General features: G+C 37.6%; 5 protein-coding genes across 7 annotated transcripts in view; 3 read left to right on the forward strand and 2 right to left on the reverse strand.

Moving 5' to 3' along the window:
* The first annotated feature begins 93 nt into the window (after window positions 1-93).
* On the forward strand, window positions 94-8,024 carry lpar3 (lysophosphatidic acid receptor 3). The gene is made up of 3 exons (XM_026198089.1): window positions 94-376; window positions 1,078-1,835; window positions 6,892-8,024. Exons 2-3 carry the CDS (start codon window positions 1,094-1,096, stop codon window positions 7,221-7,223), a joined length of 1,074 nt encoding a protein of 357 aa, XP_026053874.1. The 5' UTR covers window positions 94-376; window positions 1,078-1,093; the 3' UTR covers window positions 7,224-8,024.
* Window positions 8,025-15,069: 7,045 nt separating this feature from the next.
* Window positions 15,070-25,623, forward strand: LOC113039920 (atrial natriuretic peptide receptor 2-like). The gene is made up of 21 exons (XM_026198085.1): window positions 15,070-15,266; window positions 15,403-15,526; window positions 16,931-17,035; window positions 17,121-17,223; window positions 17,458-17,603; window positions 18,152-18,224; window positions 18,419-18,563; window positions 19,411-19,497; window positions 19,644-19,787; window positions 19,876-19,997; window positions 20,097-20,241; window positions 21,107-21,155; window positions 21,253-21,360; window positions 21,521-21,640; window positions 21,834-21,927; window positions 22,175-22,262; window positions 22,838-22,977; window positions 23,070-23,222; window positions 23,308-23,406; window positions 23,647-23,738; window positions 25,187-25,623. The coding sequence occupies exons 1-21, from the start codon at window positions 15,142-15,144 to the stop codon at window positions 25,292-25,294; spliced, it is 2,370 nt and encodes a 789-aa protein (XP_026053870.1). The 5' UTR covers window positions 15,070-15,141; the 3' UTR covers window positions 25,295-25,623.
* Window positions 25,624-25,865: 242 nt separating this feature from the next.
* LOC113039922 (afadin- and alpha-actinin-binding protein) lies at window positions 25,866-40,829 on the forward strand. Of its 3 annotated transcripts, XR_003275105.1 has the most exons (13): window positions 25,867-26,036; window positions 27,493-27,639; window positions 27,730-27,933; window positions 28,010-28,120; window positions 28,201-28,336; window positions 29,557-29,632; window positions 29,738-29,918; window positions 30,012-30,159; window positions 30,334-30,464; window positions 32,685-32,858; window positions 32,949-33,060; window positions 33,155-33,298; window positions 39,439-40,829. XR_003275105.1 is itself a non-coding variant. In XM_026198088.1 (12 exons), the coding sequence occupies exons 2-12, from the start codon at window positions 27,517-27,519 to the stop codon at window positions 33,214-33,216; spliced, it is 1,446 nt and encodes a 481-aa protein (XP_026053873.1). In that variant the 5' UTR covers window positions 25,866-26,036; window positions 27,493-27,516; the 3' UTR covers window positions 33,217-33,372. The 3 variants fall into 3 exon arrangements, 2 of the variants coding, with proteins under 2 accessions (XP_026053873.1, XP_026053872.1); XM_026198088.1 differs by lacking the exon at window positions 39,439-40,829 and having other exon boundaries at window positions 25,866-26,036; window positions 30,024-30,159; window positions 33,155-33,372; XM_026198087.1 differs by lacking the exon at window positions 39,439-40,829 and having other exon boundaries at window positions 33,155-33,372.
* Window positions 40,830-42,597: 1,768 nt separating this feature from the next.
* On the reverse strand, window positions 42,598-49,321 carry LOC113039916 (vitellogenin). The gene is made up of 28 exons (XM_026198081.1): window positions 49,262-49,321; window positions 49,051-49,071; window positions 48,784-48,935; window positions 48,406-48,657; window positions 48,156-48,317; window positions 47,917-48,065; window positions 47,676-47,826; window positions 47,436-47,593; window positions 47,197-47,362; window positions 46,985-47,110; window positions 46,669-46,887; window positions 46,367-46,584; window positions 46,191-46,288; window positions 45,959-46,083; window positions 45,783-45,884; window positions 45,562-45,681; window positions 45,265-45,451; window positions 45,074-45,176; window positions 44,804-44,989; window positions 44,586-44,697; window positions 44,306-44,495; window positions 43,937-44,220; window positions 43,818-43,862; window positions 43,656-43,733; window positions 43,362-43,568; window positions 43,148-43,290; window positions 42,915-43,053; window positions 42,598-42,841 (listed from the first exon to the last, which is right to left on the reverse strand). Exons 1-28 carry the CDS (start codon window positions 49,299-49,301, stop codon window positions 42,743-42,745), a joined length of 4,032 nt encoding a protein of 1,343 aa, XP_026053866.1. The 5' UTR covers window positions 49,302-49,321; the 3' UTR covers window positions 42,598-42,742.
* Window positions 49,322-66,730: 17,409 nt separating this feature from the next.
* Window positions 66,731-70,195, reverse strand: part of LOC113039915 (vitellogenin-like) — a 6,683-nt gene continuing 3,218 nt past the window's right edge. Inside the window, exons 14-28 of the mRNA XM_026198079.1 lie at window positions 70,088-70,195; window positions 69,915-70,016; window positions 69,696-69,815; window positions 69,416-69,602; window positions 69,229-69,331; window positions 68,965-69,150; window positions 68,766-68,880; window positions 68,488-68,677; window positions 68,116-68,402; window positions 68,000-68,044; window positions 67,836-67,913; window positions 67,539-67,745; window positions 67,321-67,463; window positions 67,098-67,236; window positions 66,731-67,010 (exon numbers count right to left, since the gene is read on the reverse strand). The exon at window positions 70,088-70,195 is cut by the window's right edge and continues 17 nt beyond it. Of these exons, the coding sequence (XP_026053864.1) occupies window positions 66,885-67,010; window positions 67,098-67,236; window positions 67,321-67,463; window positions 67,539-67,745; window positions 67,836-67,913; window positions 68,000-68,044; window positions 68,116-68,402; window positions 68,488-68,677; window positions 68,766-68,880; window positions 68,965-69,150; window positions 69,229-69,331; window positions 69,416-69,602; window positions 69,696-69,815; window positions 69,915-70,016; window positions 70,088-70,195 (2,136 nt within the window). The 3' untranslated portion in view covers window positions 66,731-66,884. The remainder of the gene's footprint in view (window positions 67,011-67,097; window positions 67,237-67,320; window positions 67,464-67,538; window positions 67,746-67,835; window positions 67,914-67,999; window positions 68,045-68,115; window positions 68,403-68,487; window positions 68,678-68,765; window positions 68,881-68,964; window positions 69,151-69,228; window positions 69,332-69,415; window positions 69,603-69,695; window positions 69,816-69,914; window positions 70,017-70,087) is intronic.

Below are 70,195 nucleotides of genomic sequence, written 5' to 3' on the forward strand. Positions count from 1 at the left end.
AATTGCGTAACTCTACGAAATAGACGCTGACAAAGAAGCCACTCATAAACACGTCATTATCTACTTGACTTGAAGTGTTGTTCTTTAAACACGTTTATTACCTGAGTTCTTCGGCTCGTGGTGAGATCAAATGCAAATTTGGCTTGGTTTCCTTTTCATAACGTGAAAAGTCGTTTTATGTCATTTTTAATGAACGATTGAAAGGTGACCACGCCCTCAATGACTATCCCTCACGCTCTCCTCCCTAAAACTCTCGAGCTTACACTTCTTCAGTCAGTCAGAGTTGCTTCGTGTTTGTGGTGTCAAGCCGGATTTGCGCGATTCTTTGGACCACTAATGGAGAGAGAACTGAGAAACTGACGAGTCTGTGACTGTGGTAAGAGAGCTTTATATATCACTGCATCTTACTGTACGACTTTCGTACATTTTGATAAAGTTTTTAAGTGGATAATATCGTCTACACTTGATTTGACTTGGGATTTGGATTGATTTGGTTCGTTAATGTTTGTTAAAGTATGTAAACTATCTGAAACAGCATTTAACGGCTCAGACTAAATTAGAGACTACACTGCAACTAACAAGGGAAGACTAAATGTGATTAAAATGGAAATGAGACAAACTATTAAAAATGTAAAAAACGTGAAAATGCTACAGTAGGCTACAAATTTTACATCTGAGCTAAAAATATTATCCTTTGAAACAAAATACATGTCATTTTATTCTTAAGCACTGAAAAAATGTTTGGGATTTAAAAAGCATAAACTATTTTACCTAAGTTTATAGTGTAATTATGGTAAAATATATAATTTGAATCCCTAATGGGCGATTGTTTAAGCATTTATTTGCATTTTATTCAGTTCATAAGTCAGTCTATCCATTATTTTTTATGTTCACTTGAGTGTTTATGTTGCATTCTTTGTTTAGTCTATTGCGTTTTCGTCATGCATGTTCCAATTGTGGCATTTCCAGATAAAAGATTTTCAGATAAATGACTCGTATGAAAAACAAACATGAAATAATTGAAGCTTTATAGTCCCAGACAATACACTTATGTGTTGTTTTTCTCTCCTATCATAGTGGTTTTTGTCTAAAGATGGCCAGGTCTAACGTTTGCCACCATGACCAGTTAATGGACTTTTTCTACAACAACAGCAACATAACCTCTGATGATTGGGAGCAAACGCAGCTCACCCTGGTTCAGGTCGTTGGATCCATCTGCTGTTGCTTCATCCTAGTGGCCAATGCCATGATTATTGCGGCGGTGGTGACAAACAGAAGGTTTCACTACCCCTTCTACTATCTCCTCGCTAACCTTGCCGCCTCAGACTTTCTCGCCGGGATCGCTTATGTGTATCTCATGTTCAAAACAGGGAAAATATCTCGCGATCTCTCCCTTCAAGCCTACTTCTTTCGGCAGGGTTTGCTGGACGTGAGTCTCTCCGCATCTCTGATAAACCTCCTGGTGATCGCCCTCGAGCGCTACATCTCCATCATGAACTGGAAGGTTCACAGTAACCTTAACAAACGTCGGGTGACCCTGTTGATTGTCCTGGTGTGGGGTATATCGATATTCTTGGGGGCCGTTCCGAGTTTGGGCTGGAACTGTATCTGCAGTCTGGACCTGTGCTCCAAACTGGCACCCATCTTTAGCCGGAGCTACCTGATCTTCTGGTCTGTGTCCAACCTATTGCTCTTCCTCATCATGGTGGCCGTTTACTTAAGGATTTACATCTATGTGATGAGAAAGACTGTTGTCATGAACGCGCACACTTCTGCAGCTATAAATCGAAAGAGGACGCCGGTCAAGCTCATCAAAACGGTGATGACCGTACTTGGTAAGCTCTGGAGATGTTCCCTTAGGTCTGGTCTTGCGAAATGTCTAGTTAACCCAAAAAGTTCCTTAGTAACACAAAGAAGATATTTTGAAAGTCATTAGAGTCAGGGTAGAGCCATATTTAATTTTTTGACAGGGAAAGAAAAGCAACGGAAGTATAGTGCTTTCAGTGGATTGTACTGTTGTTTAACACCGTACCAATTGTTCAGCTGATGAAACATGTTTCTGAGGGGAAAACAATAACTTTCTGTATTCAAGATCTGCATAAAACAAATTATAATTATGCGATCTAGGACCTTTATACATTGCGTGCCATTGTAAAGACTGTAGTCTGTACTCTCACAGCCTTATTTTAGCAGTAAATTCAACATAGTATCTAGCCTCATTAAGGTCTGTTGTGGTTTTGGACCCCTTTGGCTTTTTTTGTATGGACATAAATGTCATTCAGCAAATATATTCTGGGTTTCACAGAAGAACAGAATGCAATGGAAAACACTAGACCGAAATGGGGATCGGCCGATATCAAAGTTATTAATCTTTGTTAAAAAAAAAATACTTAGATACTAAATTTAAGTTAATGTTAGCTCATTTTATAACACAGTGGCAACTTTCGCTTTTAACAACATGTTATTAATTAAATATCGGAAAACCTAAGATGAATGAATGTTCAGAATAATTTTTCATTGGCAGTTTATGTTGTCTAATGACTTATGTTAACTAATGAAGCCCTAATGTTAAGTGTGAATGAACAATAAAGAATTAAAACATCTAGAGCATGATGTAGTCCAGATTAAAATGTAAGAAAAAAAAAAAAAAAAAAAAACGTGTTTGAAAATAAATATTTTAAAGTCTTAATATTTAAGTATTTGGTGCTGTGATGAACATCAAAGCTAATACACAAATCTGAATGGCTATTTAAATTATTTAAATACAGAAAGTATAGCAGCTGCTTTATTTATGGGGTTTCCAGGTTAACGGTTGCATTTTCTGCAGTTTAGCACCATCTGCTGTCAGAGAGTGAATGTGCTTTCATTCAGCGTGTCTCTCACCTGTTCCCCCATGTGCTTCTCGTGCATGCTTGTTTACATCAGGGCGCACACACGTCTTTTTAATTGAAAAAAAAATAGATGGGAAAAGTATTCTTAAAATGCATTCCAAATTTGGAATAATTTGTAATTATATAATTATTCACGGTATTTAGAAGTGCCTGCACTAACATATCGTGCATATTCATCATCGTGATATACTGCATTACCGAATACCGGCACATGTTTAGCCAAAATGGCCAAAAACAATTTTTTGGCAGTTTCAGACTTTCAGTTGCAGAAACTTTGGTGCATCACCCCAAACCAAAACTGAAACCGTGACATTCGATTCCAGCTTCTTTAAGGATGTAAACATGTCAGCTTCAGCAATATGTAAAATTTGTTCAAATGAAATATCGAAAGGCACCTTGTATCTGAAGACCTTTTCTACTACTGCTTTAGTTTATCACCAGAAAACACAAAACCCTGAAAAATTTGCCAAACTGCCCAAATTTAATTATCCGAACTAATGACATTTGGGTTGAGCAATTAATTACCGAATGTTCTTTCCTTCTTTTTTTTTTTTTCTCTTACTATAACAACACTAGATTACTATAATCAGCCTGACAAAATGGGAAGTGAATTCATTGCACAAATGAAGCAAATTTAACGACCCTGTGTATTCCAGTCTGTGATCTGTATCGGACTGTATCATCACTTCTCAGTCACTCAAAGTTCAATGGCAATTGCAATATATGTTGGTTTATAGTTTTCCCACAAGCCTCCACAGCTCTAATGAGCTGTCCAAAGTCCACGCCTTTAGTCTGTAAGTATGATAAACACTGCCAGACTGCTGAATATGTTAATTGAGCTCACAACGGAGCCTTGTGGGGTCTCAAATGTTTCGTGCCAAACTTGTAACCCACTCTTGTGTGGGTGATATGGGACAGGGTTGGTAAATATTTCTTCAGATTTATTACAGACATGACAAATATTTAGACTGGAAGGATATGATCTCATATCCTGTTAACCATGGGCAGGCATCTACTACATACACATATATTTTTGGAAAAGGTAAACTTAAATGAGAAGATGAGACAAGAAACAAGAGTTAACACACAAGGGAATGCAAGAGTTAACAATGACACGCAAAACACGACACCTCCCACCCGTGCATTAGCTGATTGCTATCAGAAGCTCAAAGGTTGAATTTCTTTTGCTTTTTGTTTTTCTTTGTCTTTTATTATGAATTGTGCCGCTCACCATCACAAAAGCTGGTTTGAACTGGTCTGAGCAGGTCTTTTTGGAGAAATTGCATGTCGCCGAGAAGAAAAGCTGGTTTTTATACCAGTTTTTAGGAGTAACTGTTACTGCTTCAAGTTGCAGATAAGGCCAAAGTGGAGGAGTCGTCTGTTCCCTGCACAACAGGCTTCCTCCAGGCCTGAGTCATTATCTTGCACAAGGGCGATCTTTACACTGCCTGTCATCTGAATCAAACCACCAGCACGAGTGGCCAGTGGCCTTGGAGAAAAAGTGAAGATCCACAGCCCAGTACTCCTCAGTTATTTCTTGAAGGAACTGCAGATAAAAAAAGCAGACGCATGCTGCATACTTTCTTTGTTGTCTTGTGGCATCTTAGGAGGTAAAGGTTACTTATCTGTTGCCCAACTATTCTTCTGAGAAATACTTTGTTAAAAACAGACAAGAAACCTTCAGTGAAACAGTATCTGCTTTCTTTGCTGTAAATATTAACTTGCATGTGCTTAAATGGTTATTTTCTGTGCAAGTACAAATAGATAAAAAATTACAAGCAGCTCTGCTCTATGCATGCATACATACAGCTGATGCACTTTTTGAGTGTCAAGCATTTTGTATGTAAAACTCCTTACAAAAAACAAATGCTGCCTTATAATATGACACAATCACAGCCAGAAATAAAATATGTGGTGTAATGTACTGTTATGAGAAGCAATTAAGTTTCATAGAGGTCGGGCTGCCACAGTAGAAAAAAAGAAATGCTAGTTAGTTCCTCAAGAAACTTTGCACTCACAAAACCATTGCTTTCCCAAGAAACTTTGCGTTCACTCAAGAAACCATTGCTTTCTCAAGAAACCATTGCTTTCCCAAGAAACTTTGCGTTCACTCAAGAAACCATTGCTTTCCCAAGAAACTTTGCGTTCACTCAAGAAACCATTGCTTTCCCAAGAAACTTTGCGTTCACTCAAGAAACCATTGCGTTTCCAAAGAAACTTTGCGCTCACTCACAAATCATTTGTTTCCCAAGAAACTCTGTTTTGCTCGTAAAACCTTTGCATATCCCAAGCAATTTTGCTCTCGCTCACAAAACCTTTTCTTAAGAAACTTGGCTGTTGCTCTCAAAATTTCGTTCCCACAAGGAAATTTGTGTAAACTCATAAACACTTTACATTCCTCTGAGAAACTTTGTTAGATTGCACAATGCTCAAAGTGTGCGAGCAAACTCTACTTGGTTTAGGTTGGTTGGTTGTTCCTTGACAACAGATGTAGCTGATTCTTTTTTATTTGATTTAATTGTTTATGCCTGAATGCTGTTCCATCTGTAGCAGTGCTGCCACTATATGGGCTTCTGTTAAAATAGTTGTGGCCCCTTTGAGGCTCTGTTGCCCTGTGGTGCCCAACCCACTCACTGCTGCTGTTGGTTACGCCGTGTAATAAGTGCATGCAAAGGGCTCTTACAACACTGCACATCTGCAGAAAACATGGTGCTCTGTCCTTCTCCACAACCTCTTAATACGATTAAAGGGAAAGAGTGTTCACTTAAATGGCAAACTTACTAGAAACCACAGAGAAAACCCCATTTGATGAGGTTTAGTCATAACCTCAGAACAGTATAAAGCATTTCTAGAGCCAAATAGACACATTTCTCACACCTCACAAAACACTTTTAAACAGCATGTGTCATGTTTTACAGTAAACTATCTGAACTTCCTTAAAACAAGTTACATTTGCTATAGAAAAACAAAATCAAATGTATTCATTATTTCTTAAGATTTTTATTATTTTATACTGTTAGAAATGACTGATTAAGAAAATGATTTTTAGTAGTGAAACGGGGTTTGTACGGCTCTTTCGGGAGAAGCTCCAGCATCTGAAAACAACCATCTCTTTTTTTCATTTTAGTGCATCTGAGTGTTTTCTAATCTTGAAAGACGTGCCAGGACATGTTCTTCACCTGACATCGCTCCTGTTTGTCCGAGCTTGTTTTGCGGTGCAGGCAGGATTTCATAGGAACTTGAAAGAATTCAGGGGAACTGTGACTAAAAGCAGCTTTACTGCTGTGAGTCACTCTATCAAGGCTTGAAAAGGGGTTTTTGAACATGTTGGGACAGAAATGCATTCTCTTAAGTGTGGTTAAAACAAACAAAAATCACTGCAGCATCTACAGCAGTTCGAAATGCAATACGTGTAAACGGTTAATCTTAGAGGTGCTTACTTTTTGTGAGATGAGACCCAAATTGTGGAACTTGTCACTGGAAACCAGTGGCAACTTTCCCTGTTTTAATTTCCTTTAAAGAAACCAATACAAAACAAACAAAAAATGTAGAAATATCAGCACCATGTTTCAGAACCTTGGTTAAACTGTCATTAATGTATAACATTATGTATATGTGCATATACTGTATATAAGTGCTGTCAAAATGAGTTTGTTAACACAGGCGATTAACTTTCCCAGTTTAAAAGCAATATTTAATGCAGGGCCACTCAAAACTGTCTCTTTTTATTTTATCGTTACTTTTTGACAAAAAATTTGTTTATTTAGTTTCATAACGTCATTAGAACCACATCAAACCGGAGTCTTTTCAGACGTGCCCTCAAATAAATGTAAAATATAAATGTAAAAGAATTAGTTGCTAATTTTTATTTCATGCCAAATTTTTTTTTAGATATTTGTAAGTCCGAAAACATATCTGTAACATGTATGTGGTATCTCCAAATATATATGGTTTTATCATATAAAAACAATTAAACCCAAATGTTTGTTCGTCTCTTTAGGGGCGTTCGTGATCTGTTGGACTCCCGGACTTGTGATTCTGCTTCTGGACGGACTTAAGTGCGAACAGTGCAACGTCCTGAAATTCAAACGCTGGCTGCTGCTCCTCGCCGTCCTCAACTCCGTCATGAACCCGGTCATCTACTCCTACAGGGACGAGGAAATGTGGACCACCATCAAGAACCTGATGCGGTGCGATCGTAGCGGGACGAGGCGGCAGAGGTCGTCCAAGGCCAACATTCAGCGCAGCTCTGGTCGGGAGACGACCAGTAGCCTGAAAGAGAACACCGCAGAGGACAGCAAGGTCTCCACACAGGAGATGCTGAAGTCTTGAAGGTTTTTGACTCGGTGAAGACCATTTTTATCACCCTGATGTGCCATCGCTCCTGAACTCTCCTGAGGTCCGCTCTCAGGGAGGAGAATTCTGAGCAGATCTTAAAAGGAGTTTGATGACAGTACAAAGCAATGCACTTCTATTAGAGATCGTCGCCTGCGTGCAGCATGTCTGAGCATGTGCACCACCCACCCACCGCACCACACCTCCCACAGCAATGCACTTGTAAAGTTTCACTTTACCTCATTAATTCAGCTTCTGACCATTTCTCAAGATCCGAGACATACTCCATTCGTATACTGTTTTGTCGTAAATCTGTGTAAATCTCTTAATAATTTTCTATGTATACTGTGTTGTTTAAAATGAGTCTTTTGACTTTAGAAAATCTGGATGTATATAGTTTGTAGATCATATGGAGATTTGATTTAGATATTAATGTAAGCATTTGAGAGATTTCATATGCATTTCATCGTCTTCAAGTGTGAGAATAGTTTTTAACGTGTACTGTCGAATATTAGATTTTAAATATTAGAATTATTATGCAGTACATGATTAAGTGGTCGGTAATGCCCATGTAAATACATATATGATAAAAGATTCCCATTATTCAATATTACACAATTCAAGTTCTATAAAATGTAGCTTCTTTCATGTGAACTCGCTGTGAGGGGGAGAAAGAAAATGAAAAATTCTCTAAATATGAAAAATTAATTGGTCATGTTAACTGCAGTAACAATGTTAATGAGATTCTCTCTCTCTCTCGGTGTATACACGTGTGTGTGTATGTGTCTATATATATATATATATATATATATATATATATATATATATATATATATATATATATATATATAAAATGTTGTTCTTGAACTAAAATACAATGATGTTTAAGAAAAATGTAATGTTTTGTTTTGTATGATTATGGAAGTCTTTTTAATCTTCAAAATAAAAAAGACAATTTTATTTATTCAAATTTGTGACTATTTCACCAAGCAGTGCGCTATCGTAACTAAAAATAACTTTTAAAATATATTTTTTTAAATACCCTCAAAAAATAATTAAACATTTAGGCTACAACGACCTAACATAAAGTATGGAACATTACAATAAAATGAAAGTGACTAGTGAGCAAAACATTTTAGGTTATGCAAAAGATATTTCAGTAATTCAACTCAAATTGTGAGACTCAAGTAGTAAATAAATGAAATGCACACAGACTGAAGTAGTTTAAGTCTTTGGTTGTTTTAATTGTGATGAGTTTGGCTCACATAAAAAAAAAATTTTTTTTAGTGAATTGTTGGCCTTCTGGAAAGTATGTTAATATACTGTACATGTACTCAATACTTGGTAGTGTCTCCTTTTACTTTAATTACTCCCTCAATTCAGCATGGCATGGTAGCCCAAGTTTCTTTGACAGTGGCCTTCAGCTCATCTGCATTTTTTGGTTTCTTGTTTCTCATTTTCCTCTTGACAATATCCTATAGATTATCTCTGGGGTTCAGGTCTGGTGAGTTTTGCTGCTCTCATCTGAAAAGAGGACTTTGGACCACTGAGAAACAGTCCAGTTCTTCTTCTCCTTAGCCCAGGTAAGACGCCTCAGGAGTGGCTTAACAAGAGGAATACAACAACTGCAGCCAAATTCCTTGACACTTCTGTGTGTGGTGGCTCTTGATGCCTTGACCCCAGCCTCGGTGCATTCCTTGTGAAGTTCACTAAAATCCTTGAATCCATTTTGCTTGACAATCCTCATAGGGCTTGTCACCATAGTAAAAAAAAATTGAGATGGTTAATTGGTGGGTTTTTGTTAAATGTGAGCCGCAATCATCACAATTAAAAACCAAAGACTTAAACTACTTAAGTCTGTGCATTTACTTTATTTAATACATGAGTTTGAGTTGAATTACTGAAATAAATGAACTTTTCCACGGCATTGTAATTTATTGAGATGCACCTGTATACATATTATATTATAACATAAAAAATGAAACCAAATAAGAAACTAAAACTACCAGCAGGGAATGTAAATGTTTATTTATATATTTATATTCGTTCTCATTATGAATGGGCTTTCAAATCATTGATTCACATGATTCATTCAGAAACTAAACTCTGCTGTATTGCTTGGAGATGCACAATAGTGCTGCTGTGGCTTTTTAAGTAATATTTTCAAAATAGAAAATTGAACCAAAATAAATTGAATATAGCACAAAATTTACTTCTTATTTACTGAACTGTTTGTTGTATGCAATCGCATTTGCACTCGTGTTCTTCATGACAAAAACTTGTGTGATATTGCTCTCATTGCTGGTGTGATATAATTTATCATACAATAAATATGATACAAATATTTAGACGGGGCATTTTTGCCCCAATATCTTGAATTTTAGGGCACTGCATTTATGGAGTTGTTGCCCTTCATCATATTTGTCAACAGTCAACTGTATGGACTGTAAGATAACATGTTAAACTGACAGCCCTAATAACAACACAAACTTAACCCTAAATGAAAAATTAATGTTGCAATTAACTGTAAATATGTTTAAGTATTAAAATTGAAATAAAAATGAATATAAGCTATATATATATATATATATATATATATATATATATATATATGTGTGTGTGTGTGTGTGTGTGTGTGTGTGTAAACAATGCTGCTAAATGAAAAAAAAAGACTAAAACTTAGAATTAAAACTTAAACTAAACTCAAAATGAAAACTGAAAATAACAAAATTAAAATCAATTTTAACACTGGTTGAGGTTTCAGATTTCAAAATGTAACTTCTTCCTTTTTTCCTGAGGTGAAAAAATTAATAAAAACAACCTTACATAACATAGTCTTATAACTGGATAAAAACGATAAATTAAATTCCTCTTTCCTTCAGTTAACATTGTTGGGTTTTCCTCTTAACAACCCTTCCTAATGTGCTTTAAGCTCATAGCTTGAAATCCAAATTTCTAGGTCAGGGGTACAGAATAAACTGGTTTCCTCCTTCAGGTTTTGAAAGAGCGAGATATTCCCCTCTTACGCAATTCTGATGCAACCCTCTCCTGCAGATCGTCTTACCTGAGCTCCAGTAATGCACCTGGAGTTGCGACACGGCTTAATTACAGCATGACGAAACTACAACAGTGCTTCAGATTGTATATACTGGCAGGGAAACCAGCTTTTCCTGTTGATACTTGGGCAAAATTGTGTCCCTATGGCCACCTGCAGGTCCTCATGTTGGGCGTCGAGACTGTCACGTATTCCCACATAAACAGGATGATTTATTTTTCCGGTGGGGGCACTGGTTTCATGAAGATAAACCACAAGTGGGATCATGTCACTTTGCTGCTGTAAACAGGAAATATACACAAGGTTTATCCTGGGGCTTTTGTCTTACACTGTGTCCTAGACTTGATGCGATAAGATTCCAGTGACGAGTAATTTGTCTACGTGAGATGCAACAATCAATCAAAGCCAATCAGAAGGAGCAGTAGTCTTTCTCCAAGAGCACTCTTATTAACTCGCAATGAAGACATTTCAACATTCAACATTTTAACATTATTAAAAATACACATGGAGTGGCAGATCTTTGGCACTGAATACACTTTTTTTTTTCTTTTTTTTTCACAGAGTTCACAGTTTGAACATTTACGTTTCCTTTCATTTATTTTCAAGATCTGAGGTAAATTAATCAGTGATTAATCGCAAACGGTGAGCGTGATTTCACCAAGTACAACATGTTCCTGGATCAACATCCTTGTTGATCCTGGAACAACATTTCAGCCAATCAGAATTGAGATATAACTTTTCAGGAAATATCTGTTTTAGGCTTACAATCGGGGTCAGGTGCTTCTACGCCCTTGTGAAAGTCAATGGGATCCAATTTGGCCAGTCCAGTTGAATCGGATCTTCTGCAGAATGTTTGTCATCATCCACCCTAGTGTTGCTGTGTTCCTGAAACTCGAATTACTTTCTAATCGAATATTATAAAGAGTTATTAGTATGTTAAAACTGTTCTTTTACTTCCAGTCAAAATGCAGTCACTGTTTTGTTTAAAGTTGCTACATAGTTAATCATGTTTTGAAGTCCAATTGCTTGTTTAAAAAAACTTGGATTAGTTTTTATAACCTGTAATTTACAAAACTGGAAATTTTGGTAACACTTTTAGTATAGGGTCCAATTCACACTAATAACTAGTTGCTTATTAGCATGTCTGTTATTAACATATTGGCTGTTTATTAGTGCATGTAAAGTACATATAACGGATGACATCCATAATCCATAATCCTACCCAATACCCTAAACTTAACAACTACCTTATAAACTATTAATAAGCAGCAAATAAGGAGTTAATTGAGGCAAAAGTCATAGTTAATGATTAGTTAATAGTGAGAATTGGACCCTAAAATAAAGTGTGACCGAAATTTCATTCAAAGACATTTTTACAAAAGATGTTTTACTTGTTCAAAAGTTTGGGCTCAGTAAGAATTTATCTGTTTATTTTATTATTATTATTATTTAATACATTTCTAAGTTTCTTTCATTAAAGCTGCATTTATTTGCTTAGAAAGCATAAAGTTAAACAGCTTTGTTAAATGTTTTTTTTTATTATTATTATTATTTAAAATAACTGTTTTCTATTTGGATATATTTAAATATGAAAATGTGCATTTTCTTAATATTTTTGTGTAAAACATGCATTTTTCATATATATTTCCGATGATATCTTAAATAAAATTAAAAAAGGTCCTAAGATCACTTTTGAACAATGCTATGAATTATTTAGAAATAAATAAATACTACTAATGCATTCTTGCTGAATAATACAAATTCTAAATTTAAACAGACCCCAGAATTTTAAACATTACTTTATGACTTGCACTATAATCTAGTGGATTAAAAAAAAAAAAAAAAAAAAAATACTTCCAAACCATAGTGAATGTGGCCTTTATTTTTTCGTTTCTTTAATAGCACAATTTGGATCCCGCCACCTATTTTCACACTGATTACACCCAAATATCTCATTTGACAGTACAAGACTGCATTTCAAGTCTTGTACATTGTTTTATATTGTTTTTGTGCCGACTACAAGTGAAGGCTGAAGGTGAGTTGGTTCTCCTTGGGAGAGTGAAGGGGCAGAAAGCCACTGTGTTTATGATTAGCGCCAGCTCTCCGGCTGATTGAATAATTACCAGGCTATTGAGGCCACGTGGAAAGAAAGAAAGACAAAATAAAGGACAAGAGGCAGCCCCTTCTTACCAAGTCAGTCTGCACTGTGCATCCAAACCGACAAGCAAGACAATATGGGTCTATGGGAAACCTGCTCTGACCTTTTCCTTCTGGTGAGTGTATGATTCTGTGACTTTATTTGGGATTTCTTAATATGTTTACGATGCAGGGGATATATTTGATCACTTGGAGGGGTTTAAAAATAAAAGACGATGGTGGTTTGTTTTTAAAGATACCCTGTTTTACAGTGATGGTGTAATCAGCTTCACTGCCAAAAAACTGTCAGTGAATGGACTGGATCAGACAGAGTGACCCATGGCTTTTGTGTCTATGTCAGAAACACTTGTGGTCAGAATAAGGCAGTGAACGACAGACCCCCCGACCCCCCCCCCCCCCCAGCATGTAGCTAGTTTTAAGTAATTATTTAATGTTATTTTAGTCCCAGAAATATTAACACATTTAAACAAATAATTGTTATGTTGTGTTTTTATATTATGTCCCAGCATTTACAGTGTGTGGTACATATTAACACTTGTTTAAATCAATTCTTTTCTTTTTCTTTTCATTATCCAAGCATATACGTGGTATTAAATATTTAAGATTAGGTTAGGCTAGTTTCGTTTTCCCAGCATGTTCTTTGTAGAAACTAAGACTTGTGTGAAGTGTGTATTTTCTATAAGTAACTTTTTCAATGTATTTTTATTTATTTTAATTTCTATTTCTGCTAAATGTATCAAATTTAGCAATATTACAGGTCAGAATTATTCTGCTTGATTACAGTTTAAGGTGATTGAGGAAGTAAGACTGGTAAACATCCGAAAGAGTTAGCATAAAAGCACCAATCCGGAATAATGACGATAATGAACTGGTTTCAGATCCTGATTGCTGAAGGCTGGCATGATCTGGACAACACTGAATATGACTGCTGGCCCATAGAAGAACCAAACGATAACAACATGATTAGTTGTGGCGGTAAGTGCTGCTTTTTAGGAAAATGCATCTAATTAGCTATATTCAGTATAGCTTTCCTTGTTGTTGATAGTTCCCTAAAAGGACAATTCATCCAAAAATGATATATTTTTGTCACTCTCAAATCGATCTAAACCAGTAAGACTTGTGTGTATGTATGCATGTATGTACAGTACAGACCAAAAGTTTGGACACACCTTCTCATTCAAAGAGTTTTCTTTATTTTCATGATTATGAAAATTGTAGATTCACACTGAAGGCATCAAAACTATGAATTAACACATGTGGAATTATATATGGAATTATATACATAACAAAACAGTGTGAAACAACTGAAAATATGTCATATTCTAGGTTCTTTTTTTGCTTTGATTACTGCTTTGCACACTCTTGGCATTCTCTTGATGAGCTTCAAGAGGTAGTCACCTGAAATGGTCTTCCAACAGTCTTGAAGGAGTTCCCCGAGAGATGCTTAGCACTTGTTGGCCCTTTTGCCTTCTGTCTGTGGTCCAGCTCACCCCTAAACCATCTCGATTGGGTTCAGGTCCGGTGACTGTGGAGGCCAGGTCATCTGGTGCAGCACCCCATCACTCTCCTTCTTGGTCAAATAGCCCTTGATGCCTTCAGTGTGACTCTACAATTGTCATAGTCATGAAAATAAAGAAAACTCTTTGAATGAGAAGGTGTGTCCAAACTTTTGGTCTGTACTGTATGTATGTCTATATATGGTCTAATTCATGAACAAATTGATTTGATCTTTTTTTTTTTTTTTTTGGAATTGTTGTCAAACCAAAACTGGCCTGAATTATTCAATTATTGAATTAATTATTGAATCTGAAGGTGAATAAATAATGGCAATGTTTTTGGCGAACTCTCCCTTTACGAATTGAAGATGAGGCCTTAAATGTACAAGCCAACAGTTTCAAGTTTCCTGATCAGTAGGCCAACAATATAAGTGTCGTTTATTTGAAAGTTGATTCAAACTGAGTGTGTACCGTCACAGGGACATTTCCTTAAAGGGGTCATATGACGCGATTTCAATTTTTCTTTTCTCTTTGGAGTGTTACAAGCTCTTGGTGCATGAAGCAGATCTGTAAAGTTGCAAAGATTAAAGTCTCAAACCCAAAGAGATATTCTTAATCAAAGTTAAGACTCTGTCACGCCCTTCAAACACGCCCCCACATGTCTACATCACTATGTGGAAATATTTACTTAAAGCCGCCAAAATGTTCACACAAGGAAAGAAGTGTGGTTTCAGTAACCGCAGTTCGAGTTGAAGCAGTCATGTCAGGGAGAGGCTGTGTGTATCTAGGATAAAGCAAAAGCACTTTATTTGTCCTTTTGAAAGTAGATGCATTTAGGAATCTTTAAGATTACTTCCCACAGAACAGCAACACATTTTATGGACAACTATTTTGTGAACCTAGGAGAGGAGGTCATTCTGACTTTGCTACAAGAATCTGTTATTAGTTTAAGTATTTTCTATTGAATGTTCAAATGTGGAGTTTTGCGCTTTGCGCGTGTGTGTGAGCACGCAGGCGTGTGTGTGTGTGTGTGGGAGAGAGAGAGAGACAGACAGGGTCACACAGTGTAGTCAGCTGTCTTAACCGTCCGTGGTTTGTTTACTGCAAACATCACATGACCCATTTAAAGAAGGCAAAAATTCGCAATGGTAGATCACTTGGAGATTTCCCTTCCTTAAATTCCTCGCACCTTTTGACAGGCTTAGAAATGGCTTGGGTTCAGCGTCCACCAGAAAAGGTCACGGATGGGGAGGAGTTCAACGTTACCTACTCTGTCACTGCCTCGGATTCCTTTTATGAATACGCCGTTAAAAACAAGATTTTCCAGTTCAGGTGAGCGCGACACAATGTGACAATGCCGGCCTTCTCAAATGTGCTTCATTGTGTGTAGAAAACACTTTGTACTTTATTGAATGTTTAACATACCACATGAGCTTTTTTACACTATACCCTTCACTTTCTCCCACAGTAATGCCTCCGAGGCCAAAAGATTCTGCCTCGAGCACCAATGTCCTGCAAACTGGAACAACGCCAATGAAGATAACTGCTGCGTTTACCACGCCAACATTCACTCCTGTCCTCTTGCGCTCATGGTCAGTGCTGTGAAGCCAACACAAAGTGCTCTTGGATTTTGTCACACTGCTGCTGAAGTTTTTGAAATTAAAACTAGGCTAAACGTAGCACATTTTGGCACCACATCCGAGGCCATAAAATGACAGTACTGAAGTATGATGTATTGTTGTCATACAGTAAATGCCCTGTGGATGTTGTGTGTACGAACATGTGTGTGAGTCTTGAGTGTTTCTAAACTACTTACGCTTCAGGGACAAATTCGCTGAAATGATGTAAGGGAAATCTTAATCATGTTGTCATTAAAATGTGGTTCCAAAAACAACAACAACAAACAAACAATTAACAACTGAATAAAATTAGATAATAATAAATAATAATATTACAGAATTAAAATGTGAATGAAATCTCAGTTAAATTAAACTTAAATGTATTATTATTTAAATAAAATCTAAATCATTAAATTATTCATTTTAATTTAATTAATAACTTCGATAAATAAAACCTAAATAAAATAAAAAAATATATAAATGAATACATATAATTGAATATGCAGTAATTAAATCTATTAAAAAAATCTAAATTAAATAATATTATTTAATTTAATCAAATTGTTATTTAAATCTAAATTAAATAAAATTGAATTATAATGAAAAACATGTCTCTTGTGCTCAACAAGGCATTAGATAAAATACAGTAAAGGCAGTAAAACAATGAAATATTATTACGATTAAAATTAATGGTTTTCTATTTTAATATATTCTCAAACTTAATTTATTCCTGTGATGTGAAGCTGAATTTTCAGCAGAGTCACATGATCCTTCAGAAATCAAACTGATATTCTGATTTGCTCCTCAAGAGACATTTCTGATTATTATCATTGTTGAAAAATGTAGAGCTGCTTAATATTTTTGTGGAAACAGTGATACTTTTTTATACTTCAATGAACAGAACAATGTTTATTTAAAATACATACTTTTGGTACATCATAACAATTTTTACTGTCACTTTGGAGCTATTTAATGCATCCTTGCTGAATAAAAGTATTGATTTCTTTAAAAAATTACTGATCCTATTCTTTTGAACAGTAGTATTATTTTGGTTTATATAAGCTTTATAGGGTTCTGATTTGTGGTTTACTGTATAATGTATAAGCTTTATAAAAACAACTGAGGTCTTTGGTAGGACCATATATTTAGTTAGGTGTGTGTGTGTGTGTGTGTGTGTGTGTGTGTCTCAACACTGGAAAGTGGGCCAGCCTTGATGAGCACTTATTCAGGTTCTAGTTAAACTGGTGCCATTAATTTTACCATGTGGAAAGCTGTTATTATAATCTGTACATGATGTTTGACAGTCAATATTAGCCTTGATTGCTTCACAACCCAATAAACCTTTAACAGTCAGATGATTGTATTTTGTCTGTTTAGAGAGGCGGAGGGATCTGTGGTCCCTGGATTCCAGACGATGGCGAAATCGTAACCCACACCGTATCCAAAGCCGGCAAGATGAGCCAACTGCTCTGGACATCAAAGGTTACAAGCATTTCATGTAATATAATTATTTCTTTACAAATTTTTGATGGTGACTTTATGGTGATTGTAATAATTTGTTACCCAGGTGGTGCTGGTCCATCTAGGAGTTACATCGGTCATTGCTCATATCAAAGTGGGACAGATGCATGCAGCACTAGAGTCCAAGGTGTTAGTAGTCAGCCCTCAAGGTTAGATTAACTTGTTAAATTCTTTAGGGATTTACGGAAAATATGTCTTCAAACAATTGGTACATCAAGGATATAGATGTAATTCAAGGTAGTGTTTGATTAAGCAAGGTTAATTGTTGACCTACTCTAATACTGGTCCAGGAAATCATTAGTGTCACATGAGAACAAAATTAAGGTTTGTCCAGGGATGTTTGTCTAGCTTATGTTACGTTCTCATTTGTACTTGTGTGTCAGTGTGTGGCGACGGCGTCTGTGAGCTGGAGGAGAGCTGTCTGACGTGTCCCGCCGACTGTGGGGTTTGTCCCATGTCCACATCCATCAGAGTGGCCATTGGGCTTCCTGTGGCCTTGTTCTGCAGCGGTTTCTTCTTGACGCTGGTGGTGAGAATGTGGGCTCAATACTTGACAATGATTTGCAAGTCGATACAACTTGCAGATGATAAAAATGGGAAGGAATAGATACAATGAAGGAAGGAATAGATCAAATGGAGCCTCTTTTGATTTGAACCAAGTAAGCAGTCAACTCACATCTCAGTAGCCACATTAGCAACATGCATAGCATTGCTCTAGCAATTACCAACAATACCCTACAAGGGTTTTTCATATTTAAGTACCATTCACATTTTTTTTTTACAGATCCTCCAAAGAGACATGGTAACGATAAAGATATGAGCTTTGGAAAAAAAATTAACTTGCAAAACTTTTGCATTTCCCCAAGAAATGTAGCGTTTACTTTGGTTACTTGCAACACCTTTGTGTTTCCCCTTAATTAAACTTTGTGTTTGCATGCATCTCATACTGTTTTCTATCACCACCTTCTTTTAGAGGCTGAAAAACTAGTCAGTAATGTATTATTCCAAAAGTTGTTACATTTGTTGCACACCATAATACTTGTGATTTCCCATCATGAGTTTTTTCCCCCTCCCTAGTGGCTGCAATACCAGAAACAGAAAATGTTTTGGGATGAGAGCTGGATCGTCAACTACAATAATATCATGTTTGGTAAGAGGTTTTAGTCTCATCCACTGTTACATTAACAACAACACTGTTTGTATTACTTTATATGACAAAACAATTCTTAGTCAGTTACATTTTCTTCTTCTAACTGAACATCCCGTTTCATGCCAAAATAGAATTGGTTTTCTTGGTCATGAAATACTTTAGCATGTATCCTGAAATAGTTTTGGTCCTTACAGGTAAAGTGTGTTCTACGAGTTTTTGTAGCAGCACAAGTCTTCAGACTGTGAAGAGGAACTCGAGTGTGAGTAGAGTCACAGATGTGACGGTCTGCACTGCAGTCAACACCAACTTCAGACCACGCTTCATTCAGGCCGGCATCTTGTGAGTGTTTCCAGTGAGACTGCCTTTTGGGGATCTCTGCTGATGCTTTTTATAAAACTAATGGTCTTGTCTCGTCTCTTTTTTTTGTCTTGTCTTTTTTTGTTTGTCATCTTGTTTTTTATCTTGGCTTTGATTTGTTCTGTCCGTTTTTGTCTTGTCTTGTTTTTTTGTATTGTCTTTTTGTTTTTGTTCGTCTTGTCTTTTTGTTTTGTCTTTGCTTTATTTAGTTTTTTGTCCTTTTTATGTCTTTTTTTTTTGTCTTGTCTTTTTTGTTTGTTGTCTTGTTTTTTGTCTTGACTTTGATACGTTCTGGTCTTTTTTTGTCTTGACTTTTTGTTTTTGTTTGTCGTTTCTTTGTTTTTTGTGTTATTTTTTCTTCTTGTCTTTTTTGTATTGTCTTTTTGTTTATGTTTTTGTTTGTCTCGTCTTTTTTGTTTTCCCATTACTTTGTTTCATTTGTTTTTTGTCCTTTTTTGTTTTTATGTCTTTTTTTGTTTTGTCTTTTTTGTTTGTCTTATCTTTGTTTCATTTTGTCTTTTTTGTTTGTCTGTTCTTGTGTTTTTTTTTATTTTATTTTTTTTTTCCTTGTCTTTGTTTTTATGTTTTGCCTTTGTTTACTTTTGTCTTTTTTGCTCATCTTGAGTTTTTTTTGGTCTTTTTCCCACTTGTATATCTTGTCATTTGTTTTGCTTTGTCATTTAGTTTTTTTAATGTTTTTGGTTTGTCTTGTTTAGTTTTTTGGCTTCATCTGGTCTTTCTTTTTTTGTCTTGCCTCATTTTGTTAGACAACACAACACATTTCTCAGTGTTGTGTTGTCTTATATCTTAACTCTTTTTGTTTTTACAGTGATGGAAGGACTGTAGCTGTAAAACACATACAGAAGAAACACTTTACCCTCACCAAAACAATCAGAAAAGAGGTCAAAGAGGTCAGGTGTGTAGCTGTACCCACAGTTTTTGCAAATTAAACTATACTGAAATCAAACGTGCTTTTACTTGGAAAAGTGGCTTGTTCAGGATTTTGTGATGCCATATATTAGGTGAAAAAACTTAAGACTGTTACTGTTTCTTTTTTACCAGGGAGCTTGATCATCCAAACCTTTCCAAGTTCTTAGGAGGCTGCATTGAAGTTCCTTTCATAAGCATTATCACTGAATACTGTCCAAAGGGAAGCCTGGCAGACGTGCTGTTGAACGAGGATGTCCCCATCAATTGGGGTTTTCGGTAAATCTGTCTTGTGGCATTGTGGGAAAGCTCTTTAAAAGCTTCCGGATGGTACTTCATAAATCAAATGAACACTTAATGTCTACAGATTGTCGTTTGCTACTGATATTGCTCGAGGAATGGCTTACCTGCATCAGCACAAAATGTTCCATGGCCGTCTTCATTCACGCAACTGTGTGATCGACGACCGGTGGGTCTGCAAAATATCAGGTACATCACTTTAGATTTTCTAGAGGCGCACTTTTTAGATATATTACAACAACTTGAGTAAAAAATCTGAAATAAGACATATAATATTTAATAATACAGATTACGGACTCATGGCCTACAGAAAGGAGGACTTTGAGAACATGAGCATCAGTTTCCAATGTCAAAACGTCTGGCGCATGTATTGCGCACCTGAAGTTCTTCTGAGAATCAGCACCAGTTTCACAGCCACAGCTGATGTGTACAGGTTGGAGAAATGCTTGAACCTTATGTATTTTTAACCATTACATTTTTAACTATTAAACCATTTTTAACCATTTTAACCATTTAAATATTAAATACTTTTGTTTTAGCTAATAAAAACATATTTATTAAATACATATAACGTTAAGTGTAAAATATTTAATATTTCTCAATAAACTTGCTTAAGTATTAATAAGTAAATAAATTAAAAAACTTAAAATTCAAATTTTTCCATTAATTCAAATAAACAAACTAATAAATAAATAAATAAATACACTGCCTGCAAAAAGTTTGGAATACATTTTGTATTATTATTTTTTTGTAAAGATGCTCACCAAGGCTGCATTTATTTAATCAAAATACAGTAAAACAGTTGTGTTGCGAAATATTATTACAATTTAAAATAACAGAATTTTTTATGTATATATTTTTTAGAATGTAATTTATTTCTGTGATATAAAGCAAATTTTTTTGCATCATTGCTCCAGTTTTCAGTGTCAGAAATCATTTTAATAATAGAGCAAAAAAAAGTATTTTACATTATTACAAAAGTCTTAATTATTCAATTTTGCTGACATTGTAAATACATACATTAATAAATAAATACATATCTAAAGGAAAAGTATAAATAAATAAATTAAAATGTGCAAATAAATAAATAAAACCATTAAACTAGATAATTATATTAAAGTTATTAAAAGTCTAGAAAATGTCCGACGTGACAGGAAAAACCCTGTCCTTTTCTTCAGATAGATGTAAATGTTTTGTATGTTTTATAGATGCATCCTAGAGCAGCGGTTTGTTCTCAAACAAAACTCAGTCTCTAAGAAGCATGAAATATACATTTGTCTTTCCTTTGTTTTCTCAAGCTACTCAATTATCTTGGTGGAAATCGCGACTCGCAGTGACCTTATTTCAGTAAGTATTCGAGTATCAGGAAGGTGCTGGGTTTTTTTAGACCGTTTTTTGCATAAAAGGCTGATGATAAGAAGTGCAGTTGTTATTTCATGAGCAGGAACAGGCAGATTCAGTGGAGCTTGATGTCATGTGGCGCCCATCACTTCCCAAACTGAAGGCTGGGAAATCAGACAATGATTGCCCAGATCCCGATGATTACTGTGAGGTTTGTATGGACATAATTGATGCATGCTGTTTACTTAAGCACATTTCCTATTGCGGCACGTTTCGCTGAAGATCAATTACTTCAATAAATTGCTGTTGATGCAAATGTTTACCATGCCTGATTAAAAGATGTTAACTGTGGATAATCAAATTTCACGCAGCTGATAAAGAGATGCTGGAACCACAATGTGACCATGAGGCCGACGTTTGAACAGGTGAAAAAGATGCTTGATAAAATGAACCCACACAAGGTCAGCCCTGTGGATATGATGATGAACCTGGTATGTATCCCATCTAATCAAGTCTTACTTTTACAGTTATTAAAATAATACAATTACTGAAAGCACAATAAGCATAAAGTGACTGGCCACAGAATAATTTGAGGAATTATATGCACCAGGTATTTATTTAATGGTATAATAATAGTATACATTATTATATATATATATATATATAATTTTTTTTTTTTTCTAGATGGAAAAGTACAGTAAACATCTGGAATCTATTGTAGCCGAGAGAACACAGGATCTTCTTCAGGAGAAGCAGAAGACTGACCGATTACTCTATAGTATGATTTTAATAGTAATTATTATTACATAAGAAAAAAACACGTCAATAAATAAAGATACTTATAAAATGTTGTCCAAATGGTTCCACCTAGTGGTCATTTAAAAAAAAAACATGTGCTTGAGGTACACACACACACACACACACACACACACACACACACACACACACACACACACACACACACACACACATATATATATATATATATTTTTTTTTAATTAATATGTTATTTCTATTGGTGACAGGTATGTTACCAAAAGCAGTGGCTGATGATCTTCGTCAGGGACGTACAGCAGAAGCCCAAAGTTACTCCAATGCCACTGTATATTTTAGGCAAGCCTGAAAATTATTTATATATTTGTAATAAATAGTTTCTTTTAGCGGCAAGTGACATTTGGTTAAATAATATAATATAACATAATAGATTAATAAGTACAGTTACTTTTTATAAAATGTATTTTATGCTCACCAAGCTTGGATTTACTGTAAAAATAGTAATATGAAATACTTAAAATAACGGTTTTCTATTTTAAAATATTTTAAAATATAGTTCAGAAACAATTATTTACTCTTTTTGCCATGCCTTTTCTGTCACTTTTGATCATTTTAATGCATTATGCCTAATAAAAGTGTCATATTCTTAAAAAATAAATAAACAAAATAACAGACCCCAAACCTCTGAACTAAAGTATGTATTGTATCCTAAATGTTTTGCTGCTCAAATGATTAATCGCATTCTAAATTTTCTTTACATTATATATGTAAGTGTACTTTGTATATTTATTATGTATATATAAAAACACACACATACAGTATATATTTTGAAAATATTTACAAGTTTATACATTTATATATCATATTTTATATGTTTCATATTATATATATTCATTTGTGTTTCTATTGGCCAGTGACATAGTGGGCTTCACCCAGCTGTCTGGCTCCAGCACCCCTCACCAGGTTGTGGATTTCCTCAACAAGCTTTACACCACATTTGATGACATCATCGAAAACTACGATGTGTACAAAGTGGAAACTATAGGAGATGCCTGTGAGTGCGGTTACAGAGGTCCAGCTTCCTTTGCTCGCCACACTTTTGCATCAAATTACACATAAATCAATGAAAAACCTCTCTGTCCTCAGATATGGTGGTCTCGGGAGTACCTAAAGAGAACGGGATCCATCACGCTGGGGAAATCGCCAGCATGGCGCTGGACTTGATCAGTGTCTGTCACGTGTTTAAAATCCCACACAAACCCACCACACAGCTTAAGATACGAGCTGGCATTCATTCAGGTCAATATAGCTTCAGTCCTGCGTCTGTCCTGAACTTAGCATCAAGCTACCTCCTCTGAATGAGATGTATTTTATGTTATCTTAGGTCCCGTTGTAGCTGGGGTGGTTGGCACCAAAATGCCCCGGTACTGCTTATTTGGCGACACTGTAAACACTGCGTCCCGTATGGAGTCCACCAGTGAAGGTATTTGGGCAAACGCAGCTGTTTGCGCAGAGTCAATAAGTAACTGATCCTGTCCGCCATTTCTGGGGGAGTGGAATCTTGTAAATATTTGCACTGTTTGATTGGTTAAAATGTAATAAAATTGAATGCTGTATCCAAATATTTCCCTTTCTTGAACTTCTGTAGAGATCAAACAAAGCTAAAGCTTTCTACCACATGTGCTTTTCTAATCGACTAATCGTTGTTTTATGATGTTTGCAGCTTTAAAGATCCAGTGCAGTGGCTGTACAGCAGATCTTCTACACACACTTGGTGGATATGTGCTGATGTGTCGTGGGTCTCTCAATGTGAAGGTAAAGCCCGAGACACACTGCATCACTACATCATTGCATGTCGCACTGTGCCACATGGATCTAATAAACTTGCCCACGACGTGACTGTACGATGATGACACCTATTGACTCGTACACTACAACGCACGTTACTATAGTAGAATAAATTTTGCATGCGCAGGTGGTAAACAAAAAGAGCATGATAAATCACACTTGTGTGCTGAAAAAAAAGTGGAAGCGGCGAAAGAGGACGGGAAAAGAGCTTGTACAGTTTTATGTTTTAGCATCATGTCGCGTTGATTTCATGTCGCGTTTTTATTGGTTGGTCAGTAAAACGTTGTTCGTAGCAGCAAACACAGTGTCTGATGATCTTACTGTATCACAAATTACATTTTTCTTGAGGAAGAACAATACAGAACCCCACACATGGCATGCCGGAAAAGAATTGTATGCTAAATCGTTTGCACGAATTAGTATTTCATTCCCTCGATTTATAAATTGTGCGCACAATTTACTAATTTGTTTCCTCGATTTGCTAAATTGTGCACACGATGTATACATTCGAGAGACTGAGTTAGTAAATTGTGTGCATGATTTAGCAAGTTTAGGGAATGATTTATCAAATCGATGGAACAAATGATCAAATCGAGGGAACGAAACAGTAATCATGTGCACATCTTAGTACATTGAGGGAACGAATTAGTAAATTGTGCGCACAATTTATTTATTTGTTTCTTGCATGCAAGACAAGCAATGTGCTAATAAAATAAATAAAGTCACTTTAGATTTCATGCAGACTTGAAACATAACTAAAAAATTTTTTGGGGGGGTGTGATATTTTTGTGAGAGAATGCAAATTTTCTCAGGGTTATGCAAAATCAAGAAATGCAATACTTTTTTAAAAATAAAACCGTTTAGTGAGAAATTGCTAAGATTCTTAATACATTTGCAAGAGAATGCACTTTTTTTTTACATTGTATTATCTCTTGAAAATATGTAATTGCTAGAAATGAGTAGTGAGCGCTTCGAGGAGACATAGTTGTCTTAATTATTTGTGTACTCTATTATTTAGCTGTAGTATTTATGATGCTTTTATTATCATAATATTTTATATTATTTATAATAGATTTGATATTTTTATTCAGAAACTGATCTGCTATATTTCAGACCTTTCTACGAAATCAATCTGCTATTGATCTTTTTCTTCCTGAGATGATGGTATGGTCCCCTGAGGCTGAACTGCAGACCTTAGCGCAGATGTGATTTATCTCAATTAGGACTCGGTCTCAGCTGGCTTTTGTGTTTTCACTTAAGTGATGTCTGTTCATTATGCACAAGTGAATACACACACACCCTCTGCTCTGTCACTCTCCCCCCTCTTTCTTTCTTTTATATGATGCTGTTCTTCGGAGTATTGTGTTTAAGATTCACCGGAGGAGATTTACTAATTGTGACTCTTTGTTAAACAGGGGAAAGGCGAAATGACAACTTGGTGGCTGGAGGCAAAAAGAAGCCCCTCAGACCCTTTGTTCAGTGAAGACGAACCTTTGGGTCTTCCTGTTCCTGTTAGCAGTTAACTGATGTGCTACCATCATGACAGAAACCTTAACAAATAAATAGAAATGTTTACCAGATATACTAAATGACTAAAATGTATACTTACTGTTGGTGTATAAGCATGTGCTATTACATTTTATTGCTGCTATGCTGAAATATTGCTGCTGATATTGTTTCGTGTATTAGACACGAAACAATGTTGTGTTTGGAAGATTTAAAATGTCTTTGTCATACGAAAGGCAGACGTGTTCGTAGAGGCAACTTTTCATTAAATATTTGTTATTTTATCTTCAACAGTGCAAAGGTTGTATTTTAAAGTATAATATTGCTGGAATAAAATATCCAAGCTGATTTGTCTGATGCAAGTGTTCTTATAAATGTTGAGTTTTGCGGTGATAAACTATATTTTAGCACTACGTTACTAAAACTATAACTATATTATAATAAACTACATTACTTTATTACAGAAACTAACCTATTTTAGTGTTATCCCCTGCATTGACTGCGACGACGCCTATTGGTGGATATTCTGCATGAGCTCAGCCAATGACAGGCCCTCGTTTTCGTTGCATGGTAACGCATTCGCTGTTGAGTGTTTTCGTTCAAGGTTGTGCTGCAGGAGCCTGCATCAATGTAACGACGTGCCACAATAGGACACTTTATTACGCAAATTATCTGGGAAAGATGTATCAATCCGTGCCGCATGTCGGGAAATGATGCTGACAAACCTCACGAGTGCTCTTGAATGCCAAAAGATACGCGGTAAGTGAACCTCTGGTGGTTTGCAACTCAAATATCTCATTTGTTAACCACGACATCTAAATGATATTCTGAAACGCTTTTATGGCGCATTATCCTCATGCACTTTTTTTTGTGTAAATTCGGCAGAAATCCTTCTGTTCACCTTAACCTACTTTATATCTCATCATGGTGTGCTCTAGGTGTGTAAACTGTAGCTTTATCACGGATTTTTATATTTTAATTCGTTTTTTAGTGGAATATGCGTTTATACACTGTCTCAGTACTCACTTATTTAGAATGAATTTTTATTATCCATGTATTTATTCATTCACGCATTCATTTATTTATTGTATAGTTATAAAGTTTCATAGCTGTTTGCAATCTGCATGCACTGTCATTTGGTAAACTGTCATTCAAAAATGTACTCATTTTTTCTGATAGAGCTGTAGTAAAAAACACCTATAAAAATAAATATGAAAATTTATTCATATTAACATCGTGCCCTATTTTTGCTTTATTTTAATTTTTTTGTTTTGTTTTACCACACTCATTGACAAATCGGAATTAAATTTAGGATTTTATAGTTTCCAATTAATGGAATAGTAAAATCTAATTTTAAAAAACAGTGGAAATGACTGTACACTGTTAAAAAAATAGAGCCTTTTTAATTGCCATTGATGGTTCCATGGATCATTTCCATTCCACAAAACAAGTCTTTATAGTGCAAAGGGGTTCTTTAGATTTTTTTAATGTTCTTCACACTTAGAACAGTTCTTTTAATTTTATGAACGGTTCACTGAAAGGTTATTAGAGAAACCAAAATGGTTCTTCTATGGCATCACAGCAGAAAAAAAAATTAAAAATAAACTCCTAATTTTCTGTTTATTAATAGTTAATAAGGTAGGATTAGGTATTGGGAAGGATTAGGGATGTATAATATGGTGATGCACAATATGTGCTTTATAAGTACTAAAAACAGCCAATATGTTAATAATACAGGCATGCTATTAGAGCAACTATATAACCTTAAACATATATAGTGAGATTTAGTAGCTAAGCTATAGTGTTACCATTTTTCTCCTTTGTGGAGCTTGACAAATGTAGTAACATTTGAGTGCTAAGAGTGCTAAGGTTGAGTAAATAACATATCATTAACAATCATTAACATTTGCATTTGGCATATTATTCAAGTTTTCAGCACATGGGTGAAGAAAATAAGAGATTCTAGCTGGCGCTCCAGATAACCAAAGTCTCTTGGGGAAAGGGAAAGATTACGCGACTCAAAATACCGTGGAAAGTTATTTTAAGAACAGGTCCCCTTCTAACCTAATTTAGAGCAGTATTCCATTTCACTCAGAACCAGTACCACATGTACTTGAGACAAATCTTTAAAATTAATAGTGCATCTTATGATTTTTGCATTATTTTAACTATTATTCTAACTATTTATGTTTATATTTCTTGTACTTTTTTTTAGAACATATAGGCATTACTGACTACAATGTCTCCTTCAAGACTCTACACGGCATCTGTCACGCCTCCTTTGCCTTTAAGCTCTTTCAACGTCTCAAGCAACTTCTGCACGGAAGAGAATGTCTCTGAGTGCATTCTATACATCAATCAGGTAGGTGGACTTTTATTTTTTTACAACTTGTCTTTTGAACATACTTCAATCTCAAATTGTTGATGGACTTGCCACTCTTTCCATTCACAGGAGTTGTTGTCCCTGTGTTTTCCACCAATTTTCCAAAACTCAGACAGCATTAGTGATCTGGATGCTGTGGTTGCCCTAAACAACATATATGACTTGCTTCAGCTCCACCGTCGAGCTGTTGGAATGATGGAGGAGCTGGAGGTGGAGCAGCTCAAGTCCAGCAGTGACCTCCACTACCAACATCTCACCAACTCCAGGCTAAAGGTGTGGCTTTTTAATCACACTTTTATTTTTTATTACATTTATTACATTATTACTATGAATTTTCATTGTTTTGCAGGACCAGCTTGAACTTTCGAAAAAGGAAAACATGCGCTTGCATGAGCGAGAGCGTCAGCTGGAAACAAATGTAAAGACTTTGCAAAATTGCCTAAAAGATACAAAAGAAGAGGTATGAAAAATGACAGAGTAAGCTCTGATGTCATATACTGTTTTTTTTTCTTTAATCATAAATGCTTTTTACTTTAATAGGTACAAAGGCTGCAGGGTATCATTGCAAGTCGTGCCACACAGTACAACCATGACATTAAGAGAAGAGAAAGGGAGCACAACAGAGTTAAAGAGCGCCTCAATCAACTACTCATTGCCAAAAAGGAAAATAAACAAGGTAATATGTTTTATTTCGAAGGGGTCATGACTCGAGAAATCTAATTTGCCTTGATCTTTTGGCATATAAGAGGTCTTCGTAGCATTAAAACATCCTGGGAGTTTCATATCTCCAGCATTTATTTAATCAAGCTCCAAAAATGTCTTTTTGGAACTGAGGTGTAAGCTGACATCACCTGGGCACAGACATTTGCATAAACACTGCCACCAGAGCAACGCATCGACGAATAGTCATCTTCTCACCATATGTCCCACCCACTAGCATTCAGTCGGTTAAAGGGATAGTTCACTAAAAAATGAAAATCTGATGTTTATCTGCTTACCCCCAGGGCATCCAAGATGTAGGTAAATTTGTTTCTTCAGTAGAACACAAACCAAGATGTTTAACTGAAACCGTTGCAGTCTATTAGTCTTATAATGTAAGTGGATGGGAATCAAGACTTAAACATACAATAAAAACATACAAATAAAATGTACACAAACAAAACCAAATTAAACCCTGCGGCTTGTGACGAAAAAATTGATGTGTAAAGACACAAAGCGATCGGTCTGTGCAAGAAACTGAACCGTGTTTATTAGGTGTGTAACGGTGCGTGTATTCATACCAGACTGTTTCGGTACAGGGCTTTCGGTACGGTGCACGTGTGCACCGAATGACCGAATGCAATATTTTGTGTGTGGAACATAGGTAAATTTTCGTGTTTCCACACGAACATATTAAGTGGCGGAAGTCTTCCTTGTTCAGTGCAAATCCCACCCTGCAGCTGATTCTAAAGTTTTCAAAAGCTAGCACGCGAGTGTGAACATCACTACAACTAGGAAAAAAACGACCATAATTCAAACGCAGCTCCCTTCGGCATTTAAACAGATCTTTGCTCTTAATTCAAATTGGGCCAATGCAATAACGAAATCTGAGCAGGTCTAAAAACAATGGAGTAATAATACATTTTGTCTTTGGACTGTCTAATGGATAATTATAAAGTTCACAGGAATAGTCTTTATGTGAATTATTTTGTAACAAAGTCATTTCCATCTCATTTAATCAGATGCATCTGTTCTGAATGACAGTGTTTATGCTGATATACACTCAAAACCAGTGAAGTTCACTTTTGACTTTATTTGCATAAGGAAACAATTAACCCAAAAAGGAAAATGTGTAATTATTTAGTGACCCTAATATCATTTCAAAATCTTTTGCAAATAATTTCTGCTTTTTATTAGGAATGGAAGTTTTGAATTATATTGGAAGGTCTGATGGTAGGAGATGTCTTTGGAAAACCGGAAAAACTGAATCCAGGTAAAAGAAAATCAGTTTGGTTGTTAGTTGGCATTTTAATTATTATATTTATAGTTCCCATTCACTATAATATCATATGACAACTTTAAACATTTTTTTATATAGACACGAGGGAGATATGTACAAAACTCTTCTTAATGAATTTGATAACCGTCAGAGGGAGCTAATGGTGGAAAACACAGAGCTGAAGAAGGTGCTTCAGCAAGTAAAACGAGAAATGGTGGGGGTTTTAAATTCAAAGAAGATGAGCCAAGAGGAAGAGAAGCAAAGCAATGATATGGATCAGGTACAGTATGACTGTCATGTCCATAACAACCATTTGATGATACAGCTCATAATTGATTGTGTTTGCTAATGATTGTGTTTGCTAATGGTTCAGTCAACTCTGCAGACAAATTCTGATGAAGATGAACTTTTGAAAAGACATCATGAGATGTCATGTGATCATGCTCGGGAGAAACTCACCAACAGCATTCGTCAGCAGTGGAGGAAACTCAAGCACCATGTTGAGAGATTAGACAGCCAAGGTAAAGGATACCATTCATATACTTTTTAAGGCAAACAGAAATTAGTTTATCACTGTCTTTTACTTTATTTCTTGAGCAGCCTTATCACCTAATGCACAGAACGTTACCCATTAGACACACAAAACTGTTGTAAAAATAAAAATACAGTGAAAGGTGTTGTATTTTGTGTTGAAGCATCCATGGTGCAAGATGGAGACAGTGAAGAGGTGATCTCCAAACAACTTCATGAAGAGGAGATGGAGAGGCTCAAACTAGAAATCCAGCAGTGTAAAGAGTTCATTCAGACTCAACAGCAACTTCTCCAAGTAAGTACAGGCACGGTTTCCTTAAAGGGTTAGTTCAGCCAAAAATGAAAATTATGTAATTAATGACTCACCAAACCTGTAGGACCTTTGTTCATCTTCGGAACACAGTTTAAGATATTTTAGATTTAGTCCGAAGGCTCTCAGTCCATCCATTGAAGCTGTGTGTACGGTATACTGTCCATGTCCAGAAAGGTAAGAAAAACATCATCAAAGTAGTCCATGTGACATCAGAGGGTCAGTTAGAATTTGTTGAACAACTTGATAATGAAAGTTTAAAATTGAAAGTTGTTGTTTTTAGTCGAGTAGTCGACTTCAATGCTCTGCCATGACGCTTTAAGCTTGACGTCGACTAGTCGCCTGTCCTGTAGAGGGCACAACAGGATAAATCTTTGAAAGACCACATTTATGCTCCATTTCCAAACAGTTAAAATAACAAATACATACATACTGTGGAAGCACTCCACATGCATGTGTGATTATATTACTGGATGCTCGAAATTGAATGGGAGAACGCACATTCTAAACAGCTGATTGTGCAGGTAAGTTAATCGCTGTTCTAATCTAATGCACTACTGCACTGTAACACACACACACACACACATGCTACAGAAAGTAGCTCGTACATCATGTGGAGATCGCTCGCACACAGAACCATTCAGCGCAGAAACGTACGGTCAGCACTGTTCTGTGATTTCTCAACAAAATAGCAACGACCCAGAGACAAAAGAACTGATAAAAATGAGCTGTTATAGGAACGATAACCATGTACGCAGAGCTCTGTCACATGCTCTAGCTGTGCACAAGGTGTTTTTCACAACTCTAAGCTTATGTTCATTAATGACGTCATCAGCGACTAGTCAACTTCGACTCGACTTTCAACACATAACAGTCGACTTAAAAAAAAAATCACTAGTCGTTCAACCCCTATTGTTTTTAAAGACTTTCATACTTACCTGGGAAGTCACATATGTCTAGGGTTGGGTATCGAAAACCGGCTCCATTTTAGAACCGGTTCCAAATTTCTAAGAACCGGGTATTCGATAAGAGCCAGTACCCAAAAGACAGAACATCAGAACACCAGCATCCCAAGCTGGTCCCAGCATGCAAAACATACCTTATGCTGGTCCACCAGAACACCTGCTCACCATGCTGGGGACCAGAAAACTAGCAACCAGCATCTCATACTAAGGACCAGCAGCCAGCATCCCATGCTGGGGACCAGCAAACGATGGTGTAATTGTCTAAATATAAAGTAAGTAAATAATTCACTCACTCAGATATCACTGCTTTGTGTCACGTCAAAATAAAACTTGAAATGGCCTGGAAACGTGATGACTGTGTCAGTTAGTGAGTATTCAGCTTGATGAAATTCAAGATGTATTTTTGTGTCTGTGACAGTGTTTACAGGGCTTTTATGATGGTGACCTGAAAATAAGTTGACTTAAAAAGAACAGCTCACGAATAAAAAACAGAGTGTCTTTTTACCCAAAGTGCAAATAGGGCGCCTTGTTGGCAGAGGCTATTTACACTTACTCCGTCCATCAATGTAAGATTACTACAAAAGACGATAGTTTAGTAACAGCTTCAGTGGTGTAGATGGTTTGCTGCGATTGACCCGGGTTAGATTCTACCTTTTGACCAACTTTTTTTTGGGGGGATGGAGCGAGGCCAGTGGAGTGTATGGAAATGAGCGACAACTGCTTGTCCCACCGGTCTTGAGTCCTAGAGAGGAGATTGGAAGGATACAAAAGAGTAGCAACGACAGTGAAGGACGAGAGAGGATCAGTCCTGGACTTTATTTTGTGTTTGGTTTTTGTTTGTGCGTGGCAGTCGTCCGCGAGGGGCTGTCATGCTGTTTTGTCTTTATTTTATTATTAAAGTCTGATTTCATTGTCCGCCGGTTCCCGCCTCCTTCTTCCCTTGATTAAGAAGTTTAATCCACTTTCCACTTTTTAAAATCGTGTCTTTATTGGGTGAACCATCACTTTAAAATCACAAGCAAACACAAGGAGACATGCTTTCTTACACTTTTAAAGATAACACTTGCAAAAGGGGTTTGCCAGAGTAATTTTTTTTTACAGTACATCACTTCCAAGATCCAACAATGTTCAATCGGCAAAAGCAAGTGCTAACTAATGTTAGCATACACCGAAAGGCACACCGATCCGACATAATCTGAAGAACGTGTCTGTAATATGAATATTGTTTTAATTTTTACAGCAACAGCTCAACACTCCCTGTGATGAGGAGACTGCAGCTGTTCTGAATGACTCTTACATGCTGGAAGAGAAGGAACGCTTGAAAGAAGAGTGGAAAGTGTTTGAAGAACAGAGGAAAAATTTTGAAATGGAAAGGAGAAATTTCACAGAGGCTGCCATCAGATTGGGCCACGAGGTTTTGGCTTATAATTGGCTTTAATGCATTTCTGAATTAAGCTCTTAATTATCCTGATTTTAATCATCAAATTTTTCTTTTTCTCTTCAGAGGAAATGTTTTGAGGATGATCGTGCAATGTGGATCAAACATCAGTTTCTTAACACAACATTTGCAGACCAGATGAAACCACAAAGTCGAATGGCTGATGAATTTTCAAAGCGTGAGTGATAAGTTTATCCTTCTTGCTAGCTTAATTTCTCTTTGAAATAAAACTAATCTTGATGATTTTTTTATTTATTTCCTGATTTTGTCAGATTCTGGTCGTGAAGAAAAGCTCATTTCAATTTCTGGTAAAGTGAGCAAATCTCATCTGTAATCCCATCCATGGAACTGCTTGCAGATGAACCTACTTTTTTTTTTTCAACACCAGAGGAGAGATACCAGGAACCAATATGAATGTGAATGAAGTCTGCAAGTATCTTTATGAAGAACTTTTAGCATATGTACATGAATATTAAAGGTGTGGTTGATTTGTTATTTCACTCTTTTAACTTTAGGCATAAACAATATCTGCAAAGTTACAGCACTGTGCAGACGTAGACACTGTCTTTTAAAATTCTGGCAGTTCAGTGCCTACAAATATGGCTCATAGGGACTACACTGAACCTCTTCCCGGGTTGGTGACATCACAAACCCATGCATTTACATAAACCCTTCTCCCGGGAATATGCAACAAAGGGGTGAGGCCGTGCTGCGCTTCTTTACAGAAGAGGAAGAGTTGCTGGCATGTTGTTAAAACTAGGGGTGCACCAAAAAATCTATTCATATATGAATCACAAAATATATGAAATATGAAACTGATTCACAAGTTTTAATATCAATTTTCTAAAGCAGCAAAATTCAAAAATTTATCCTCTGCATTTCTTTCTCTCTATAACCTGACTCAGATAATCAGCTTATCACGATCCTTTTCACTAATATTATCTGGGTTTCAATGGGCTCAAATTGACAAGCATTATTGATGACTCCATTGTTTACAATACAACTGGGAGTGCATTCTAAGGTGAGGGGTGTGAAGTTTCTAGATGTGTACTAGGCAGTTGAGTGAATCACAACACACTGGGACGGCCAGCCAATCTCAGCCAATTGTGTATTTTTGAGGAAGGGGTTTCGTAAAAGAAGGAAATCATCAGAGCATTCATAGGAGAAAGGACATAGTAGTGCAGAATAAAGGTAAATTATGTAAATTATGTTTTTTTTCTTTTCTTTTTCGAAGCAACAAATGTTAGGGTGCTTTCACACCTGGCCCATTGTTTAAGAACCTGGTGCATTTACCCTTAGCTCAGAACATGGCAATCACGCATGGATCCATGTCAAAACAATTGGTCCAAGATCACCTGAACGATGTGGTCTTGGCTCAATTGAAAATGGAGCGGTTCGGTTGTAGTGAAAAATCAATCCGGTCCAATGGACCAGGCTATATTGTAATGTATAATGGGTAATCACATAAGTTCCATGAAAAACAGTAGAATGTCTGTGGGTGAGCACGTCTTCGTCATTCAAAATCAAAGCGCCCCTTTTCATTTTATAATGCCGTCTTATTGCTCTTTGTAAGTAGTTGCATTTTAACAATGTTTTCCCGACAAATCCTGGACTAATTCTTGTCTAAATTAATAAAACGAGAGCGCTCTCTCTCTCTCCATATATATATATATATATATATATATATATATATATATATATATATATATATATATATATATATATATTCAATAAGCCCCTGAAGCTGTAGAAGTTCCATCAAAGCTGATTCCATCTGGTTAGCATAATTCCCGGAAAATAAACTGTGGAACTTTAAACAATGAGAGGACAGTTTACTTGCACATGATTTGTATTTACAATTTTGGTCCATTTAGAAATGTTGCCGTGTGAAAGCAAACCGCACCTTTAATAAAAAGCAACATTGTTATAATTTGAATCCCTGTTTTGGAACAAAGCAATCAATCTACATGTTTAAAAGCACCCTTAGTCTGCACCCCGTAAACACAATCAAGCCTAGAAAAAAAGCAGTCAACCGCCCCTTTAAATAGAGTCTTGTGTCAATTTGTGATTGGGTTATAAGAATAATGGCTACTAAATCTTATGAGCATCTATTTTTTTTAGAATTCTATGTTTTAAAAGCATTGTTTAAATATCATAATATAGATTGATTATTGATTATCATCAATATCTTTCTGGAAAAAAAAATTGCATTTTTATTTATAATTCATATTGTGTTTTTATAGCTTTTATGGCTAACCTTACCCACAGTTCATTTTTAGTAACTTATTTTTTTGTTAATGAATATATTGTATATTAAGGACCCTTCAGTCTAAATAGTAAATAATAATGCATTTTAATCTAGGTCAAATGGTTTGTCCACTGATTACATTGTGCTTTTGCATTTGAACCTAAATTTCATGTAATGTTTTTTTTTTTTTTTTTTTGTCACTTATCATTGTATACCAACATGCACCATCATTGTTTACATCAACTCCTAAACCAAAGTTTTCTTGTTGCATGTGGAAAGAGTGCATAATAAGGTTATATATTAATTAATATAGTCATTAATATAGTCAAGTTATCATACTTAAATATGCTAAGAACCTATTATAAAATTAATGGATTTTAGATATAAAACAATGCTAATAATGCTAAGAAATAAGCTTATAAAGTTGCAGTGCTATGGTATAATACTCTATATGCAGTGTTTCAAAATGCTTTATTCAAATAAAGAAAGTAACTTGTGGAATAATTAGTTTCATATTTTAATATATAAAACAACAACAACAGGGTAATAGTACAACTATTTTCACAGGGTTCTAACTGCAAAGAAAAAAGTTTAAATTGATTACATTTAACGTTTTCACATATGATGTTTTATTAAAGGTCCCACTTTGTTAAAATTGAAATTTCCTGGCTTTTTTCATGATAACTGAGGTCTAGGGGGCTATACTACCATATACGTTTTAAATCCACAGTCAAATGCACACAGCCTGCATAAAGTAGCTGTGCCTTTTCACGAGCCATTGTGACTTGCGTAAAAATGTGAAGCCAGAACTACTCGTGTTGCAAACTCGTGTTGCAAACTTGATGCTGACGTGTTATTTTTTTTACAGTCTATGGTTTCCACAAAACTCTTGCATTCTGTGTGCATCCTTGCACAGTTACCACAAGTACACCTTTTATGGTGTAACATTGTAAAATAAGGTAAAAAAGTAACTTGTAACTAATTGTAAAGTAAATTGTAGCACGTCAACTACTGTGTCAGTAGAAAAGCAATAGTTACAGGTGCATCTCAATAAATTAGACTGTCGTGGAGGTGCATCTCAATAAATTAGAATGTCGTGGAAAAGTTCATTTCAGTAATTCAACTCAAATTAAATAAAATCAATGTACACAGACTGAAGTAATTTAAAGGGTTAGTTCGCCCAAAAAGGAAATTATGTCATTAATAACTCACCCTTATGCTGTTCCAAACATGTAAGGCCTCCTTTTATCCTCGGAACACAGTAAGATATTTTAGATTTAGTCCGAGAGCTCTCAGTCCCTCCATTGAAGCTGTGTGTACGGTATACTGTCCATATCCAGAAAGGTAAGAAAAACATCATCAAAGTAGTCCATGTGACATCAGAGGGTCCGTTGGAATTTTTTGAAGCATCGAAAATACATTTTGGTCCAAAAATAGCAAAAATTACGACTTTATTCAGCATTGTCTTCTCTTCCGTGTCTGTGTGAGAGGGAGTTCAAATCAAAGCAGCTGGATTTCCGGTTCGTGAACGAATAATTCAGTTCACCAAATTGAACTGAATCATTTTAAACGGTTCGCATCTCTAATACGCATTAATCCACAAATGACTTAAGCTGTTAACTTTTTTAATGTGGCTGACACTCCCTCTGAGTTCAAACAAACCAATATCCCGGAGTAATTCATGTACTCAAACAGTACATTGACTGAACTGCTGTGATGAACACCGAGCCGAGCCAGATAACGAACAATAGACTGACTCGTTCACGAGTGAAGAACCGGTTGCATCTGTGTTCGGATCACCAGTAGTTCTTTGGGACAGTTCGATTCAATAAACCGGTTGAAGAAAACGGTTCACCAGTTCTTTTGCGCTCAACGTAATGGCGTCATTGGCGATGATTGCCCTTGATTCAAGCCTTCGGTTTACCCGCACCCATAACACTAGCACAGAATCAGTTCAGAATCAATCACCAAAAGAATCAGTTCAGTTCAGACGCTCTGTGTTTCACGCTGAATCACACATGCGCAGTATCATCAGCTCATCGGTTCACGAATCGGACACGTCTGACAGAAACGGTTCTTCACTCGTGAACGAGTCAGTCTATTGTTCGTTATCTGGCTCGGCTCGGTGTTCATCACAGCAGTTCAGTCAATGTACTGTTTGAGTAAATGAATTACTCTGGGATATTGGTTTGTTTGAACTCAGAGGGAGTGTCAGCCACATTAAAAAAGTTAACCGCTTAAGTCATTTGTGGATTAATGCGTATTAGAGACGCGAACCGTATAAAACGATTCAGTTCGATTTGGTGAACTGAATGATTCATTCGCGAACCGGAAATCCAGCTGCTTTGATTTGAACTCTCTCTCACACAGACACGGAAGAGAAGACAATGCTGAATAAAGTCGTAGTTTTTTTGCTATTTTTGGACCAAAATGTATTTTCGATGCTTCAGCAAATTCTAACTGACCCTCTGATGTCACATGGACTACTTTGATGATGTTTTTCTTACCTTTCTGGACATGGACAGTATACCGTACACACAGCTTCAATGGAGGGACTGAGAGCTCTCGGACTAAATCTGAAATATCTTAAATTGTGTTCCGAAGATAAAAGGAGGCCTTACATGTTTGGAACAGCATAAGGGTGAGTTATTAATGACATAATTTTCATTTTTGGACGAACTGACCCTTTAAGTCTTTGTATTGTATTTATTGTGATGATTTTGGCTCACATTTAACAAAAACCCACCATTTCACCAAATTCATCTCAACAAATTAGAATATAGTGAAATGCCAATCAACTAATCAACTCAAAACACCTGCAAAGGTTTCCTGAGCCTTCAAAATGGTCTCTCAGTTTGGTTCACTAGGCTACACAATCATGGGGAAGACTGCTGATCTGACAGTTGTCCAGAAGACAATCACTGACAACCTTCACAAGGAGGGTAATCCACAAGCATTAATTTCACAAGGAATTCACTTTACAAGGAATGGACTGAGACTGGGGTCAAGGCATGAAGAGCCACCACACAAAGATGTGTCAAGGAATTTGCTAAACAACGTCAGAGGTGTCTTGCCTGTGCTTAAGAGAAGAAGAACTGTTGTCCAGTGGTCCAAAGTCCTCTTTTCAAATGAGAGCAAGTTTTGTATTTCATTTGGAAACCAAGGTCCTAGAGTTTGGAGGAAATGTGGAGAAGCTCATAGCCCAAGTTGCTTGAAATCTAGTGTGAAGTTCCAAAGTCTGTGATGATTTGGGGTCCAATGTCATCTGCTGGTGTTGGTCCATTGTGTTTTTTGAAAACCAAGTCACTGCACCTGTTAACCAATAAATTTTGGAGCACTCCATGCTTCCTCCTGCTGACCAGCTTTTCGAAGATGCTGATTTCATTTTACAGTAGGATTTGGCACCTGCCCACACTGCCAAAATCACCAAAAGTTGGTTAAATTACCATTTTTTGTTGGTGTGCTTGACTGGACAGCCAACTCACCAGACCTGAACCCCATAGAAAAAACCCCATCGTTCAGTCTGAAGGTCTGGCAATGTGAGACTAAAAACCTTGTCCCAAAAAGTTTTTCGATACATTTTTGGACACAGGAGGACCAACTCTCATCAAAGAGCATTCGATTGAGACATAAATAGAGAGATATTGGATTAAAAAATTGACAAGATGAATTTGGAAGCGAGGGTTTACAAGATCACAATGTGAGTGATCACAATCACAATGCACAATGGCAGATGATAGAATCCAGGATCAACCCGTGTTCATGTACCGCAGGGTATGATTAAATATAATTACTGGTTGGTGTACACTGGTGCATGTTGGCTGCCAATGTCCTCCTTGAGAATTAAAGGGTTAGTTCACCGAAAAATTTTAATGAACAACTCACCCTCATGTTGTTCCAAACTCGTAAGATCTCTGTTCATCTTTGGAACACAGTTTAAGATATTTTAGATTTAGTCCGAGACCACACAAGTAACAGGCACTGTTGTTGAAACAAAGTTACCATACTTTACAGAAAATGATCTATTTTACAGATAAGACTTGAACCACTCTAAAACAGCCCCACTAATTCCAATTAAATGGTATAAGTGCTTTATTGTCACGGATTGGCCAGGTTCCTCCACCACAATCACCCAGCGATCACAGTCACCTGAGTTCTGACAATACACACCTGCACTCCATCAGCCACTCTGCTTTATAAGCACACCCCACGCACCTCTCATTGTCCGGGCTCGTTTGTTCGAAGCGGACTCATAGTGCTTCTCTCTGCGAGTGTCACTAATCAAATGTTCTTGTGTTTACTTACCAGTAGTCGCTGAAGATCCCAGTCTGTCAAGATCCTTTCTCCAGGAGTGTGCGAGCCTAAATCCAGTCAGCCCTGTCAGTGGTGTGTGTGTGTGTGTGCCATCAGTCTGTCATCCTCCACAACCCCAGTCCAAACCCATCCTGGCAAGCGCTTTTCGCTGTTCCTACTACGGAAAGAACTGTCATCCATTCACGGGTCGAACTCAAGGATTCCTCACACTAGAACTGTGACACTCACCCATTCCTCCACATCCATTCATTCTGCCACCCAGCTGTTCAAAATAAACCACCTTCACTATTGTTTACCTGGTTGTCCATCTGCTTCCTTAACAGAAGCCCGGACCTAAAACGACAGCAAAACAGCATGAGTGTTCCAGATCCCTTCCAAGAGGTGGTGGATTCTTTGAAGAGGGTATTAACATCCTCTCCTACCATCATGCCTCCTGCACCACCGGCACCACCACCACCAAGCACTTCTCTGGCCACCGCATCTTCCAGTCCCATGGCCCGACCGGCGCCCTGCTCTGGCGGGGCGGAGGAGTGCAATGTTTTTTTGCTTCAATGCTCCCTAATATTCACGATGCAACCAACTCTATATCCTCCGCCCATCTGAAGCCGCCAGCCCTCCAGAACCAGAACCCATGATCATTGAATCTGGCAAAATTACCGCTGCTGAGTGACAGAGGAGGCTGACCCGGGGTCTGTGTATGTATTGTGGAGCCAGTGGACATGTTCGGTTGAACTGTTTTGTGGCCAAAAAGGATGGAGGGCTATGGCCATGCATTGATTACTGAACCCTTAACCAAAGCACCATCAAATCCAAATATCCCCTTCCTTTTGGCCCTGCGGCCCTCGAACAACTTAGATCTACTACCATCTTCACTAAGTTGGACCTCCGCAGCGCATACAATCTGGTGAGAATACGTGAAGGGGATGGATGGAAGACCGCTTTTGTGACCCCAACTGGTCACTATGAATATCTGGTTATGCCCTGTGGTTTAGTCAACGCCCCTTCCGTTTTCCAAAACTTCATACACAAAGTCCTCTGGGAGTTTCTGCATCGCTTCGTGGTCGTTTATATAGATGACATTAGAGCCCTGCACAGGCCTCAAATCTAGGCCCAAGCCCGGCCCTGGCCCGAGACGCTCAGGCCCTAGCCCGACCCGTGTCCGACAGCTCATCAGAATTATCAGCCCGAGTCCGACACGAGCCCGTGTTTTTATTTATTTATTTATTTATTTTATTACACAGCGGGAGCCTGCCCTATTTGCAACGATTAAAAAAGGTGGCAGTTTTGTGTTATGTTTCTTTTCATTTCTTTATCAAGTTAATTTAGAAAAATGTTTGGAGCATTTAAAAAAAAAAAATACGATTAACGTTAAACAGCCGAGCCGACAGCGAGTAGCCTAAAACATATTTAATCAATTAAGCCTTTCAATAAAACTACAATAAAATCCATATATAAAACACTTACATCACACAGACAGTTAGTTTAATAAATGTTTGTTTATTAAACCACAGTGAGTAAAATAAAAAAAAAAATTGAAATACTGAGGCAGGCTCGCAACAGCGCTCGCAAACGAAATGAGAAATAGCCTACAATCTAAACAAAAAAATTAATTAAATATTAATCTTACCTCAAAAATGAAAAGTTAGAACAGTCTCTTACAGAGCATCGTGGAGAAAAAGAATAGCCTCCAGAGAGGAAGGTTTTAACCCAGTCCTCCTCTCTTCTATCACTCTTCCCGCTGCGCTTGAAGACACGTTCGCTGCTGCTGCTGACGGGACACTAAACACAGAGCGAGCCAGTCTTGACAGTTGCGGTAGCAGGGTCTCGTGCTGTTTACATTTACATTACTTTAGAGGCCTATAATAGCTACTACTACAATAAGTGGATATAAGTGAAGTGTAATCGTGGGTCGCGCTGACGGAAAAGCGCGCGTGCGCGAGACTGTCATGTCAGTATGTCAGTTTAATTATAACTGGTTGAATTATCAGATTATGAAAGTTATGAGGTTATGAAATGTCTTTCTATGTTTGTTTTTCTATCGGCGGCATCAACTTCTCATTTTTTTATGTAATGTCTAAAAATATAAATAGAAGGATAACCCAAAAAAGGCCCGAGGCCCGGCCCGCATGTGAGCTATAACGTGAAAATTGGCCCGAAGCCCGGCCCTAGGGGCATAAATAAGTCGGGGCCCGACAGGGGGTCCGCATGGATGAGAGGAAGGGGGCTGCAGTCACTACCTGGCCAGAACCGACCACGGTTAAAGAACTCCAGAATTTCCTTGGATTCACCAACTTTTGCAGACGTTTCACTCAGCTGTTCAAAATAAACCACCTTCACTATTGCTTACCTGGTTGTCCGTCTGCTTCCTTAACATTCATAAGAATCAAGTGATCTATTGTGTCAAAAGTTGCACTTTAGTACAATAAAATTAGAACTGCATTACGTGCAAATGTAGACCTTTTTTGTGTTTTTGTATTAAAGTACGCAAAAACAGTTAGCCATTTTGGTATGTACGTTAACATTGACTACTATTAGCCAGATATACCTTGCTGAGGCACAATTACAATATGAATTTCAAATTCCATTGCCTGTCCACTCAGGATACCTTGAATCAGTGCCCCAAGCACATCTTTTTAATTTTTTTTGTAGTGTAAACCCCATCAAACTAATAAGAGCTTAGGATCTACCAATGTTTTTCTACGGTGCTAAAATTTAAAGACGTCTGAGTTCCAGTCCTCATGCAACTGCCACTGGCTCATCTGTGTTCAAGAGGAGGGCTTACCAAAAGGTCAGTTGTGCAAAGGAGATTTATGGATAAAAAATTCTCAGGATTAACACTTCCTGTCTTAATGTAAACCTAGGTTTTCTTGCTTTGCTCATGGCTCTTGAAAATACCAATCAATGTCTTTGATTTTTTTTTTTTTTTTTGTGGTAGTCTGAGAACTGCCATCCTTCTTTTAATTGTTATTGCTCTAGTATTGCTCTATTATCTAGTATGTGTTCCAATATATATTTCTTATTAGAATAGAAAATAATTATTATTCAATTATTTTAAGTTTCTCCAAAATGCCATTCCACCTGTATATTCACATTATTTAACAATCAGTAAGCAATGCTAGAATTTACTGTGAAGTGAAAACAATTGGCAACTCATTAACTTGCAGGGTTTTATTAGTGTCACATCACAGAGTGGTAAAATTAAATTGTGAAAAACCAATCTATCACGTGTAAGTACAGCACACATTTTCTTAAACATAAAATGTAATTCTTCATATTCTTCCTTTATTTGTTTCTGAATTTAAGAGTGAATGTCCTCATCGATTTGAATGGAAAACGATCCATCTGGATTGATGGGAATGGCATAGGGGAGTGGAATACCCATTCTTGACAGTGTCATCTAGAGCAGGAGGATGAAAATTTATTAGTAGTGTTTTTCATCTCAGTCATAATTTGAAGGAAAATTATTTTACCTCTGGAATCCTTGCAATGACATTCAAGGACCTCTGAGTTGGCAAGGCTGCAGTAATTTCAATCTCTTTCTCACTGTTCGTTACTCTTTCAAGTCTGAATCCCGCCTGGAAAGCCGCCATGGGGATGTGTTTGGACATTCTAATTGTGACAGGATACACAGAGAAGAGTAGAAAATGAAACAAGTGCCATTTTCTACACGACACATTAGTTATTCTGTTCCGATGAACCTTACTTTTTAGCATAGCTGGTGACAGTAATCGGCAGCCTCTCCCATTCCAGCTCTAAACGTGCAGCAGGGAATTCACCCAGTACACCAGCCTCAGCTTTAGCAGTGACTGCATACTGCTGGCACTCTGGACCCCAAGCAAGCTTGGCCTGAAAAACAGAGTTATGCTTAAACCTGAGAAGAAATTGTTCCCTACAATTAATCACACTTCAACACTTACAGTCATTTTGTGCTTGCTCAGCAGAACACTATCAACACAGATCTTCAGATTGTCATTTTCAGCGATGGAAGAAACAACAATTTGCACTCTTGCAGTTGGTTTGTCAAAGTAAGCAGCAAGTTGGTAGCCCAGCAGTTTGTGGTCAACTCTCACAGCACGGGCAATGACAGCAAAAACAGGAGAAACTGAATTTCCGAGGAACTTAGCCTGTTAGCATAAACCATACAGATATGATTATATTTTAGTTAGAGTTTTGTGTTATTATGACCAAACAAATTAGACTAATTGATTCACCTGTTTCTGGATACGCTCAAAGCTAGATCCGGAACTTCCACTGCTAACTTTCTTTGAGTCACCATGGGGTGCCAAATACTGCAAGCAAAATAATGTTTTAAACATGATAAGAATCTGATATAAAGAAACTATATTGTTGACAAAAATATTTTCAGTAGTTACCCTATCTTTGTGGAATTTCCCAAAAGCCTCCATGATGGTGGCAGTCTGAAAATAAATAAAGTATTCAGTGCAAATGAATATACAGATTAATGACACATCATGATCTCCTTTGTCCTCACCTTGGTCACACGAGACCTGGACCCTGAGGAGCTTGAACTGCTGCTGCTTCTGCTGCTACTGCTGCTGCTACTCCTACTGCTGCTACTGCGGCTGCTGCTGCTGCTGCTTTCAGAAGAGTTCCTGTTTTTATCTTCAGTCTCCAGGATGCCCTTCAGTTTCAACAGGAAAGCCTTTCCTTCTGCAGTCTCCTCATCAATGAGACTGATTTGCTTGAGGAGCCTCTCGGCAGCTCTAGGACCAACTTGGACTTCAAGCTCCAGTCTTTCAACTGCAGGACCTTCCGCTATAGCCAAAGCAACAGACCCTTAATTATCATTTTATTTGAAAATTATTGAGTTTCATGAATGTAATAAATTCTGTAAGTATACCTCTTGCCACTGTAGCACGGGCTGAGTGTTGTCCAATTATGTAGAACAGAGGAGTATTTCTGAAGAAAGCAGCATTGCGAGAGTGCACCTCAACGCATCCCTTGATTTCAATGTATGGGACAGCAAGACAGAGAGTCTTGTCATATGGAGCAGGAGCTTTCCCAGGAACTTCATTGGAATTCTCAGATGACTGTAAAGAAAAAATAAGTTCTTACAATATGACGCAAATGAATACTCCACATACTGACACAATTAAATTGCATGTGTGTTCAAAGTTTACCATATATTCAGCAGATGTCTGGGAATTCTGCACAGCCAACTCAGATACTAAAGGAACAATCCTCTCAGCAGAAGGCTCTTCAATGTTTCTGACCACAGCAAGAGTCTCAAAGCTGTCAGAACAAGAAGAAGGTGACTTGCATTTCACTTTTAAGAAACAATATGAATTAATAATTGATTCAAAATGTTTGCTAAACTGGCATCACTAAGTTTCAATACCTCAGAGCAGCGATATGTTCAGGAACCTCAACAGGCAGAGCCTCCACCTTGTAGTAGCCCTTGAGAATGTCTGCTCTTGCAGCCACTTTTCCAGGAGCAATTGTACGGATTTTTCCTCTCGCCATAACAGCAGCTTGGATCAAGGCAGTGTTCACTCCCATCACAGCAAAGGTCTGGAGAGCAATACTGAAAGAATAAAGGAGATTGTTTGTAAAGGGATTGTTATGTGCATTATATCTCATGTCTATGAATGTAGCTGTAAAAGTGTACCTTGGTCTAGCTTCAGCTTGGAGTTGAATATCAGTCTTCTTCAGCTGCTCAAGAGTCATGGTCTCAATCTCCTCAGGGAGAGGAGGTGTAATGGTGGCCTTAACTAAAAGGCAGAAAGGAGCCACATCAACATAAGTGGCGACCCCAACATATAAGAAGAAAAGGATTTAAGATTCTAAGAAAAAACATACCATTGACACTTGCAGCAGCAACGGCAGCAGTGTACAAACTAAACTCCATGGGCAAACCAACTGCTGTTGGCAAGATACGACGCACTTCAGCTGCAAGCAGAGGTTTGGCATACTGCCAGGAAATTCCTTCCTGCAAAGCTTTAAGAGCCGCCTTCAACATTTCACGTGATTTGGTTCCACTCACAATCTGGGGATAGTGTTAATGAGAATCTTATTTCTAATTATGATAATTATTTGTAAGAAAGATCTCAAAAATACATAGTAATGATAGAGAAGAGATAAACTTCAACACAATACCGGTATAGCTTCTTCAATGATGGTCTTGTCAATCTTGACAAAAGCCACTTCTTGTCCAAGTAATTTGATGTAGGCTGAAGCCAATGGCTGATTGTTTGGTAAGTCTTTCCAATTTGTGAGCTTAAGGGGTAAAACATAAGTCATACACATTTTGCCTGTGTCATGTTTGTAATGTTGCTTATAAATATAAATTATAACATGCATTGGACATGAAAACATACTGCTCTCAGGGTGCGCTTAATCTTTGTGATACGGTCAACACTTTCATCAGCTGCAGGAGATTTCAGAAGAGCCTCCTGGATTCCTTCAGTTCTCACACCAATCTGTTTGAGATAAGGGATTGAGTGAAGGCTGAATTGTTTTTTTTAAACCTTGAATCAGATTTTTTTTTACCCACCTCAAGAACATCAGCAGCAGCTCCAGCCAGATAAGCACGTGCTTTAGCTACAACAGCTCTGGGCAGGATGGTTGCAGCATCATTGATCATGTAGGCACTGCCAGCAGCTCCAACCATGAGTGAAGCTGCACAGAGACATAGGTAAGAATATCACTGATGCAGTATTTTATACATTTTAATAAACACCCAACACTTCATGTGTTAGCTTTCTTGAGAATTTAGCAAAACTTACTATGATAGAAGTCCAGCTGAAGGGCTCTGCTGAAACGGTAGCTAAGTCTGTCTAGCTTGCGGCTCATGAGCTTGATGGCAACATTAGCTGCACCAGAACTGAAATAAACAACCATTATTATAATGCTCACTTGAAATTATATATGAAATTTTTTATAAATGGTTTGCTTTTCTTACACAGCTGCCATATCAGGAGCAGTGATTCTGGTCAAGGACTTGATGTGGGAATAAGCAAAGCTCACAACATGCATGTTGGTTTCAGTCTTCAGAGCACCAGCAAGACTGGAGACAAGAGCCACTGATGGCTTGGCCTCAAACAATACAATACAAGCAACCATGCGCACTTCTGGGTGGAGAGCTCTATCCAACACAAGCTGCAGGGCCACTGGCTGAACCTGTGGCAAGAAACAAGGTCAGTTTATTATTGGGAGAAAATGGACCATTTACAATAATTCATTCATACAATGTCTGACACTTGCCAGTTTGGGTTCTTTCTTGGCAATGTTCCTCAGGGCCAAGATAGCATCAACCTGGACTCTAAGGGGCAGAGATGTAGCTGCAGTTCTCAGTCCTGGCAGGAGCTTCATGATGGGTTTAAGACTAGCAGGGTGACCAGCATTGCCCAGAACTTTAAGAGCCAATGTGATTTCAGGAATGTCATTTTTAGAAGTTGCCTCTGCAGCAATATCATGAATGGGCTGAGGAGATTGAGGCACATACAATTAGAAAATCTGAAAAGGTAAATGAAAATCTGAAAAATCTGAATAGGTAAAATGTAAAACTTGAATTGTTTACCCTGAGGAGCTCAGAAGAACAAGTGGGAACTGCAACACAGTGCCTGGCAATCATGGAACCATATCCAAGCATTACAACTTCACGGAGAGCTGGGACTTTGGCAATTTTCTCGTGTGTAGCCAAACTCTGTTCAGCAAGATAAAAAAAATATATTAATTTGAATTGGGCAAGATTTGAAGAACGGCATTTTGAGTATAGTTAGATTTACTCACAGCTGTCAATTGCATTGTTTCCAGATCAGCAGTGACCATGTGCAAAGCAACCACAAGAGCCTGAATGAACTCTGGAAGGGTAAGTTCACCAGCCAAGAACTTCTCCTTGATGAATTTTACAATGACTGGTGTGCCAACAGAAGGAAGAGCATCCAGGAGCCAGCGCCTAACAGAGTCATTGTTTAAAATATATACATAATAAAAAAATATAATATAAATTTATTGGTGATAAACTGTACCTGTAAGCTGGTTTGTCCTTGAACTGAGCCCAGATAGCCTCAATGTTCTCCAGGGTGGAAACACGCAGGAGCTGGATGAGCTGAACAAACTTGAGTGGAGCGTCTTCATGGACCATGTCCACATTGTTTGCAACAAGGTGCTTAAGGACCTCGACGATCTAGAAGAGAGTAAGAGCAAGTCTCAGTTGATGTCTTCAACAGTTTTCAAAGGATTTGACTCTGATATAGTTAAAGTAATACCTGGGCTGGAGCATCACTGATCTTCATTAGATGAATGGGGGTCTGAAGAATCTCAGTTGCAAACTCATATTGCAGGGATCCACGGGCCAAGTAATCAGCTTTGATTGGAGCAACAGGGGTCTTCTCAATCTCAACAAAAGCCAAGGTTTGTCTGAAACAAATAATTATTTTTGAAAGTCAACATAATGAAATGTGTTGGGCATATTGTTAGTTCGTATTTATCACAAAGGATCAGTCATACTTTGCTTCCATCTGGGCAGCACCATGGATCTCATTGAAGGGTGAAAACTGATGCACTTCCTCAACTGTTGCTTCAGCGATTAGTACACCAGCGGACGCCGGTTTCATGATGTAATTATAAGTTGCAGTTTCAATCAGACTCTTGATTCTCTGTTGAGCGAAAATTATGTGATGAATTTAACATTAAAAAAATTATATTGTTGAGGAAATATTTCAAGTCATTCCAGTCTTGTTCATTACCTCTGTGCATTCATGACACCTCTCAGTGTATGCCAAGCCAACGTCCTTCATGATTCTCTCCTGGCAGTGGCTCAGATCCTTAGACTTGGTTACGGTAATGTGGTTGGCCTTTGGATCCTCACTGATGACATAGTGGGTCCTGCACACTCCCTGAGCTCCAGCCTTGAAGGATGAGTCAAAAAATAAGATTGCAGAACTCAAAAAGGCTTTCTTAATGCCTTTATAAATGTATTTAGGATTACTTTCTCACCTCTTGCAGCTCATAGATGTTCTGGGTCTTCTTGAGGTTGAGCTGAAGGATGTTGAGGATACCTCTGTGTAAGTTCAATACAGTAGGGGAGACTCCTGCAGGGGCAAATACCTTTCCAACCACACCATTAGCATACTCAAACTTGATGGGAATCTGAAGCTGAGCAGCCAATGCTGAGGTGAGTTTAGTGGCAGGAAAAAATGGATCCTTGGGCCAAATACCAGCGTACTCGTAGATTACAGGTTCCATGAGCTGTAAGGGACATTTTCCATTTAAATGAGGGCATTTTTGCTTTTAACATCCAATGATGGCATACGTTTTGTTGTTGTTTTCTTTAAGTGTGAAAATCTTACAATTTCTACAGTTCTAAATCATTACCTTCATCAGAAAGGTGTTCTCTGTCACAGCACTGAGGTGAACCTTGCTGTTGACCTTTATACCTGCTCTGGCCAAACCTTCTTGAGGAAGACCGCCCAAGAGTAGAGCCTCATACTTGTACACATAGGTCTTATCAGGGGCAAACTCAGGGACTGAAAAAGGGTAGAGTATTTTTTATTTAAGTCTGTTGTTATGACCATTAAGTTTAAGCAGTAATGCAGTGTAAGTTAACACTTACAAACTCAGTTTTCAAGTCATATTACTTACCAAGGTTGATCTGTTGACTTGCTGAAAAGAAAGAAAACAAGAAAGAAAACAAATTATTGGTATATATATATATATATATATATATATATATATATATATATATATATATATAGAAAGAGAGAGAGTCATTTCAAGAGGTTCTATTTTTTCATAAATATAAAGAGATAAAATAAGAAAAATATATATACAGTATAAATATATTTTGACTTACCCACAAGGGCCACAGTCAGGGCAAGCACAAGAGCTCTCATGGCTGATGGTTTGTAAAGAACACTTCAGAGAAACAGACCTTTTATAGTGATTTCTTGCTGACCAAGTATTAAAATTAATTATTGACCGATGTCTTTAACTGCATATCAAATCAAACAAGAAAAAAACTTGTCAACTTACTTTAACATAAATATTAGTCAAGAGATTAGGTTAACCTGGCCTGACATATTGACGTTCTTCATGCCTACATTGATTTTTATATTCAAATAGTAATAATATAATATAATAATAATTTTTTCCAGTTTTGTCATACACATAAAACAATGCTGAATCAACAAAAATACAGTTTTTATTAATAGTTAGCTATGGAGTAAGCTATAATACAGAAAACTACATTTTTATTGTAGTTTGCTATACAAATATTATATTTTGTTAACAGACCTGGCTTGAGGGCCAATATAAGATATCAGTTCCAGGTTAGGTTACCCTGGCCCTCAATCTAAAAAAACTGTTAAAGTCCATATTAGTTTATTTATTTTAATGTAAGACTGCAAAACATTGGATGAACTTTGTAACTAGATGTGGTGTGATCTGTGGACAGTTTTATGATGGATAAATCAAGTTACTTTTATTAAACCCGTTAAGAAATTGTATTATTGTGAATGTTAGTGTAGCAGTGTAGCAGTAGACTTCATTACCATTGAGCATGGCACCTTACACTTAAATAATTTGATTTAAAGATGACATCATATATTCAGATACCATAAATATTAATTTCTATCTTTATATATATATATATATATATATATATATATATATATATATATATATATATATATATATATATATATATATACTTTAATGAAGTGCTTTTAGCCCTAGATAAAAAATATTAGAGAAAATGATGCCATATGATTATTATTATTATCTGGCAGTCATATCAGCCCAATGCCGGTTTCTCACTGAAGCTAAGCAGGGCTGAGCCTGGTCAGTACCTGGATGGGAGACCTCCTGGGAAAACTAGGTTGCTGCTGGAAGAGATGCTAGTCAGGCCAACAGGGGGTGCTCAATCTGTGGTCTGTGTGGGTCCTAGCACCCCAGTGTAGAGATGGGGACACTATACTGTCAACAAGCACCATCCTTCGGATGAGACATTAAACCGAGGTCCTGACTCTCTGTGGTCATTAAAAATCCTAGGATGTCTTTCAAAAAGAGTAGAGGTGTGACCTCGGCATCCTGGCTAAATTCATGCATTGGCCCCCGACCATCACCAGTGCGCACACCTCTTTCTGCATCTGATCTTGTTCAGCAAGCTTCTGAGAGAAGCAGCGCTTTCAGTTAAACAAGATATTCTGTCACTTCTAACTATAATTTAAATGCAAATATAGCCGAAATCACAACACAGTCCTATGTGTATTTGATTAGATGACGTCATGATTATGAATCAGGATTTTTGTGCAGATTAACATCTAATGGAAAGCTGATAGTCTTATCGGGTTGCTTTCAGTCTCTATTTCATATTCATCCTGTTGTCTTAAAAAATATACAAGTGAAACTTTTTTATTGAGAATTTTGCTGCATTAAAATTAGTGGTGGGCCGTTATCTGCATTAACGTGCTGCGTTAATGGGAAACTCTTATCGGGCGATAAAAAAAAAATATCGCCGTTTTTTCTATTCTCAAAGTTGGGTTGAGAGCTGGGTCTATATTAGGCGAGCTATGGTGACTTTCACCTTGATATTTTTTGATATAACTATGTGTTTCAAAAGTGTAGTTAGTAGCTGTCAACCCTCCCTTTTTTTTTCGGGGTTCTCACGTATTTGAGCTCTTTTCCCACTGTCTTCCCATTTTTGTATTTTCCTGTTAAATATCCCGATAGCCCCTCCATCAGATCTGTCAAGTTTCTGTGCTGTTGTCCTGTTGCTAATCCTTGCCCTTCCAGCGAACAAATGTTTTCAAAGCATCGTTTTGCTTACTTGAAAGCAACCTCAGCATGATGTTGGGCTTTTTAAGATAACAGCATGGTTGTTGTGAGAGCACGATTTCACACCAATCTGTAAGCAAAGTCATGTTAGACCTAGCTTCACAAATCGCTTAACGTTAGTTAATGCAGCAGTTTTGTAGTACGGATTTTTGCTGTCAGCAGAGGGATAGCAACAGAAAGAAGAATGTTGAAATTTCCCGTATTTTGGATGAGTAACCCAGGAAATGTCCCTTATTTTCAATGTTCAATGTTGACCTAAGCTATATAAATGAATATTCAGATATTATGGTCTCCGTGGTAGCGCCTCCAAGTAGGAAAGCGGTGGGAAATTTAATCCATTCTCATTTTATTTTCCCCATGGCGATTATATGTTGCGCTGTTACACCCCACAATACAGCAACGATTCACCATGGTTGAAATAGATTTTTAATCAATCAAATTAAGACACACGGATGAGAGGGAGTACGTCTAGTAACTGAACAGTAGTCCGAGTAGCAGTAAAGGGGGCCATCAACATGGCGGCCATGCCAAGTAATGACGTCATGACACCCAAGCACCAGAAATAACCACATCAAACATGACGTGCTAACATGGATGCATCTGAAGCCACCGGGTTTGCTTTAGGGAATTTTTTTTAAGAAGCTTCCCAATGGAAACCATTTTGAAAACAGGAAACAGCCCCTGGTCTAATGCACCAACTGGCTTTAGAAACCTGTTCTAAAAGACTTACTTTAGAACATTATTTTATTTGGGTAGCAAACATATTCTGAATGCCTTTGGCAGAATTCAAATGAGCCATTTCAATCTAGATGAATCTAGATTAATTCCAAGATTACAGTGAGATTAATCTAGATTAAAAAATTGAATCTATGCCCACCTCTAATTAAAATACAGTTTGTGAGCAGTATTAAATGTATTTTTTGAAAGTGGAATGCATTGTAAATGGTTATTCAGTGTTTATAAGGAAATTTATTTTTTGGCAGTTGCATATATACAGTACATTGTCTAATAATTGGTCTTCAGTGTTACTCTTTGAGTGAAAAGCCTATGGATAATTTATGGGGATGCATAAAAGAAAAAAAAAATCATACCATTGTGAACCCAACCATAAACCTAACCCTAACAAAAACTAAAAACTAAAAACTTGCAAGCACAATCATGCACACACATACACATGCAGACACATTCTGTCACAATGATCAAGTCTCGAGATCTAAGTTTGAGGACAAAATGGTTTATTTTGCATATCTCAGTATAGCAAGCACTGAGAAACGTAGGAAGAAGATGGCATAACTGCAGATGAAACTCGAGGTCCAGCGCAGGAATCCCAGGTGAGCGAGGAATAAGATCCAGAAAATATAAACTGCGGACCAGGGTCTCATAGGAACTAACAAAAGCTGAAGGAGTCCAGCAGGGGGTCGACTGGAAGACTTCGAAACAGCACAGACAGAGCAAGCCAAAACAAAAAGATGAATGTCGCGAGCCATGGCTGGCCACCAAAACTATTGTTTAACAAGAAACTTGGTATGATTAACCCCAGGATGGCAAGCTACTTTGGAATAATGACCCCATCGGATAATTTAGGAGCTTAAAGCCTCTGGCACAAACAACCGACCCGGTGGGCATCCGGGTGGGGGCGTTACCCCTTGAGAGGCTGTGCGAACCTTCGACTCTATCTCCCATTAGACTGCAGAAATAAACACTTTCTGCTGTACAATGGGTTTGGAAAAAGACGGGCAATCCAAAACATCAAAAATACAGGATAACATGTCCGGTTTGATATTCTTAGAGCCTGGATGATAAGAAATAGAAAAATCAAAACGACCAAAAAAAAAGAGCCCACCGAGTCTGCCTAGCGTTTAATCTTTTAGCTGACTTGATGTATTCAAGATTTTTGTGATCGGTCCAAACAACAAAAGGAACCCCCGAACCTTCCAACCAATGATGCCACTCTTCCAACGTGAGCTTGACTGCCAACAGCTCTCTGTTACCAATGTCGTAATTACGCTCAGCGGGGGACAAATGGTATGAAAAATACGCTGGGATAGAACCGCACCAACCCCCACCTCTGATGCGTCAACCTCCACCACGAACTGCTGGGAAGGATCAGGGGCAATAAGATGGGAGTTGAAACGAAACAGCTTTTGAGCTTTGAAAATGCAACTTCTGCTGCACTAGACCACCTAAAAGCAGTCTTTATGGAGGTTAAGGAAGTAAAAGGAGTGGCTAGCTAGCTGAAATTGTGAATAAACCGCCGGTAGAAATTGGCAAAGCCCAGAAACCTCAGTAGGGCCTTACGAGACGCTGGGGTTGGCCAATTCACCACAGCCTGGATCAAAAAAAGCCCATTCTCTAACAGCCTCTGAAGCACTCACCTGACGTGTTGAACATGTTCCTGGAGAGAATGAGAAAATATCAGTATGTCATTCAGGTAGACATAAATTAACTGATCTACCATATCTCTCAACACATTGTTGACGAGTGCTTGGAATACCGCAGGGGCATTACAAAGGCCAAAAGGAAGAACAAGATATTCAAAGTGCCCCCTGGGGGTATTAAAAGTGGTCTTCCATTCAACCCCCTCTCTTATGCAAACCAATTGATAAGCATTACAGAGATCCAATTTCGTGAAAAATGACGCCCCCTGCAGAAGCTCGAAAGCTGTCGACATCAATGGTAAAGGAAATATATTTCTCCATTACCTCCCTCTCTGGATTGGAAAGCAAATATCATTTGCCTTTAGGCGGAGATGTACCTGACAATAATTCTATAGCACAGTCATGGGGACAATGCAGAGGTAGAAAAGCAGCCCGAGACTTGCTGAACACTCTCTTCAGGTCGAGGTACTTCCATGGCACATTAGACAGGTCAGTGTGATCATCCTGAAACACAGAACAAGACACAGGAGAACATGCAAACAACAGACATAAAGCATGACAATATTTACTCCAAGACAAGATAGTATTTTTTACACCTATTAAGTGGGGATTATGGAGCACCAGCCAGGGATGCCCCAAAACCACAGGGGCAACAGGAGTGTCAGTAAGGAGAAAGTCAGTGTTCTCAGAGTATTGTCCAGAGATGATGAGTTTTGATGAGACTGTGGAATGTGTGACGGAGGGTAACGGCTGATCATTAAGTGCCACCGCGGAGATGGGCTGAGAGAGCTCCACCATAGGTTTTTTAAGTGTTCTTGCAACATTAATGTCTAGAAAATTACCCTCTGCCCCTGAATCCACCAAAGCCTCACAGTCAAAAGTTAGTGAATGTAATATCAGCCTTACCAATAGGAGAGTGACTGAAAAAAGAATTTATTGCTCCACCAGTATCTACTGGAGGGGAACCGGCTTTTACTGGACACTTCAGAAGGATGTGAATGGTGGCTCCACAGTACAAGCACAGACCTGTCTCTCTGCGTCTCTGTTTCTCCTGCTGTGAAATACGAGACCTGCCCATCTACAGGGGCTCGGGATCTGGAAAAGAGAACTCACTCTCGCCAGTGACTGATGACAGGTTACTAAACTGAGGGACTTCAGGGATTCTCCGTGGTGACCTCTGCTGTCCACGTCTCCTTAATCTGGCATCCACACGAATGGCCAGCTCTATGAGCTTATCCACCCCAGTGGGTAAATCCGAGGAATAAATCTCGTCTTTGATGGTGTCCGAAAGTCCGTGTAAGAACAGGTCCCATTGTGCCTCAGAATTCCAGTCGCAATCCGCGGCTAAAGTATGTAACGGAAACAGGTCAGTTTAGCTCAAAGGAAATAATTTAATAATTTAAAGGGAATTTGAACAGAATCACTGTTTCACGGCTGATCACTGAGACGCCCTGCGATTCACTGAACGAGCCGTTTAACATCAAATCTGCGCTGGATATTAATATCCAAACTATAGTGAAAACACTATCAATTAGCACAGTAAAAAGATCGGCATTTTAAGACATTAACGTGTAAGCACAAAACACAATATTAATTATTCTCTTTTCAATATGAATAAGGCTTTATTAGATAAATCTAAGACATATAAACTAATCTAACACATAAACGCACGCACTCACACATTTACACAAGTTGCAGGAAGATCGAAAGTTAGGGAAAGATGAGTTTAACCCTTGTGCACTGTTCGATTTCTGTGTACGACCTTTATGGAGCTGGTCAAATTGACCCTAATTGGATTCAATACAATTCCTCAAAAAGCACACTATGAAAAACAACAAAGATTCAGGTACAAACTGAAAACTTTTATTATCAACATTTGTCAAATAGTCCCCCAAAAATATATCTGAAGGTATGATTTAATGAAAATGTTTTTTAACCATTTTTAAAGATATTTTGTTTTGACAAAATTTGAAAATAAACAGTATGCTGACTTGTTTTGCATATAGATATTTTTTTTTCTTTTTTTTTCTTAGAACATCATAACTGAACAATTAAATGTAGCTGTATAATGAAAATATTTATTTTCTTCAGTTGGCTGTTTTGTAAACTCATTTCATAAAGTCCTGACGTTACTTTTGACATGATGAGCACACAGCAAATGTGTGCTTTTGGCATTTAAATTTCTTGCACTTCACACACATGGTGCTGGTTTTGCTGTTGCGCTTGAATGGGCACACGTCACATCTCTTCCATTTTTCCCCCTATCATCTGTGTTCACTCTGACTCCAGATGCACGTTTCTGCCCTCCACGTTCAGAATCTCTTTGGGTAGCTCAGGTTTGTCATTTGTAATTTGCCATTAATTTTGAACACAATGATTTAGCTTTTTGAAGTGTGTTTGGTTAGGGTTAGAGCACTTTTAGATACACTTACACTTTAGAACTGGAGCTGATGCCTGACATACATGAAATATTTTGAAATATTCTGTTCAGTTTCTTTTGAATGGCTGTTTATGAGGGTCAAACTGACCCACAAACATCACACATGAAATATAAATTTTGCGTGTATATGTAAAAAAAAACAGCATGTTGAAACTTTGCATGCATATCCATGATGATAAATGAAATAAAGTCACAAAATATCAATAAAAGAAAAAAAAGGTTTAATATTATTTCAGGTAGCTTGAAAAAATAAATTATAGGTAATTTTTACCATCTGTGGCTTACAAAATATTTTTCTGTATTGAAATAAGTGTGGAAATCCTCATTTTTTAGCTCCATAAAGTAGTAAAATAATAAAATAAAAAAATATAACCAAGAAATGTTATTATTTTGGTTCAGTACAGTTTCCTTCGAGCGTTAAAATATCACGAACATCGAACATCACAAACGTAATAGTAATTTTGTTTGTATATGTCAAAAAACACCAGCATGTTGAAACTTTGCATGCATGTTCATGATGATAAATGAGAAAAAGTCACTAATATCAAGAAAAAAAACATAGGTTAACCAGTATTTCCAACAACTAGAAAATCAAAACATGTTGACCCACAACATAAAACAAGGGTTAAGAGAATGGAAATATGGAATCCCAAGTTTACAGCAATACGTTAAATTGCATAGACATGAACAACCATCAATCACGTAATTAGCCCTCGCATTGAGTTCCTCAATGAGGTTAAAATTATATTAGATACACCAGTAAAGGTCACAGTCTGGAGGTTACTTTGCCTGAAGGAGTCCCTTTGTTGTCGCTGATTGGCTGGAAGTTCAGTAGTTGCTGAAGTGACGTCTTGGGAAGGCCTGTGGTGGGGAGTTGGCTGAAGATGGAGTTGTGTTGCTGGTTGAAGTTGAACGTGTGCCCGAGGTCAGGCGTCGGAGACTCGACGTTACAAACTTAACTCACAACACGAAACTCTCAAACGGAAAAGAATAGAAGTAAAGCTTGACGAGACTAAGTTATGTTTCTCCTCATAGTGGCTAAGTAGCAGCAGGCGTGCAGGCTGAAGCACGCTGCCACCAGACTAGTAGCAGAAGCATGGAGTTCATTTTGGTCCATATATATGTACAAAAGACAGTTTCTTTGTCATTCTCTGACATAGGGATGTTCCACGGAGACCAGAGGTTACAAGTCCCCCCCCCTTAGGAATTTCAGTATGGTTCTGCTGGCTGGGGGGAAGTCAATGGAAGTGTTTAACTCGATCTCATGGGTTTACATGTGATGTCCGACGTTGCATTTCACTTACGAACAACAACTTTGACAGTCTCTTCTGAGAATTAAAATTGTCAATAGTTGTTCTAGTGGTGTTAATGTTGAAAGCTGTTCTGTGAAAGCGTTGGTTGGTTATCTTTCTTGGGACTTGTGGCACAGAATGTTTTATGACTTTGTGAGGAATTCGGCTCCGTGTTTCAAACACAGCCCTGATAGACTCTTTGTCTGGTTCGAGTCATTTCTGTTACAAGTACGAAATGCGATAGAATAATCGGCTACGGTGCGATCCCCTTGCCACAGCTCCATGAGAAGTCTAGCTGCCTCTCTGCCATAAGCAGCGCGATCAAATACCTCCTTCAGCTCCTCTGAACACAGTTTGTTGTATTTTTGTGTCTGAAGTGTAAGTTGACTAAGCTATCACCAAATGAAGGCAAGAGGATTTAAAACATCTGGGTGTCAATGAAAAAATCCATAGAAGGAAATCTTCACTCAAGATTGCAACAAGGGTCAGTCATGATCTCATCCACCACCTGCCACCTGTAAGAAAACAAAAAGAAACCTCACAGCTAGGACTGATGGGCAAAAAAAAAAAAAAAAAAAAAAAAAAAAAACCTTTCTAGCATTTAAAGATGGAGAATATACCTGTGAAATGTAGGTTATGCATTTCTTTCTGGAAGACAGCAGTCACAGCAAATCTCAAACACATTACAACGTGAGTCTGTCAGTGGCACACGCAGCCTTTCTGTCAGAGCATATGAACGTCGGAGGTGCTTTAACTTACAATTTTAGAGTATATGACTACTTAACCTCCCTAACATTTAGCAATTAGCACCATAAACAGTGGATAAGGTGTGTGTTTATCGATAGATAGCATTTTATCTGCTTCTGATCAGTTCTTTGTCATAAATACATTTTACTAAATATCACAGGGCAACTGGTTCCCCATATACTGTAGCATAAGTTTTCGAGCATAAGCATAACTCGTAATGTCTCTTATGCTCGTCATCAAGGCTGCATTTATTTCATAAAAATCACAGAAAAAAAAACAGTTATTGCAAACTGTTATTACAATATAAAGTAATGGTTTAAATTTGAATTTAAAATATAATGTATTTCTGCCATTACTCCAGTATAAAGTATTAAGAAATCATTCTTATAGACTGATTTATTGGAATTATCTATATTGGCAAAAATTGTGCAGCCAAATATGTTTTGGAAACTGCATACTTTTTTCAGCATTCTTTGATGAATAAAAAGTTAAAAAGAACAGCATTTATTAAAATAAAAATATTTTCTAACAATATAAATCTTTGCTATTATAATTCAAAACATCTACTCAATGTACTGTCAATTTAAAGGTTGACTGTAAAAATTCAACATACAGTATATTAGAGTATATTGATCTTCATAATAGGGTTGGGTATTGTTAGAAATTTTTAGATTTCAATTCTGGTTCCATTTAAATTAATTATTAATATCAGTGGCGTAGCCACGGGTGTGCCAGGGTGTGCCTGTGCCACCCAGAGTGGCAGCTGGCACACCTAAAAATAGATGCAGAATTATTTTTTATAGTCTCAATAAAAAATGTTTACTAAACTTGGGCTATTGTTGTTTACTTAGAAAAAATATATATATATTTTAAATCAACCCTTTAATGCATAAATTACAAATATTTTATGTCTGATATATGAATAAAACACGTCTGCAAATTACTTTTGATTAGATAGTTTTTGCTGCTTCCATAGACATCAGTGTGTATTTTACAAACTACCAATGTATTTTTTTTTACTAGTGATTATGTATATGTAAATGTATGAAACCTAAAATAAACATTATGTGGTTGAAAACACTGATATATGACAAGCGCTGAGCGCGTCTGTCTCTGGCTCAGTGCCAGCCAACGCGCTAAAGCTGTTTGAATCTGGCAGTTCTGTCTGTGACGCCACTGAACTAAATCATACTCTCAGGGGCACAGAAACAAGAATCCAATATATGGTCCCATAATGCTCAAAATGTTAAAATGTAATTTACATTTTCAATTATTTTTGTTAAAATATATCTGCCCACATTTGGACTGCCAACCACTCAGCAAACAGCAGCTGACTGTGACCCCAGCAGTCTATGATATAAACAGATAATTTTTGATTGCACATTGCTAGCTAGCGATATGTCGCAGAGCTCCTTTCTTATTTTTTTTTTTAGCAAAAAGCCCATTTTTAGCATTTTTTAGCACTTCCGTTTTTAGCACTTCTCCTCTTGTCTGTATGGTAATACGACAGAGAGTCGCGTGGTTATGAGGCAATCATTGGCAAAAACTGTTTCTACGGGGCCATAATGTAATATAGATGGTAATGGAGCCCTTTATACATTGTCGTGTATCTTTAGAAATAAATAATGGACAAACAGAGTCTTTAAACGCCTCAGATGTAAAGTTATTCCCTGTCAAAGTGACGCCAAAATTAATGGGAGTCAATGGGAATGCTAACGCAAGTGAAGTTCTGCTACAAGATGGCGGCACCCAGCCGACTTCAACTTCCGGTCGACTTCCTTGTCGCCTGCACCTGATAAGGATGTTTCTCCCTCCCCGGGCCCAACATCAACAGACAGTGTTGCCAGATTGGAAATGTCCAAGTATCTTACCAGAAGTTCAAAATTATCGTACCAGAAGTTCAAAATTATCGTATTTGGAAGAAAATTATTGCATTTAACAATCAACTACATGTTGAAACAACCTGCAATTTACCACTAGGAGTATGGTTGGACGGAAGCAGTGCGACAAAAATACTATCCCATAATTTTGCAAAGTAATATGACAATAAATGTGGCACACCCAGATTTTCATATGCACACCCAAAATCTCTTTTCTGGCTACGCTACTGATTAATATGTTTTTTTTTTATTATTATTATTATACCTTGATTGAATGTAGTGTTTCTGGAAGGTGGTAAGTAATGTTGAGTAATGCTACTCCATCAGTCATCATGTGTTTTAAAGTTGATGTTTTTTAAATTATCAATAACATTTTGCTTTTCAAGCAGGAATAAGCTGGTTGACCAAATAGTCCCTTGAGGGCTAATTGTAATGATTTTTGCTCACAAAACTCAACAAAAATACTTCATAAGACCAAAAAAAAAAAAAAAAATTCAAAACTTTTTATTGAATTGTAGGCATTCTGGAAAGTATGTTCATTTATTGTACATGTACTCAATGAAAGTGACGTGACATTCAGCCAAGTATGGTGACCCATACTCAGAATTTGTGCTCTGCATTTAACCCATCCAAAGTGTACACTCACAGCAGTGAACACACACACACATGGAGCAGCATTAATAGAGCCGTTATTCACGGACAAGCTGCGCAAAACGTGCAAAATACGATTGTGGTTTGGCGCAGCTTGTCAGCGAACAACAGCTGTGTAGTTAATGCTGCTCCATGTGAAATTACGCACGTTTACAGCTGTTTACGTGTTTACTGACAATTAAACTAACTGCATTAAATATTGCATGTGATTTATTGTGCAGCCCTATTTAGTTAATGCGTTAACATTCACAATGAGCAATACTTACATTTGCTACAAAAGTTATTAAACATTGTTAAAAAATACAACTCTTAGTTAATGTTAGCTTATTAAATAACACAGTAGATTTTTATTTTATTTTAACAACTTGTTATATATTGGAATACCTAAGATTAATTAATGTTCAGAAGAATTTTCATTGGCAGTTTGTTAACTAATGACATAATGTTAACTAATGAAGCCCTAATGTTAAATGTGAAAGAACAATAAAGAATCCAAACACTTTCAATCAATATCTAGTGTATGTTGTAGTCCAGATTAAAATGTAAAAAAAGTTTGAAAATAAAAAGCCTATGTCTAAATATTTAAATATTTGGCACTCTGATGAACAAAACAGCAAATCCACAACTCTTAATGGCTATTTAAATACGTTTTAGAAAGTAGAGCAGCTGCTTTATTTATGGGGTTTCCAGTGTAACGGCTGCATTTTCTGCAGTTTAGCACCATCTGCTGTCAGAGAGTGAATTTGCTTTCATTCAGCGCGTCTCTCACGTGTTCCCATGTGCTTTTTGTGCATGCCTTTTTACATCATACAGTGGTGTTGTGCATTTTTACCAGTTGATGGGAAAAGTTTTCTTAAAATGCATACCAAATTCGGAATTATTTGTAATATGTAATTATTCACGGTATTTAGAAGTGCCCACGATAACAATATCATGCATTTTCACACACACTCTCTGAAGAATTTATAGTGGCATCATAACTAACAGGTTTTTCTTAAACTTCTGACACCATGTTATGTTGACTGGAAGCACGAGATGGGAGCCAGACCTAACATTTCATAGCAAACTTTACTTCCTCTTTGTTCACCGTACATATGTGTCCGGGTAATCCCAGACCTTAAACAATTATTCTCTTCACAGAACATCTCCCCTGTTAAATAAAGAAGCCCCCCTTTTCAACCCTATGCAAAACCAATAGGTAATAACTCAACACATTATCTATCCCCTTATTTCAGAACTTTCCCTTTTACTTTTTCTTCTTAATTTTTATTTTTCCCTCTACAAGTCCATTGTCCTAGGTAGGCGTGACACTCTTCCTGAGCAGGTCACATAGGATTTCCAGTTACAGTTTGCTCTACAAAAGGCATGGGCCACCTATTACTCTCAGACTCAGTATCCGATAACGGCACTTGTTCTGATTGATCAATCGGCCGTAAATGAGCCCGGTTTCTCCGAATAACTCCATCTTCTGTGCCAATCAAATAAGATCTTGGGGCTTATCACTGATACACCACAGATCCCTCCATTTTCTTCAACGGCAACCACACATTTTGTCCTTGCTGCAAAAGTGCTGTGATGACTGTTGTAGTACTTTTGCTATTTTCTCCTTCCTTTTGTTTCATTGCCTTTGAACTCCCTCATTCCTGGCCAGCATGGAGACAACTTTTTCGGGGGCTGAGGTAAACAGGTGTGAATTTGCCTTCTCATAAGTAGCTGTGCTGGTGAATATCCATTCCCTAGAGGTGTGGAACGATATGTCAGGAGTGCTCTTTCCTTATCTCCTCCTCCTTTCAACTAGCCTTTAACAATACCAACCGCATGCTCTGCTTCTCCATTTGCTTGTGGAAACAATGGGCTACTTTTCACATGATTTAATCCATAGTCAGATGCAAAGTCCCAAAGAGAACTAAACTATACTGGGGTCCATTGTCCGACAGCACTATTTCTGGAATGCCATGCCACTATTTCACAGAACAACCCTTTCAGAGCAGATAGGACTGTGATTGAGGTAGATACTTTAAGTCTTGCCACCTCAATGTACCAAGACTAATAGTCAATGACAAGCAGATAGCTCTCTTTCTCCCAGAAGAAAAGATCAGTACCAATATGTTGCCATGGTCTTTCTGGAATGGGCATTGGTAGCAATGGCTCTTTCCACGCATTACTGTGTTGAGCACAGACACTGCATCGTTCCACCATCTGGCTAATGTGTACTGATAAACCCTGCCACCACACCGACTGACATGCTCTGGCCCTCCATTTTACAATCCCTTGGTGGCCTTTGTGAATACTTTTCAGTATCTCTTGCCACATGGATCTTGGTATGACAATCCTTTGTCCTTTCAAAAGTAGGTCTCCAGCTATGAAAAAATGCCCTCATTCTTGCCAATATGACCGCAGCTCTTTCTGCTGGTGACTTTTTTATGTCATAATTGAAGCGCATCAGTCTAAAACGAAATCTTAAGACACGTGGAAGGAGTTGGTACAATGCTTTGATGCTCAACAAGAGACTAGAGGCTTGTGATCTTTTTCAAGGGTGACCTTTAACCCCAACAGATAGGAAGAGAGGCCTTCGCAAGCCCATGTCACCGCTAAAGCTTCATTCTCTATTTGCGCGTAGTGTTTTTCTGCTTCTGACAACCCTCGGGAAATGTAGACCATCGGCTTCCATATTCCATTCTCTGGTTGTTTCTCGGTCAGCACTAAGGTTATAATCGTTAAGGGAAACAAACAAACAAAAAAAAAAAAAAAAAAAAGTAGGTGGGAAAAAACACTGATGTTTACTGTAATCAAAATACAAACGAGGTATTACAAAAAAACAATAACTAACCAAAACTATAATGTGTGTTTGGCAAAACTAACTAAAATTAAATAAAATTACACGCGCACGCGCACACACACACACCCTCCGTGTAGGGCCGCTGCTGGCCAAATGGGTGCCCTAAGCAGGATTGTATTGTTCTTCCTCAAATACGATGATGGAAAATAAAATACCTACTATAGGGGTGAAAATAGAACTTTAATCAAATAAAAAAGTAAATGAATAAATTGTATTATTTACAAATTACAATTGTAGCTCTCAACATTTACCTATGGCTATAACTTAATTATAACTCTTAATTTATTTTATAGTCTCAAGCATTCAGAAATCATGCAAAAGGAAATTAAGCAGTTTTACTATGATAAAACTTTTTTTTTTTTTCAAGGGTTGTGATATGCACATTTTTTGTTGAAGAAATTATAAATGCTGTGTCATCTAGCAAAAAAGTGGCCAAAAATGAAAGATTAAGTGAATATTTGAATTAATTTATTTTTTCAGTAGCCTAAACAAGGATTTGATTGTCATGTAAGTGTAACAGCAGCAATTACATGGCATTTGGCTCCCTTTGCAGGCATTTGTAATAACATGTACATAAATTGTTTATTTTGTATTTGCCTACATTATGTATTTTAACAGTGTTATTATTAACCAATCATTATTGCCTGATTTTTTTTATATATATATATATATAATGCATTTTAAGTCATTTTAAAGGCCATTGATGGCTTAGGTCTGTTTTTATAACAACAACAACAACAACAAAAAATATTAAAGTGTATGAATACTTCTTTGTAAATTATTATTTGAAGTAAGAAAACCATGGTTAATTTGCGGTTACCATGGCTACAAGAAAGATGATTTGTGGTGTTATTGTTCAAACAGTAGGTCATTTTCGTAAGGCAACCTGAAAAAAAACAAAAAACAAACACTTTCACAGGAATGTGCCTTAAAGTGATAAACGGGCCTCGTTTTTATCAAAATGATTTATAATTTATTTATAAATATTAAAAATGTATAAGGTGTGCATTGTAGCTGACACTTAAATGAACATTACAATTATCTTATCACTGCAAATCCTTTTCCTCAAATGCTATTGAACTTCAAATTTGGGTTTGAGCCCATTTGAAAAAGTTACATAATTTACATATGATTTACAGTTTATTTGAAGAAACATTAAACATTCAATTAAAGTGTGCATTATAGCTGACACCCAGATGAACAATTACAGTTGTTTTTATGACTGTAAGTCATTCTCCTCAAATGCTACTGACGTTAGAAAAGTGATTAAGATAATTAAAATTAAGATAATTCTCCTAAATATTGTCAGTCAAATATGTTCTATTTTTAGCAAACGATGTTCTCCATACGGTTACAAAAGAATAAAGATGAAAATTATTGGAGGAAATGGGATTGTTATATACTGCGAACAAGCAATGGCTAAACTTCCAAAGTGCACCTCAACTTTTATCGGTACTGTCATGATCACACACAAGAACAGAGGACAGGTAGATTGAGGGGAACAGAGACAAGAAGTGGGAAAAAACAACAACAACAACAACAACAACAACAACAACAAGGAGACCAGGAGGGAGGTGGATTGGTGGAGGCTCAGGGGGAGGGACGGAGGGTCAGGTCCATAGAGGGGAACAAAGACCGGGAGTGACAGTCCATCGGGCGGCCAGGGTGGAGACGACAGTCCATCGGGCGGCCAGGGTAAAGACGACAGTCCATCAGGCGGCCAGGGCAAAGACGACAGTCCATTGGGCGGCCAGGACGGAGACGACCCCTCGGGCGGCCACGGCGGAGACAACAGTCCCTCGGGCGGCCAGGGCAGAGACTCCCCCTCGGGCGGCCATGACGGAGACGACAGTCCATCGGGTGGCCAGGGCGGAGACAACCCCTCGGACGGCCAGGGCAGAGATGACAGTCCATCGGGCGGCCAGGGCGGAGACAACCCCTCGGGTCGTCACAACGGAGACGACAGTCCATCGGGTGGCCAGGGCGGAGACTCCCCCTCGGGCGGCCATGACGGAGACGACAGTCCATCGGGTGGCCAGGGCGGAGACAACCCCTCGGACGGCCAGGGCAGAGACGACAGTCCATCGGGCGGCCAGGGCGGAGACAACCCCTCGGGTCGTCACAACGGAGACGACAGTCCATCGGGTGGCCAGGGCGGAGACAACCCCTGAATAAATTGTAATGAAACATAAATAAAATACCTAAAGTAAATCTTTAATATACCATGTAAGGTGGTATGTGCTAGAAATGGGTAAACCACTATCAGTGAGTCTGCCCGTGGGGTGGGGGCACCGCCACGCAAGGCAGTGTGCCACATTGTCCCTCAGAAACATACCCCTTGGGCTTATTAGCAGGTGGTCACCCTATCCGTAACACATACTAAAGAGACAGGGTATATATACACAGGGAAATGATAATGCCAATGGGGAATTGGGTGAGTGCAATGATTAGTGACCAGGGACAGCTGAGTGCAATAAAGACGCAAGGATTGTGGGAAATGTAGTTCAAAAGGTGACAGACACTGTGGGGAAGGAGGACATGTAGTGGTTACCCAGGGAACACAAACCAGACACTGTGACAGGTACTATGTGGTTCTTGATTACTTGTAAGACCTCATGTTACAGTTGTTGTTAATTGTTATTTTATTATTTGTATTATTATTTTCTATTTATTTTTACTTTCTTAAAAAAATGCCTCTTCTTTTTCTAATTAGATCACTATCACAGTTTCGTACTTGAATTTTTATGTTTGATACAAATAATAGATAGAAACCCAAGATGGTTGCATTCTTTAAAATTGTTTTTCTACTGTTTAAGTAGTATAACATGTTTTGATTAAACCTCTATGTTGTGCTGCCTTTGTGCTGTAATTTTGTTAATGTGGATATTTAGTTTTTAGTTTTTTGCAGTTGACATTTTTTATCTACACATAATCTATAATTAACTATTCATTTCTCCTTTTCTCTGACAATAAAAATAATGAGAAAACTTCCATAAAATTAATGTAAAGGTCTGGCCTGCCTTCTCATTTCTGACCAGTGTCTGTCCCATGCATACACGAGTGTGGGATTTTGCAAGACTATATTTTATTTTAGTACTTTAAAATGTTTTAATGCAAATGATTTAAACTGAAAAGTAACTCGCATCACTTCTGAAAAACAGTTACTCAAATGTTAATATGTAAATTTATATAGTAATGTGCAACTTTACTTGTTACTTCAGAAAAAATGAAGAGAATGAAAATAATAAAAAGGAAAAGAGTTTCACTTGCAAGGTATTTATTAGCATTAAACTGCGTTACATTACATGCATGACAGCGGTAATGCTTTCAATAAAACTGTTGAGGAATACTTAAATATACATTAACGGAGCTCAACATTTTCTTCGGAAAAATGTCAAATATTATTTGTATCTATTATTCTTCCTTGATATGTTTCTGGATCCAGGAGAGAATGTCCTCATCAATATGAATGGAAAGAGATCCATCTGGATTGATGGGAACAGTGAAGGGGAGAGGAATACCCATTCTTGACAGTGTCATCTAGAACAGCGGAGGGAAAAATGAATTAATTGTATTTTCTGTTTATATCTTCATGAGATATAATAATTTAAAGGCAAACTATTTCACCTCTGGAATCCTGGCAATGACATTCAAGGACCTCTGAGTTGGCAAGGCTGCAGTAAGTTCAATCTCTTTCTCACTGTTCATTACTCTTTCAAAGCTGAATCCTGTCTGGAAAGCCGCCATAGGGATGTGTTTGGACATTCTAATTGGGGTAGGATACACTGATAGTCAGTGTCATTTTTTACATCACTTCATACATTAGTTGTTCTGTTCCGATGAACCTTACTTTTTAGCATAGCTGGTGACAGTAATCGGCAGCCTCTCCCATTCCAGCTCTAAACGTGCAGCAGGGAATTCACCCAGTACACCAGCCTCTGCTTTAGCAGTGACTGCATACTGCTGGCACTCTGGACCCCAAGCAAGCTTGGCCTGAAAAACAGAGTTATGCTTAAACCTGAGAAGAAATTATTTCCTACATTTTTTTAATCACACTTCAACACTTACAGTCATTTTGTGCTTGCTCAGCAGAACACTATCAACACAGATTTTCAGGTTGTCATTTTCAGCGATGGAAGAAACAACAATTTGCACTCTTGCAGTTGGTTTGTCAAAGTAAGCAGCAAGTTGGTAGCCCAGCAGTTTGTGGTCAGCTCTCACAGCACGGGCAATGACAGCAAAAACAGGTGAACCTGAATTTCCGAGAAACTTAGCCTGAAAGCATACACCATACAAAGATGAATAACTTATTTTAGTTAGAGTTTTGTGTTATTATGACCAAACAAATTAGACTAATTGATTCACCTGTTTCTGGATACGCTCAAAGCTAGATCCGGAACTTCCACTGCTAACTTTCTTTGAGTCACCATGGGGTGCCAAATACTGCAAGAAATAAGGTTTTATAAGTGTCTGATAAGTGTTTGATCTAAAGAAACTATGTTGTTGACTAAATTATTTTTAGTAGTTACCCGATCCTTGTGGAATTTCCCGAAAGCCTCCATGATGGTGGCAGTCTAAAAATAAATAAAGTATTCAGTACAAATTAATATACAGATTTATCACACATGACATTCCTTGTCCTCACCTTGGTCACACGAGACCTGGACCCTGAGGAGCTTGAACTGCTGCTGCTTCTGCTGCTGCTGCTGCTACTACTCCTACTACTGCTGCTGCTGCGGCTGCTGCTGCTGCTGCTTTCAGAAGAGTTCCTGTTTTTATCTTCAGTCTCCAGGATGTCCTTCAGTTTCAACAGGAAAGCCTTTCCTTCTGCAGTCTCCTCATCAATGAGACTGATTTGCTTAAGGAGCCTCTCGGCAGCTCTAGGACCAACTTGGACTTCAAGCTCCAGTCTTTCAACAGCAGGACCTTCCGCTATAGCCAAAACAACAGAGTCTTAATTATAATTTGATCTGAAAATTCTTGAGTTTCATGAATATAATAATTTCTGAAAGTATACCTCTTGCCACTGTAACACGGGCTGTGTGGTGTCCAATAATGTAGAACAGAGGAGTATTTCTGATGAAAGCAACATTGTGAGAGTGCACCTCAACGCATCCCTTGATTTCAATGTATGGGACAGCAAGACAGAGAGTCTTGTCAAATGGAGCAGGAGCTCTCATAGGAACCTCATCTGAATTCTCAGATGACTGGAAAGAAAAAACAAAATATCAAGAAGATTTTACACTTGGGAGCTTAAAGCAATTTTCTTCCCCTAAATGTATATTTAAAGCTTACCGAATCACCAGCATAAGAATTTGGGGAGTTTTGCTGGGACAACTCGGGTGCAAAGGGCACAATCCTTTCAGCACTAGGATCTTCAATGTTTCTTACCACAGCGAGTGTCTCAAAGCTGTTATAAAAGTAAAAGACACTTTCATAAAAAAGCAGTCACTACAAAAACTTTTTCTTCACTGGCATCACTAAGTTTCAATACCTCAGAGCAGCGATATGTTCAGGAACCTCAACAGGCAGAGCCTCCACCTTGTAGTAGCCCTTGAGAATATCTGCTCTTGCAGCCACTTTTCCAGGAGCAATTGTACGGATTTTTCCTCTCGCCATAACAGCAGCTTGGATCAAGGCAGTGTTCACTCCCATCACAGCAAAGGTCTGGAGAGCAATACTGAGAAAATAAAGGAGATTGTTTGTAAATCTGTTGTAGTATACATAAAATCTCAAATCACAGCTGCAAAAAATTTACCTTGGTCTAGCTTCAGCTTGGAGTTGAATATCAGTCTTCTTCAGCTGCTCAAGAGTCATAGTATCAGTCTCCTCAGGGAGAGGAGGTGTAATGGTGGCCTTAACTAAAAGGATGAACGGAACAACATCAAAAGTGGCGACCCTAACATATAAGAAGAAAGGATTTAAAATTCTAAGAAAAAACATACCATTGACACTGGCAGCAGCAACAGCAGCAGTGTACAAACTGAGCTCCATGGGCACACCAACTGCTGTTGGCAAGATACGACGCACTTCAGCTGCAAGCAGAGGTTTGGCATACTGCAAGGCAATTCCTTCCTGCAAAGCTTTAAGAGCCGCCTTCAACAGTTCACGTGATTTGGTTCCACTCACAATCTGGGGAATGTGTTGTTGAGAAACTTTCTAATTATGATAATTATTTGTGAGACAGATTTTAAAACGAAAAAGTAATGAAAGAGAACACAATACCGGTATAGCTTCTTCAATGATGGTCTTGTCAATCTTGACAAAAGCCACTTCTTGTCCAAGTAATTTGATGTAGGCTGAAACCAGTGGCTGATTGTTTGGTAAATCCTTCCAGTTTGTGAGCTTAAGGGGTAAAACATAAGTCATACACATTTTGCCTTTCATGTTTGTAATTTGCTTACAAGTATAAAATTATAAAGTGCTTTGGACATGAAAACATACTGCTCTCAGGGTGCGCTTAATCTTTGTGATTTGGTCAACACCTTCATCTGTAGCAGGAGATTTCAGAAGAGCCTCCTGGATTCCTTCAGTTCTCACACCAATCTGTTTGAGATTATGGATTTAGTGAAGTCAGATTTTTTTTTTAAGCATTAATCTTTTTTTTTTTTACCCACCTCAAGAACATCAGCAGCAGCTCCAGCCAGATAAGCACGTGCTTTAGCTACAACAGCTCTGGGCAGGATGGTTGCAGCATCATTGATCATGTAGGCACTGCCAGCAGC

The sequence above is a fragment of the Carassius auratus genome, chromosome 22 (assembly GCF_003368295.1).
Source record: "Carassius auratus strain Wakin chromosome 22, ASM336829v1, whole genome shotgun sequence".
Classification (NCBI taxonomy): Eukaryota; Metazoa; Chordata; class Actinopteri; order Cypriniformes; family Cyprinidae; genus Carassius; species Carassius auratus.

Excerpts from the sequence above, each read along its gene's own strand:
- lpar3 (XM_026198089.1), top strand. The coding sequence starts at position 1,094 with ATGGCCAGGTCTAACGTTTGCCACCATGACCAGTTAATGGACTTTTTC. Across the intron at positions 1,836-6,891 it reads AACGGTGATGACCGTACTTG|GGGCGTTCGTGATCTGTTGG; the intron begins GTAAGCTCTGGA and ends TCGTCTCTTTAG.
- LOC113039920 (XM_026198085.1), top strand. The coding sequence starts at position 15,142 with ATGGCTTGGGTTCAGCGTCCACCAGAAAAGGTCACGGATGGGGAGGAG. Across the intron at positions 21,928-22,174 it reads GACTGACCGATTACTCTATA|GTATGTTACCAAAAGCAGTG; the intron begins GTATGATTTTAA and ends TATTGGTGACAG. Across the intron at positions 23,407-23,646 it reads TATGGAGTCCACCAGTGAAG|CTTTAAAGATCCAGTGCAGT; the intron begins GTATTTGGGCAA and ends TGATGTTTGCAG.
- LOC113039922 (XM_026198087.1), top strand. The coding sequence starts at position 27,517 with ATGTCTCCTTCAAGACTCTACACGGCATCTGTCACGCCTCCTTTGCCT. Across the intron at positions 28,121-28,200 it reads TAAAAGATACAAAAGAAGAG|GTACAAAGGCTGCAGGGTAT; the intron begins GTATGAAAAATG and ends TTACTTTAATAG. Across the intron at positions 30,160-30,333 it reads TGAGAGATTAGACAGCCAAG|CATCCATGGTGCAAGATGGA; the intron begins GTAAAGGATACC and ends TTTGTGTTGAAG.
- LOC113039916 (XM_026198081.1), bottom strand. The coding sequence starts at position 49,301 with ATGAGAGCTCTTGTGCTTGCCCTGACTGTGGCCCTTGTGG. Across the intron at positions 47,594-47,675 it reads TCAGTGATGCTCCAGCCCAG|ATCGTCGAGGTCCTTAAGCA; the intron begins GTATTACTTTAA and ends ACTCTCTTCTAG. Across the intron at positions 45,177-45,264 it reads TGCTGCTGCAAGTGTCAATG|TTAAGGCCACCATTACACCT; the intron begins GTATGTTTTTTC and ends TCTGCCTTTTAG.